Here is a 72,089-nt window from a genome sequence, read left to right on the forward strand (position 1 = left end):
TTAACTTGTATCTTCCATTTCTAATGTCAGAGCATTACAAATAAAGCTCATACAACCTTGTCCCAAATACAGAGTTAAGGTAACTAGAACCTATCAAAGATGGTTGTCCTCACTGTTGAAATAATCCCCTTAATATTTTTTGCCTATAGGATTTCTGTTTCTTCATAAAGCACCTCAGAAATGTAGTTGATGCTATGATACCCATGCAGTTAGTCTTTTTGTGCACAAGTCAACATTCTAAAGCTTTTCTTGGTCTGAATTTAAATAGCATGTCCTACATGGTGCCATTGTTTCTTGAATTTGAACATTGACCAACACTGCTACACATCCCTCCTATACTTCAGTTTTCCCCATTTGCCTACCAACTAAGTTTCTTTTAAATTAAACTGATCTACACTTCTCTCCATAGTTTTAAAATGTACATAGAAAATGATAGCATAACTTAGTGAACTGCCTGCTAGCTTAGTGGAAATTTTCTTAAATACCCAAGTCTCAGCCAGTCAGAAAATTTGAGCTTCAGCTAATGACATACTACAGACTAATCAGAAAACTTCCATAAGAGCCAAATGCCATTCTGTAACCCATCAGGATGTTTCTCTTGAACAGAACTTTCTTGTTCTGTCTATGAATACTGCCTTCTCCTTTTGCTGCTGGATGAAGTACTTTGAACCTTCTTCAGTTTAGATTGTTTCCTGATTCTCCAATTTATCTTTATATAAAACCTCTGCTAACTTGAATTTGTCTATGGATTTTATTTTAACAATCCAAAGAAGTAGGTAGGTTTCCAAGGCCTCATAGCAAGTGATTCATCTGTGATGCAAAACCACCAGTCTGGCCACAAATATTCTGCTTGTAACTGCTCAGAGATGCTTCCCCTAGCTAGGAAAATGCTGTGTCAGTGTTGATGAATAGCCGCTCCCCCTTTCACTGGCTTTCTATTTCAAGAGCTCTTCAGCCATAAATCTTCCCAGTCTCTAACCAATGTTTCATGTTCTTTACTGTCTCTACGCTATCCTCTACCTTGGGCCTGGGTTGCTGTCTTTTTTCATTCCTAGGGTTGGGCACTTTGGTTACAAAGTGTCTTGTCCTTGTTCATTGACCAGAACACAATGTCCCGTACTTCTTGTCTGGACAATTATCTTCATGTATAAAGGGTCATTTTAAGTGTCTTCCTCTCTAGAATAGCACCCTCAAGTCATTCCTGCAGCCAACTCCCATGCATGTACACTAGTATGTTATTTCCATTCACAGCTACATCATTTTTTTTGTGGTGCTCCCATCCCCTACAGCTTTTTCCCAAATTAAGTTAACGTTTTGGTCATCTAATGACTACCAAGTCTGTGTTTATTCCTTGGCAAAACTCTTCCACAATGTTCAAACTTCTTTGAAGCATAAATTCACTACTTCTGAATATCTGTTTTGAAAGACTAATTTCTTTTTTAAGTTATGTGTATGATGTGTTCCTGTATGTTGAATGTTCACATAAGAACAGGTATCAACCAAGTCCAGAAGAGGGTGTGTGATAGTCTGAAGCTGAGTTTGCAGAGTTTGAGCCACTTAATGTGGGTCATAGAATCTAAGCAGAGGCCCTCTGTGAAATCAGTTTATTCTCCTACCAGTAAGTCATCTCTCCATCTACATCAGAATATTGTTCCCGTCTTCCCATCACACTTATGTCTTCTTCAACTTTTTCTTTGATAACTACTGATTATTTTTTAAAGTCCTTCTGAATAAGTGGATATATTTTGGCATTGGGGCATTGGCTCAGTGGGTAAAGTACTTGCAATTACCCTTGAATAAGCATGAGTCCCAATACCCACAGAAAAAAGACAAATACGGATATCCATATCTATAACCCAAACCCAGAAGGTACAGCAACAACTGGACCTTGGGGACTCCCTGGCCAGACAGTCTCAATCAAAATCATAAGCTTTCAAGTTAAATGAAATAAATGAAGACGGAAAGTGTCACTGTAAGTCAGTTTCCACCCTTCACAATGGGTGCATACACTCACATTCACTCTTAAATAAACACAAAGACAACACACAACACATATGTATAGATTTTGACCACATACACATGGTTACTCAAATTAAGTTAGATACAAATATATTTGTGAAGTTGTAAATGTTATCAAGTATCCTACACTGGAGTGCTTCTCAGCATCAAGGTACGGATGAATGTTTTACTGACTGGACACAGGCAGAAAACCAAAAGTAAAAATTGTGAGATTGATAGTAATTGAGAGGAAGTGGTTCTTCCTCATATCAATTATTAAGTTTGTAGTTTCTCTGACACTAAGACCTGTCCTTCCCTCAAGAATTAGGATCTAATCATCTGGAGTAAATACATCAAGAGTGTTATAAGCCTGGGTCTCATAAAGTTTCTTCTCACAAAGGAATTGTTTTAATAAATGTCTTCAAAGCCAAGAGTGCTGATTTTATGATGTGCATCCAGACAGTTAATGAAAGGGCTGAGAAAAGAGAAAGCAGCAATAAAAGCCTGCCTTGAGATGAGTCAAATGTGAGGCAATGTGCAGCTTTGTCAGTTTGGCCAAGGAAAAGGAACCCTTACTACAAAAAGGATGTTTACAAAATCAACACAGCCATCTAAATTTGACCTCAATTAGACAAGTATCTAACAACATTTGGTTCTGTATTTCACAGGCTGTATTTAACCAATATCTGCTAAATCCATGTTTCCATTTTCTTTTCAAATCTATTGAAATAATAATAGTGAATCCCAATAGTGAATAGTGCTTTTCACTGAATAGTGAAAAGCAAACCAGGTCTTGTCTTTTTAAAGATAAAGACATCTAAACTATAAAATACTTTTAATTCTATTTCTTTTTCACATGATTCCCATGGTCTATTCTGTGACAAATAGCTATGTGCATATCTCACACTACAGAGAATATTCAGCCAGGGTGTGTGATAAACCTACTGTTGCAAGGACACTTTCCATCCCAAAAGAACTACTTGAATTCCATTCTTCCTTCTGCTATCTTAAAATATAGCAAGGAGGAACTCACATGGAGACAGCAGAGCAGTCTGAGAGACCCCTGGGATGCTTGCCAAATGAGAGAAGCTAGTAAAAGGAAAAGTAAGAAAAATAAGTATGTTCTGTCTACATCCTCTTAGCATCTATCCATCAGTCCCCATAGTCACATAATACTCATTCCATCTGGGCCAGGACTGCCAAAGCATGATCACTTTTCAAAAGGACTCCAGTAGCCATCTCTCTTTTTAACATTAAGTTAATCTACCTAAGACAACACTGTACCCATTGGGGCCAGTTTGTAGTCTGCAACATGGATGCCTATGATTGAACTTGGATTATAATAACTCAGAAAATTCTTTTAATCCATTAAAATAATAAATATGACATAGAAGGAATGTTTTCTCATTTCCATTAAAAAGAAAACCATATCTTGTCTTTTTAAAGACAAAGACATCTAAATTTCAGTGGCTTGTTTTACATTTATCTTTGTTTCATGCCTCTATTAAATCTTACTAAGGTTCAAGTTGATGTCTACAGTAAAGCCAAATAATGTAATGGCATAATATATATATATATATATATATATATATATATATATATATATATATATATATATATATATATATATTATACACACACACAAATAAACAGTGTCTCCAATTATTTTTATGAAATCATTACCACCTGAAAACATTATCCTGTGCATATATGCTGTGTAGGTGTTGAACAGTTACTGTACGAGATGTTAGGAACACATAAACTACTGTCGTGCTGCCCAAGCTAATTCCAACATGGCACTGCCTTTATCTGGGGACATAATTTTAACAAGCATACCATTCGAGGCTGAATTTTCCTTAATTACCCTTTTACTTCCTATTTCATTTTTCATTGTCCCTTTCTAATAAGTTTCCAACATTGTTCATATTGACATTTCTTCAAATGGTCACCACTATAACTCTTTTGAAAATTACCACTCCTCTATTAAGAACTGGACTATGATCCTTCCACTGAACCTTACTTAGCCTAACAGTCACTCAACCAGTAAAATATCAAAAACTCCTATGAAACTTCTGCAGTTAGTTTATACAAAGATAACTCACTTCTTTCATTCTTTTGGAGTACCTGATATTGGAACTAAACCATTATGGACGTTTCTGAAAGGCCAGTAATATGTGTTCAGGAAGGCAAGAGATAGAAGGGAAACTCATATCTTTAAGTCTAAATGAACTTCAAAAGGACTAACCAATACTAACTTCACAGCCAGGTGAGAGGACCATCTTCAAAATGGATCCTTAAGCCACAGGCTAGGATTCCACATGGAACAGAGACATAGTATCCAAAACGAGAAACAAAACCAAAAACCTCTAACCATTTTGTTAACTATTGCTCAAAGATAGAAAAAATTCAAACAGCGCTCTGGGGAGTCTGAACACATATTAATGCTTCTCTCCTCTGTGTCCACTAGAATTTTCAGTGCTTGGGTCTCAAGGCTGAGATTCTTATTCAGTTGCTGTAAATGGTTACTGGTCATTGGAACTTTTCAAGGCTTTCTTGATATGTTTTCTCTCTTTTATAAGGAGAGCTGTCATTGGGTTAGATCGGCTGGGTCTGAGACCTGCTTATTTTAACTTGGTTAAGTTAGCATGGCCGCTCTTCCTAAACAAGGTCTCGTGCTAAAGTGTTGGAGGTTAGGGCTTCAAGCAGCCTTTTTGGGAGCAGGCATAATTCACCTTGGAGCAGAGTAAATGTCTTAAACCTGTAACAACCAATAACAGAACTAGCACCATAGATCAACAACTTTATGGGAGCAAGATGTACATTAAAGAAAAGTTATTTCGGGGATGTAAGTAAAATTCTTCAATACAAATACTAATACCTTGAAAAGGAAAGTCTGTCTTTGCTGCTGCTGCTGTTGTTGTTTTTGTTGTTGTTGTTGATGTTGTCTTTGTTGTTTTCCTCTAATCTTTAATACCCTGGCATATATTTCTCAGAGGATGAATGAAAACTCCACAAAAGACTTACTGCAATCTTTACTTTTATTTCTGGATCATGAATGTTCAATACTTTTGTGGTTTTGTATTTAAGGGTTGGGTTTTTTTTTTAACCTTTTTGGCCTTGTGGCCTTTAATGTGGATTTATTGATATTAGAAAGACACCTAATCCTTTACACTGGTTTTAAAATCACAACAGAGTATGGACTAGTACCCTAATCCTGAGGACAAGGAAGGACATATAAGTAGGCCACCAGTAAACATGTTTAAGACAAGTCTAATTGGCTTAAGAATTTGTTGTTCCTGAGGAACACTTTAGTTTGGGGCAGTATGATGAACACCGGCACACTGACAAATGAACTTCCCAGTATTACTTTGTTGTATGCTAATTTTGAGAACTGGTGTCAAGCCCTATAAAGAAAATGTCAAACAGCACATAGTTCTTGACCTCTAGATATCCTACTGACAATGCAAATCTTTGTCACAAACACTGGGGACCCAAATAACTAATGTGCTCAATCTCATCTTGTGCAGGAAGAGGGAGTGGTCTGTCAGGGAACAATGAACAAGTGAAGAGAAGAGCAAGCACCTACTTCTCCATAAATTATCAAACATCGTGTTTGGAGTTATCCTAAAAGTACACACAGTGCAGTATAAACTGTGTTTGACCCATCTATTATCTGGACGCCAAATATCTCCTAATCCATTCATTTCCCTAATCAACTGCTACACATTTTTCCCAGCTTCCACCATCTGCTTTTAATTACCCAAACAATCCACAACCTAAATTGAGATGATAAATAGTTGATCATCACAAGCTTTCATTTACAGGTGCAGCCAGGACAAAGGAAATTGGCAGACTCATGCAGTTTCAAAGAGTTGAACTGATGTGAATAGAGAATATTGTCTGTTTCCTTGTTTCTTTGACATCTTGAGAGTTCATAAACAAACCCTAGTTTGAGTAAACAACTGTAAAATGGGTTTGGCTTAACAAGATTAACATATAGTGTTATTTTGGGCAGAATTTTGAAAGATAGTTTAAAAGACCAAGACTAACAGATTTCATGGAAAGAAGTAAAACTAGGGAAAAAAAATAGTGCCCCTTCCAACAACAACAAATTGCCTGGGCCTCTGAAGTTACATAGTATAAGTATTTCAGCAACCAATAAATTGTTTACCTTTATATCATATTTACATCAATCTGGGAGAAAGAAAATCAAATCCTTATTTTTCGGTTTTAGACAAGGGGAACCACAGAAAGAAATGATGTTGCTGAGTGACTAGTATGTAGTTTGTATATCACAAATTCAATCTTGCAAACAACTATGTGGAGATTGTGTCTTCAATTTTAGAGATATGAAAACCAAGCCTGGAAGGTAAAGTCAAGTTGAGAGTCAAGCTCAGGACAGTCAATGAGTGATGGGAACCATCCTTGCCCTGACTAATACGTGATGAATAGCAAAAGGTTGGTAAGAAAAATCCACTGTATTTCTTTTAATGGTAATACTAGACTGACAAGTATTGATAATACCATAAAAAGGTTTGTTTTCTGTTACTAAAAGTCTTATCAAAAATAAAGATTAAATTATTAGACACATACACAAAGATAAAAGAGACACAGATACACACTGGCTGGAATATTTAAGAAAACAATTACTTTGTTTTTAACATGTGATTTAGGGGGTGTTTTGAGGTTCCCAAAAAAAGTAAAAAAATTAAACAAATGCTTAAGGATAAATATTCTAATTTTAATGAGGGGATTTTAATAACTGTTATTATATTTTAACAACTTGTCAAAGTAGGTCCTGAGGACCAAATTCAGATTGTCATGCTTGGCACCAAACACTTTTACCTGTTGAGTCACTTTTATGTGTGGCTTCACGTGTGTGTGTGTGTGTGTGTGTGTGTGTGTGTGTGTATTTTGTGTGTAATTTCATGTTAATTTTTTCCAAATGGTTATCATACTATGTAGCCCAGGTTGTTCTAGTGTTTCACTAATAGGCAAGGTTGGTTTTGGAAATCTCTAGTGCTGAAATTACATATTTACAGCCTCATGTGTGTGTGTGTGTGTGTGTGTGTGTGTGTGTGTGTGTGTGTAATTGTGTGTACTCTATGAAACAATCATACTGGAATCATCCTTAACATTTATAACTGTTTCCTAATCTTTCCTTCCAGGAAATCAGAAATTTCGAAACATCAAATTGATACAGAATTGTCACAGCACTTCCTCTGAGTCTTCATTTTGCAGATGTCAAACAGCCTGTTAATATGATAAAGAGATAGGTTTTTTTTTATTCCTGTGGTAAAGGAGAACCTCAATATAGTACCATTCTTCATCAGTGGCCAAAGTTTGGTTGATAATTAAAATTAGGGTGTGAAACCGAATTAAATCTCCACTTTGAAGGCTTGTTTGGGTTGGTGAGTGTCATCTTCCAATCCCTTAGGATTGGCAGGCAATGTAAAGTGAGTTTATTTCAGGGAATCAATACGTATTGTTAACTGTCAACTCAATCTTTCTGTTGAAACATCATTGTGTCCTTCAGAAAGTTCTTTAATTGAACAATGAAACTGTTCACACATTTCTCCTAACATAGCTAGCAAAGAGACTTTGGAATTTTGGACGACAATCTACAATAATAAATACTTATGGCTATCTAAAATAAGTATAAAAGACAAAAGTAGGCTAATCTCACTCTTCAAAACAGTTACAGATGGCAGATGGCCAGTATATCACGTCATAAGCAATCTCTTTCTGCAAAAGCTAATGAGAGGTTGTGATGGCCAGCTTTCACTATCAACTTGACATAGCATAGAATCATCTGGGAAGAGATTCTCAATGACAGATTGACTAGATCAGGTTGCCCTGCAGACATGTTGGTAGAAGACTGTCTTGTTGAATGTGGGAAGTCCCAGTCTGAGAGTGGGTGGAGCTACTCCCTCCAGTGGAGTCCTGGCCTGTATAAAATTAGAGAAATTTAGATGACTTCTAAGTATGCAGATATTCCTTTCTCTCTGTTTATAACTGTCAGTGTGAAATGATTTGCTATTTCAAGTTCCTATTACTTCAACTTCCTTGAAATAATTGACTCTAACTAGGAGTTATGAGTTAAAACACACTCTTCCAGCTGTAAGTTGCTTTTTGGTAAAGTATTTTTTTTTATCACAATAGAAATAAATGAAGCTAAGAGACAGGCATTGAGCTTTTAGTGTGTGCTTGTCAAACAGTAAAATGAAGCAGAAATTTTACACAGTTTCTGAAAGAAAGACTCATAATGAACTGTTTTATAAGAAAAGAATAGCTGTTTTTAAGCAGAAGGAATCAGCTCCACATTTAAGTATTCATTCATCTAATTGCCTCTTCGAAGCTATCTTTTTTTGGTTGGAAGAATAAACTTCCTATCTTCTCATGTATTTGAACCCGCAGTCTCAGTGGTGCTACTGTTTGAGAGGGTGCTAGAAACTTTAGGTCACGGAGCTTGGTGGAAGGAAGTCCATCATTAGGGCAAGCTTTCAGGTTTATAGTTTCAAGTCATTTCCTGGTCCTTCTTCCTCTTTCCATGTGTGAATGGAAACGTCATCTGCCAGTTTCTTGCTTCTGCTGTTAAACAGGCTTTCCCTGTGAAGATGGCTTCTGCCTCTTTGAAACCATAAGCATATTTCATCCCAGCAACATGAAAGTAATATGCCAGTTAGGAAATGGAGACACCTCATGTTAGTAGCCTTTATGACTACTGAAGACACACTTTGGGAAAACATAAAAAGGGAATAAGTAAAATTGAGGAGGGGACGCAAGGAAAACCAAGATGGCAGATCAGAGTTGTCTAAAGGGAGATAGGGAAAGCAAGACAGAAGAGAAAAATGGAAGGCAGAAGAGAGATTTAACACATACTAAACGGCCAATAACACTGGAGTAACAAGAAGAAAGTTTAAAGAAATAATCTACCAAGACTTTTATGTAATAGCTAATAAAATCTTTTCTTCAGTCTCCTTATGACATCATTATCCCTCTGGTCTTCCTTGTAAATACTCATCTAGAGTTCTCTGCCAATGTCAAGGTTCCAGACTTTTTCTATTAGAAGTGATATGACCATCTGTGAATTGCAGAGCAGTGCTTGCTCTCTAGCATCAAGCTCCTTGAAGGCTAGAGCTCCCTTAAGATTGTATGTGGAGAAATGCTGCCAATGAAAGGCTGAGAGACCTGTCTGGGAGAGGTGGTAGACCACTAGCCCTACCATATTCAACTGCAGCTGAGGTCAACTGGCTAAAGAATAAATTTATTATGTAGAATGCACTCCTCTTAACTTTATTCTCTGGCACAACCAGAAAAAGTACAAATAAAACTAGACCAAATAAAAGAAATACCAAACCAGTTGTTCTCAGACTCACTCTACCTGCTCCTCCTGTTGCTCCACAAGTAAACTGAAACACAATCTAAAAGATAAAACAAGACTGACTCAATTAGTCAGAGACCACCACAACTTCTGACTGGGGACCTTCTCACTAGCCCATTCTCAAGTAAAGCAAATGCCTATCTGTAGCCTACCCAGTTGCAGATGTCTTCACAATACTTCCTTCATCATCCTAACAATGAAGCACTACCTACACTAGTGGGAAGAATTCTGAGTTTTTTATTGTTTAGTACCCAGTAGAGAATTCCTTTAATACTGAAATGAACTCTATTACATTTATTTCATGGCAAGTTCTTCTTTTCACTAAATTAAACACTAAGAGACAAGCTACAAGAAGAGAGTAACAAAGAGTCAAGAATCTTTGACTGCCCAACATGCTTGCTTATGGAAGCTTTTCTTTGTGGGGCGAATTAGGCAATGATGTTTAGCTGCAAGCCCATTTGATAGTGGACTTGTACAAACTAAACTTAGAAGTGAGAAGGATCACATGCAGTCTACAACTTGAGTACAGACTTGAAATTTACTAAATTTCTCAAACTTTGAGTTCATATTTCATGTGCTTTAGGATATGGGGTGGAATAATGAAAGATTGAATTCAGCATAAAATGGGCAGCCAACCAGCTGTAGTGTAACAAAGAGTTTTCTGATACAAGTTAATGAATGAAATCTCCTTGTTTAATAAAAAGTAGGTGGTACCACCTCAAGATCTCTGCCACAGGAATTATGAAAACATGGTGCATCTTAGAAGAGATTTCCCATTATTACCCTTTGTTCTCACAGGTCTTTTGTCACTCATGCTGAAAATAAAAGCATCTGAAATAACTCAATAATCTGTGAGAAATTATTGAGCAGCAGTCACAAGCTGTGTGTTTCAAAAAGAAATAGACTTAATTGATGTACTTCCTACTATATACTTTTATGGTCTGTAGAGAGCCTTATTAAGGTGCCAAGCCACCTAGCAGGAACTTGACATCAACCAATGTGAAGTTCCTCTCCCAGCCTTTGAGCGGAAACTCCTGTGTAAGCCATAATCCCCTCCACCTTGGGTGGAATGATCAGACCGAGGTGAAGCCCATTGTTCTTTTATATATATATATATATATATATATATATATATATATAATTTTCTATATTCTTTGTTTACAATCCAAAAGCTTTCCCCTTTCCCAGTTCCCCCCTCCCCATATGTCCCACAAGTCCTCTTCTCTCCATCCACTCTCCTATATTTCCCCCTCCCTTTTCTCTGTCCTGGTACTCCTCTACAATGCTGGATCAAGCCTTTCCAGGATTAGGGCCCTCTTCTTCCTTCTTCATGGGAATCATTTTATATGCTAATTGTATCTTGAGTATTCAGAGTTTCAGGGCTAATTAATATCCACTTATCAATGATTGCATTCTATGTGTATTCTTTTGTGATTGTGTTATGTCGCTTAGAGTTTCTATAAGGCAAAGGACACTGTAAAAAGGACAAAATGGCAACCAACAAATTGGGAAAAGATTTTCACCAACCCTACATCTGATAGAGGGCTAATATCCAATATATACAAAGAACTCAAGAAGTTAGACCCCAGGGAACGAAATAACCCTATTAAAAAATGGGGTACATATCTAAACAAATAATTTTCACCTGAAGAAATTTGGATGGCCTATCAGAATTACACCAGATTTCTCACCAGAGACCATGAAAGCTAGAAGATCCTGGGCAGAGCTCATGCAGACTCTAAGAGAACACAAATGCCAGCCAAGACTACTATGCCCAGTGAAACTCTCGATTACTATAGATGGAAAAACCAAGATAAACCATGACAAAACCAAATTTACGCAATATATTTCCATAAACCCTGCCCTACAAAGGATAATATGGGGAAAACAGCATTACAACGTGGGAAACTATACCCAGGAAAAAGCAGGATATTAAGTTTCTTTCATCAAACCCAAAGAAGATAACCACACACGTATAAAATTAAAATCAAAAATGATAGGAAGCAATAACCACTACTCCTTAATATCTCTTAACATCAATGGACTCAATGCCCCAATAAAAAGACATAGACTAACAGACTGGTTACATAAACAGGACCCTACATTTTGCTGCATACAGGAAACACACCTCAGTGTCAAAGACAAAAACTACCTTAGAGCAAAAGGCTGGAAGACAATTCTACAAGCAAATGGTCCCAGGAAACAAGCCGGAGTTGCCATTCTAATATCAGATAAAATTGACTTTCAACCTAATGTCATCAAAAGAGACATGGAAGGTCACTTCTTGCTGGTCAAAGGAAAAATCCAACAAGAAGAACTCTCAATCCTGAATATCTATGCCCCAAATCAAGGACACCCTCATTCATAAAAGAAACTTTACTAAAGCTCAAAGCACACATTGCACCTAACACAATAATTGTGGGTGACTTCAACACTCCACTCTCATCATTGGACCAATAAGGAAAACAGAAACTAAACAGGGAGGCAGTGAAACTAATTGAAGCTTTGGACCAATTGGAGTTAACAGTTATATATAGAACTTTTCATCCCAAAGCAAAAGAATATACCATTTTCTCAGCACCTCATGGTACCTTGTCCAAAATAGATCATATAGTTGGTCACAAGACAGACCTCAACAAATATAAGAAGATTGAAATAATCCCATGCCTCCTATCAGATCACTATAGAGTAAAAGTGGTCTTTAATAACAATAAAAACAACAGGAAGCCCACATACACATGGAAACTGAACAATACTCTACTCAATAATACCTTGGTCAAGGAAGAAATAAAGAAAGAAATCAAAGATTTCTTAGCATTTAATGAAAATGAAGGCACAACATACACAAATCTATGAGACACAATGAAAGCAGTGCTAAGAGGAAAACTCATAGCTTTGAGTGCCTCCAGAAAGAAATTCGAGAGAGCATACACCAGAAGATTAACAGAACAACTGAAAGCCCAGGAACAAAAAGAAGCTAATTCACCCAGGAGAAGAAGACAGGAAATCATCAAACTAAGGGCCGAAATCAATCAAGTAGAAACCAAGAGAACCATACAAAGAATAAACAAAACCAAAAGCTGGTTCTTTGAAAAAATCAACAAGATAGATAAACCCTTAGTCATACTAACCAAAGGGCACAGAGAAAGTATAAAAATTAACAAAATTAGAAATGAAAAAAGAGAAATTACAACAGAAACCAAGGAAATTCAAAAAATTATCAGATCCTACTACAAAAACCTGTACTCAACACAACTGGAGAATCTGGAGGAAATAGACATTTTCTTAGACAGATACCAATTACCAAAATTAAACCAGGATAAAATAGACCATCTAAACAGACCCATAACCCTTAAAGAAATAGAAGGGGTCATAGATAGGCTTCCTACCAAAAAAAGCACAGGGCCAGATGGTTTCAGTGTAGAATTCTATCAGACCTTCAAAGAAGACTTAACACCAATACTATTCAAACTTTTCCACCAAATAGAAACAGAAGGAACACTACCCAACTCCTTGTATGAAGCCACTATTACGCTGATACCAAAACCACACAAAGATCCAACTAAGAAAGAGAATTTCAGTCCAATTTCCCTCATGAATATCGATGCAAAAATACTAAATAAAATTCTTGCCCACCGTATCCAAGAACACATCAAAATGATCATCCACCATGATCAAGTAGGCTTCATCCCAGGGATGCAGGGATGGTTCAATATAAGGAAATCCATAAATGCTATCCACTACATAAACAAACTCAAAGAAAAAAAACCACATGATCATTTCATTAGATGCTGAAAAAACATTTGACAAAATTCAGCATCCTTTTATGCTAAAAGTCTTGAAAAGGACAGGAATTCAAGGCCCATATCTAAACATAGTAAAAGCAATATACAGCAAACCGGTAGCCAACATCAAACTAAATGGAGAGAAACATGAAGCAATCCCACTAAAATCAGGGACTAGACAAGGCTGCCCCCTCTCTCCATATCTTTTCAATATAGTTCTTGAATTCCTAGCTAGAGCAATTAGACAACATAAGGAGGTCAAAGGGATCCAAATTGGAAAGGAAGAAGTCAAACTATCACTATTTGCAGATGATATGATAGTATGCTTAAGTAACCTTAAAAACTCTACTAGAGAACTCCTACAGCTGATAAACGTCAGCAAAGTGGCTGGCTACAAAATCAATGCAAGCAAATCAGTAGCCTTTATATATTTAAAGGATAAGCAGACTGAGAATGAAATTAGGGAAATGACTCCCTTCACAATAGCTACAAAGAGCATAAAGTATCTTGGCGTGACTCTAACCAAACAAGTGAAAGACCTATACGACAAGAACTTCAGATCTCTGAAGAAGAAAATCAAAGAAGATCTCAGAAAATGGAAAAATCTTCCATGCTCGTGGATTGGCAGGATTAACATAGTTAAAATGGCCATCTTGCCAAAGGCAATAGACAGATTCAATGCTATCCCCATAAAAATCCCAACCCAGTTCTTCATAGAGCTAGAGAGAGCAATTCTCAATTTCATCTGGAATAACAAAAAACCCAAGATAGCTAAAACTATACTCAACAGTAAAAGAACTTCAGGGGGATTCAGTATCCCAGACTTTAAACTTTACTACAGAGCAATAGTGATAAAAACTGCATGTTATTGGTACAATGTCAGGCAATCGGATCAATGGAATAGAATTGAAGACCCAGAAATGAACCAACACACCTATGGTCACTTGATATTCAACAAAGGAGCTGAAAACATCCAATGGAAAAAAGATAGCCTTTTCAACAAATGGTGATGGTTCAATTGGAGGTCAGCATGCAGAAGAATGTGAATTGATCCATTCTTATCTCCTTGTACTAAGCTCAACTCCAAATGGATCAAGGACCTCCACATAAAACCTGACACACTGAAACTAATTGAAAAGAAACTGGGGAAGACCCTTGAGGATATAGGCACAGGGGAAAAGTTCCTGAATAGAACACCAATAGCTTATGCTCTAAGATCAAGAATTGACAAATGGGACCTCATAAAACTACAAAGTTTCTGAAAGGTAAAGGACCCTGACAAAAGGACAAAACGTCAACCAACAGATTGGGAAAGGATCTTCACCAACCCTAAATCCAAAAGAGGGCTAATATCTAATATAGACAAAGAACTCAAGAAGGTAGAACAATGAATTCATGAAATTCTTAGGCAAATGGATGGAGCTAGAGAACATCACACTAAGGGAGGTAACCCAGACTCAAAAGATGAATCATGGTATGCACTCACTAATAAGTGGATATTAACCTAGAAAACTGGAATACCCAAAATATAATCCACACATCAAATGAGGTACAAAAAGAACGGAGGAGTGGCCCCTTGTTCTGGAAAGACTCAGTGAAGCAGTATAGAACAAAATCAGAACAGGGAAGTGGGAAGGGTTGGGTGGGAAAACAGGGGGAGGGAAGGGGACTGATGGGACTTTTGGGGAGTGGGCGTCCAGAAAAGGGGAAATCATTTGAAATGTAAATAAATATATCAATAAATTAAAAAAAAAAGAAGGTAGAACGCAGAGAACCAAATAATCCCATTTAAAAAAATCAGGTACAGAGCTAAACAAAGGATTTTCACATGAAGAACTTTGGAGAGCTGAGAAACACCTTAAGAAATGTTCAACATCATTAATCATTAGGGAAATGCAAATCAAAACATCCCTGAGATTTCACCTCACACCAGTCAGAATGGCTAAGGTCAAAAACTCAGTAGACAGCAGGTGTTGGCAAGGATGTGGAGAAAGAGGAACACTCCTCCACTGCTGGTGGGATTGCAAGATGGTGCAACCACTTTGGAAATCAGTCTGGCAGTTCCTCAGAAAACTGGGCATGACACTTCCTGAGGACCCTGTTATACCACTCCTGGGCATATATCCAGAGGATTCTTCAGCGTGCAATAAGGACACATGCTCCACTATGTTCATAGCAGCCCTATTTGTAGTAGCCAGAAGCTGGAAAGAACCCAGGTGTCCTTCAACGGAGGAATGGATACAAAAACTGTGGTATATTTACACAATGGAGTACTATTCAGCCATTAGAAACAATGAATTCATGAAATTCTTAGACAAATGGATGGAGCTGAAGAACATCATACTAAGTGAGGTAACCCAGTCTCAAAAGATCAATCATGGTACGCACTCACTGATAAGTGGATATTAGCCTAGAAACTTTGAATACACAAGACATAATCCACATATTAAATGATGTCCAAAAAGAATGGAGGAGTGGCCCCTGGTTCTGGAAAAACTCAGTGCAAGAGTATAGGGGAATTCCAGAACAGGGAAGCGGGAAGAGGTGGATGGAAGAAGAGGGGGACGGAAGTCGGCTTATGGGACTTGCGGGGAGTGGGGACCCAGAAAAGGGGAAATCATTTGAAATGTAAAATAAAAATATATCAATAAAAAAAAAATTCTGATGGCCGAGAAGCACCTTAAGAAATGCTCAACATCATTAGCTATTAGGGAAATGCAAATCAAAACAACCCTGAGATTTCACCTCACACCAGTCAGAATGGCTAAGGTTAAAAACTCAGGAGAAAGTAGGTGTTGGCAAGGATGTGGAGAAAGAGGAACACTCCTTCACTGCTGGTGGGATTGTAAGATGGTTCAACCACTATGGAAATCAGTCTGGCGGTTCCTAAGAAAACTGGACATGATACTTCCGGAGGACCCTGCTATACCTCTCATGGGCATATACCCAGAGGATTCCCCAGCATGCAATAAAGGACACAGGCTCCACTATGTTCATAGCAGCCTTCTTTATAATAGCCAGAAGCTGGAAAGAACCCAGATATCCCTCAATGGAGGAATGGATACAGAAAAATGTGGTATATATACACAATGGAGTACTATTCAGCAATTAAAAACAATGAATTCATGAATTTTTTAGGCAAATGGTTGGAACTGGAAAATATCACCCTAAGCAAGCCCATTGTTCTTAAAGGACCTGCAGGTTCCTGAGAAAAACACTACCCTCCTGAGGAGCAACTGAACCAGTTCTGCTGAGAAGCTTCCAGCCTTTGGGGGAAGGGTTTTCCTCTGTCTATATATTTGGAGTTCTCCATTAAACTTTGATACCTTGAATAGCAGGTGTTATCTTGTTCTCTGTCTCTTTTTGCCGCCTTCCCCTACATCCCTAGCTTCCCGTCCAGGTAACACGTTCAGTGTAACTGCGGGCAGTTACAATGGTCTCTTTTACTTTAATTGTTGGTGTATATTTATGTAAGTATATTTACATTATATCTATTATGTTACATATTATATAATATGTTTATATATATATATATATATACACACACACACACACACACACATATATATATATATATATATATATATATGTTTCTAAATATATGTATATGACCTGATTGGTTTGTATGGTATCACTTGTGTGTATATGTTTAAGGGCTGGCCATTTGGGATTGGAGAAACAATTGCTATACTCTTCCCTAAGGAAAACTATTTCTCCTGCTCTTATCATTTGATAATTGCTAATGGTCTTATGTCAGGACTGAGGCCTCATGATCATTTCTGCATCTAAGTTCCTGATACATTGTGTCTTTGGGTATATCACCTTGAACATGTCTGATAGTGTCTACTCTGTACTTTTTGTAAAATATCTTATAATCATTTTCATGTCAACGCACACCCCTGCTACAAAAAAAAGAAAGGAAGGAAGGAAGGAAGGAAGGAAGGAAGGAAGGAAGGAAGGAAGGAAGGAAGGAAGGAAAGAGAAAGAAAGAAAAAGAAAGAAAGAAAGAAAGAAAAGAAAGAAAGAAAGAAAGAAAGAAAGAAAGAAAGAAAGAAAGAAAGAAAGAAAGAAAGAAAGAAAGAAAGAAAGAAAGAAAGAAAGAGAAAGAAAGAAAGAAAACCCAGGTCACTCTGGGGTTGGTGAGATGAGATTGGTCAGAGTAGAAGTACCTTGATCCAAGCTGGCAAGTAAGTTCCATTCCCAGAGCACACAAGGTGTAAGAAGTGAACCAACTCCTGTAAGCTGTCTTCTGACTTACACACACACTCTGACTTACACACACACACACACACACACACACACACAGACATACAGACATACACATATACAATTTTAAATAAATCTTCCTATATCTTTTCAATTATAAATTATATTCTCCCTTTCATCTTGGTTTGACAAGGCATTTTTGGAGGATTGCTTTAGTCCACCAAAGTGACAACCAGGAACAGATAATTCATGAGTGAAGATGCAAAAGTCAAATACATTTGGAGAAGGATGCTGGAAATGTATGGTTGATATTTATGGTAACAAATCACAATAAATAGACCTTCCAGAGTACAAAATCTAAACATGGGATTAGAATTTCATTCTCATTCAATACTCCAATTGTATTTTAGTCCAATTCTTATATCCAATTGTATTTTACTCCAATTCTTATATCCAAATATTTTCCAACTTCTGCTTCTCTGCACAGAGATAATAAATTACATTTGCCATTTTCTCACTATTCTACCAGCCTGAGTAGCCATGACTATGAAACACATTCCCATTTCCTAAATTTATGGTCCTGTCATACTTGGTTGAGGATAACTTGAAAATTCTTATAGTAGTCACTCTGGACTACTGTTCGTAGTAGTGAACATAACTGTTCATTTAGTGAAGAACAGTGCATTCACTTCTTCTATCCTGTATAATATTCACTAATGTACATTCTATATTTAGGACTTAATGAGGATTCATCACCCCTACCTTCTAACATTTCTTAATTTCTTTTCTTTTCTTTTTTCTTTTTTTTTTTTTTTTTTTTTTTTTTTTTTTTTGGTTTTTCAAGACAGGGCTTCTCTGTGTAGCCCTGGCTGTAGACCAGGCTGGACTTGACTTAGCAATCCACCTGCCTCTGCCTCCCAAGTGCTGGGATTAAAGCCATGTGCTACCACTGCCCAGCACCTTCTGAATTTCTATTCTGACCTCCTAAAGCATTCCCAAATTTCACATATCATATTTTATGCTGTAATGTATTTTACAGTTTATATTGTCTTTTATTTTATGCAATCTTTGGAATTTTTCTTGAAACATATTTGTCAATTTTATAAAAATGCTCATGCCCATAGCACCTTGGCAGGGGGTGGTGGTATCCAGTGAGGCCACCAGTACTCAGCTTCTGATTGTCCTTAGCTTCATTCTTTTACACGCTGATGTAATTACCTGAGCACATTCATTGAGAATATGTTGCCACTGACATTTATCAGGAATATGCTGGCCGCAGCTTAAAGTCTGCATTCTCCTAAGACCAGAAGATGAAAGTCCTTTATGCTATTGAGAGTCTTAGTAACATCTTCCTGGATTGCCCTCACTTTATATGAGTAACCAGCCCATTCTTGAAGTGTTTTCTCTGGCCACGAAGAAAAGCCAACTCTGAGTAGGTAGGCTTAAGTCCATGCTCATCCCTGGGCCAGAAGTGAGTTAGTACTAGAACTTCACAGTGGACAGACACCGGTTCTTCCAAAGTTCTGACTACCAAAAGAGAAGTGATCGAGACCTGAGAGGCAAAAACTAAAAAACTATTGGTTTTTACAGTAAATGTCACTCTAACTGAATAAAGAGTTCCATTTATGGAACTATAAAGCACATGCTTTAAATATTATTTTTCTGCTTGATCAGGAAATCTGTTCATGAAAATAGGGCTAATTTTACTCTTCTTAGTGAGTTAACATCAACTTTTGGAGTTGAATCACAGAGAGGGATTTTTGAAATCTGCATAATAAATAGGAACTTTTCCAACAGTATGCTGCAGCTTCCAAGGAAGATTCCTGACTGGACAAACTTTTATTTCAATATCCTTATTTGAATTGGATTTTAAATTTGACTGAATTACCTTTACCAGTTTTAGTCATTGCAAGTGCTTTAAAGAGAATGACTAATTCTGGATAATTCAGGCAAGAAACATCATTTTTAACTCTAACTGCAGTAGTGAAGCATTAATGAGGACTTAAATATAAACAATAATTTATCATTCATACTTCCATGAAGGATTCAATGTATAGGACAGAAAGGATGGACAGAGACTATTTATGATCAGTACAAAAGTTCCAGCTACTTCTTAACATCTATAAAATCTCTTAAACGCACTCACTCCCCTGCCCCCTGCTCTGGGAATTTCAGTACAACTTGGCTACTCAGAGAAAAATCTTTCTCTTCTAACACCTTTTTGTGATGAGAGAAAGCTGCCAAGAAAACTCCTGCCAGATGGAACCAGGTCTGAAAAATATCTCTCTCGAGTCGGGCGTTATAATTATTTTTGACAATACTTTTTGCCAGATGACTCTTTAATCTTACTGAGTTTTATAGAGGAATAAATCAGACACCTGCTGCATTATATATTATTTTTGTGGTATTATTAATCCTTCTAATTCATGCTTTAGGACATAGAGACATCTCAGCTATGGGTATAGTACATCCCTCGAATCCTTTTTATATGATTAAAACAGACATGCTCCTAGAGTAAAAGACAGTTGTTACAATTTACAATGCTATTCAGTACCAAACAGGCATGAGAACCTATGAGAACCTGAATACAATATAATAAACAGAAAAAAAAGCATGGAATCAGGAATTTAGATGCTTTTAGCAGATGCCTTGATTCTTTGCCTTGATACTTTGCAATTTGTAGGATTTCTTTCCTTTGAAAGTAGATCTACTTATATCATAGAGTTATTGTGTATCTCAAAAGGAAAACTGAATAATGTATGTGAGCTTTGTAACTACGTAGTCACCTAGGTTCTACATTGATGCCTTTCTAGAATAATATTCTAAAAAATATTTGCAATCTAATACACTATGAAAGAGTCAACATAGATTTGTGATATCTACCATACCATCTAACAAAGTACAACACAGTGATAATGATGTCTAATATTGATGAATCATATGCAAAGAACTCTGCACAATTTTCCATTCCAAACCACAGCCATCCTATGAAGTAACTGATATCACAACTATTATTTTATAATTAAAAAATTAAGGTTAATAAATATTAACAAATTTCCCCAAGTTAGAGGATGTTTTGTGCATTGTATATTCAAATACTGACTACTGTACCCAGAGATTTGGTTGCCATTGGGACTTTTATATTGTGAGTATTAAGTGTGTGTTTTCTCGGTATTTTGTAAAATATAATTATCCATCATCATCTGATTGGATAAAGATCTGAATAGCCAATATCTGGGCAGGAGAGGAAAAGTCAGGATTTCTGGGCTCATAGAGATGGGTTATGGGGGGCGGGGAACCATTGAAGTTGATACTGGGGCATGATTGAAGAAGGAGGTGCCAGAGTGAGACTAAAATGACAAGTAATGGGCCACATGATTATGAAGTAGCCCAGGCCAACATTGTCTGGTTAGAATAGCCAAATATCTACCCAGGCTCAGTGTCTGAAGCTTTTAATAAATATAAAAGTCCCCATGTCATTATTCAGAGCAAGGCCAAGCTTAGAAAAGCCCCTACTTTTAGAAGTATATGCAACTGGACAATTGGAATTGATACTCAAGTCATGCCTTTTCATACTCTGTAAGTTTCTTTGTTTCCAGGTTCTTTTGCTTAATTTCTTCATCCCTACAGTTTGATGAAATACAGTCTCTTGTAAACATAAACTTGACTCATAGAAAAGAAGATTAAGTGCTAATTTGAGTAGTGACAGTTCATTTAATAAAGCATAAACATTTGCATTTGTGAGGGGTTGTATGAAAATGGTATCCATAAGCTCATAACTAATGATTGGTCCCCAGTCTCTAGAGTGCTTAGAAAGAATTACAAAACATGACCTTGTATGAGAAATTGTGCCACTGAACATGGCTTTGTAGTTTTTTTTTTACTTTTTTTTAAATATTTTTATTTTCTATATTCTTTGTTTACATTCCAAATGATTTCCCCTTTCCTGGATCTCAACTCCCCATATGTCCCATAAACCTTCTTCTCTCCATCCCTTCTCCAATCACCTCCCTCCTTTTTCTCTTTCCTTATATTCCCTTCCCATGCTAGATCAATCTTTTCCAGGATCAGGACTCTCTCCATACTTCTTCATGGGAGTCATTTGTTATGCGATTTGTGCCTTGGGTATTCAGGGCTTCTGGGCTAATTAATATCCACTAATCAGAGATTACATTCCATGTGTATTCTTTTGTGATTGCTGAGTAGTATTCCACTGTGTAAATATACCACATTTTCTGTATCCATTCCTCCTTTGAGGGGCATCTGGGTTCTTTCCAGCTTCTGGCTATTATAAATAAGGCTTCTATGAACATAATGGAGCATGTGTCTTTATTGCATGCCGGGGAATCCTTTGGGTATATGCCCAGGAGAGGTATAGCAGGTTCCTCTGGAAGTCTCATGTCCAGTTTTCTGAGGAACCTCCAGACTGATTTCCACAGTGGTTGTACCATCTTATAGCCCCACCAGCAGTTTTAAAACCCAACCACAAAACCAACATCCCTCTCCCTCTCCCTCTCCTCCCTCTCCCTCTTCCTCTCTAGTCTCTTCCCTCTCCCTCTCCTTCTCCCTCTGCCTCTCTTCCTCTCCCTCTCCCTCTCCCTCTCCCTCTCCCTCTCCCTCTCCCTCTCCCTCTCCCTCTCCCTCTCCCTCTCCCTCTCCCTCTCCTTCTCCCTCTCCCTCTCCCTCTCTCTCCTTCTCCCCTCCCCCTTCTTTCTCTGCTTCCTGTCCACTGATCAGGGCACAAGCTTTCAGTGACTGGGCCTGTGCTGTGTCTGCCTACCTGCCACCATGGCTCTAGTGTTGCTCCTGCAATGATGACCACTGACTACCCTTCAATCTATAAGTAAACCCCCAACTAAATAATTTCTTCTATAAGATGCCTTGGTCATGGTTTCACTTCAAAGCAGTAGAACAATAAGACACCTATTTCTTATAGCATCATAGTCTAGAGTAAATGAGGCCTCTTTAACAGTTTTTAAACTTCTTCAAAGCTCTCTATAAGTCTTAAAGCTTTGTAAGGCTAATGATATTCCATACTACACATCACCACTCCCATGCTGATGGCCTTTGGTTGCCTTCATTTTGGGGCTGCTATGTTGTTATGACATCTATGTAAAAATAAGCTGTTAAAGTTCCTGCTTACAAACTTCCTGTTTTGGTATATTCCCTAAAGAGAATATGTAGTTGTGACTGAATACCTTCAGAAATAATTTAAGGAAAGAGAGGGAACTATGGCTCATATAATATAGTCCATCATTGCTTGGCCCAGTGAGCTTGGGCAGAATAGTGTGCTGGCAGGAGCATGTGGCAAAGGCTGAAGTTCAAACCTTATAGAGCAAAACACACAAAGAGAGAAAGGAGCCAGGTCTGGTGCCACCTTCAGAGCCCCTCTTGGTCACCTATGAAATCCAACCAGTGTCCACCTGCTAGAATTCCTTTAACTACGAGACCAAGTGTTCAAGTCATAGTAATCTATGGGGAGGTGTCCTAACCAAACAATGATAATGCCATTTTTAATTATTTTGAGGAACTCCCATTACATACTGCTTTTTATACCAGATGTGTCATTTCATATTCCTACCAGGAATGCAAAAGATTCTTAGATTCTCTTTATCATTAAACATTAACTTACCTACATATAAAATAATAAACATGACATATCTTTAAATTTTAAAGTAAACAACTCTTATTTTCAAATTTGAAGAGAAAATATATTTCAAAACTAAGTAAAATCAAAATAAATATAGCATGCTTTTACTGAATATAAAACAATAGACATGGGTGGAGAGGGAAGAGGGGAGCTGAGTGGGGAGGCAGGAATGAAGGGAGCAGGAGGGATCAGCTGGAGGGAGGTCTGAAGGACAGAGTATTGGGAGAAAGACTGGAATCCATGTGAAGCAGGGGACAAGCTAGAAATGTGCAACAATGGTAACTCCTCGAAATCTTTGAGCGGGACCCTAGCGAAGACTCCTATCAATGGAGGCAACCTGAAACGGCTACCTCCTATAACCAGAAATGACTTACAACAGGATACCAATCCACCCACAAAACCTTCAACCCACAATTTTTCCTGCCTTACAAGATATGTAGAGATAAAGATGGAGGAGAAATTGAGGAGATGGTCAAGCAATGTCTATGCTAGCTTGAGAACCTTGCCAGGAGAAAGAGCTTACCCTTGATACTATCAATGATATCTTGATATGCTTGAAGACAGGAGCCTAACATAAGTCTTCTGAGAGGCTTCATCCAGCAGCTGACAGAAACAGATGCAGAGACTCACAGTCAAACAGGCAGAACTTGGAGAATCCTATTAAAGAGAAGGAAGAAGGATAGAAAGAGTCAAAGAAGTCAAGGAAACCATAAGAGAATGTACAGAATCAATGAACCTGTATCCACAGGGGCATACAAAATCTAAGTGGCCAAACAGAGCATGCAAGGCCCTCTGCATAAATGTAACAGTTTTGCAGCTTGCTGTTCATATGGGACTCCTAACAGCAGGAGCAGGTAATGCATCTAACTCTGTTGCTTGCCTCTGGATTCCTTTTCCCTAACTGGGCTGCCTTTCTAGTCACAGTAGGAGAAGATGCACCGAGTCCTGCTGCAACTTGTTATGCCAAGGCAAGTTGATATCTATAGGGCAACTCCCCTTTTAAGAGAGAGAGAGGACAGGTTGATGTTGGGGAAGGGCAGATGAGATAAAGAGATAAAGATGTGATGTGATCAGGATGTAATATAAATTTAAAAGATGTTGACATTTTCATGTTAGGGAATCATGGGTGTGAAGTCTCTGTCTTTATATTTCTTGTAACATAGTGTTTGATGGTAGCACAAATCCTTGCTGTATTCTCTATTTCAGTAAGTGATTGTGCTCTTTGTAATTAATATAAACCACATCTGTCCTTTTCTTTAACTTTTACATTCATGTGACAGCAATGCCATGCTAATTCTTCTAATACATCTTTCTCAAATCATCTTTTCTACTTTGCACTGTGATAGCCTTGATGATATCCTTATCAACTCTAGTCTTCTCTGGAGCAGTCTCCTCTTCCCTTAGATATTCTAAAGTCACCATTTAAAGAAGCCAATGCAGTTATATTATTCTTTATGTACTGACTGGTTTTGCATGTCAACTTGAAACAAGCTGGAGCTATCACAAAGAAAGGGTCCTCTCTAGAGGAAATGCCTCCCTAAAATCTGGCTGTAAGGCATTTTCTCAATTAGTGATCAAGGGTGGATCAGCCCATTGTGGGTAGTGCTATCCCTGGGCTTGCAGTCCTGGGTTCTGTAAGAAAGCAAGCTGAGCAAGCCCAGGGAAGCAAGACAGTAAGCACCACCCCTCCATGGCCTCTGCATCAGGTCCTGCCTCTAAGTTCCTTCCCTGTGTGAGGTCCTGTTCTGACTTCCAATGGTGATGAACAGCAATGTGGCAGTATAAACTGAATAAACCCTTTCTTCCCAACTTGCTTCTTGGTCATGTTTGTGCAGGAATAGAAACCCTGACTAAGACACCCTTATCTACCTCTTTGTCTGATTGTCACAAACATGGGCTATGTCACATGGCGAAACATGCCAGTCAGACTAAAGCATTGATGCCTTAAGTAACTAATCATTTTGCAGATTATTCTAAACAAAATTTGTTATGTAAAAGAAAGCAAATTTTGGTAACTTTAAACAGATATCATACGTTTCAAAGCTTGGTCTCAAGTGAGAGTCTTTAGCGTATGTGGGTATGGTGGCACAACCATAGAGGGTATTTCTTTATATCTACCAAATACTAAAGAGTACTCACTTACATGGGAAAACATTACGTCCTTACCATGGCCCATGAGGTCATCTGTCAAACCAGCCTTGACCAAATAAAGACTCACTTTGCGCTACTTCCCTCTTAACCATTTATTTCTAAGAACTGCCATATTGGCTGTCTTTCAGAATGTTCTCAGCTATTCTGTCTTCTATGTACGTCACATGTTATTTCTCTTATGGAAGGAGTTTCCATTTCCTGTTCTTAAATCCAAGCTGCTGTAAATAACCAATATTTTTTCCTAGCTTTTGGCCTCTATTCAATATTGCTTCTTCTCTGAAATCACCTCTGACTTATCCTTCCTCTCTAATCCTTCAGAGTTTCATGTCAAGTCTCCCTGAAATTTTAATTATTGATTGCATTATGTTATATTGTGCTGTTAGTTTATGCAACTATGTCCCATCTAGAAGTGACAACATATCGAGTAAATATATGATTAAATTTAGTTATTAAAAACAAATGGTATAGAACTAAGTCCCAGGGCTATTGATTTTTACTTGTGTGGCTTTAAGAAAATTAAAGAACTTCTGTACCCAAAGTTCTTTGTCAAATGCAGTCAATACAAAGGCTTAGCTTGCAGGGCTGTTATCTGTGAGGTAAACATCTATGAGATAATGTATTTTATGAGAGTAAAAGACCTCCTGGAAAAGAGTGGGTTTTCACAAACACCAGCTACTTTAGTTTTACTTGTAGAATCCATATAACTGACCACTGAATAGGTGTTTGGGAAATACTCACTGAAAGAAATTTAATTTCCTTCTTGTCCTGTGTATGTTTGGGGACTTCATTTGCTTCTCTGTGGCCAAAATTGAAATATACTTTTTAAATAACTGAAAGAAATGTTACTGAATTTGAAATCCCTAACACACTGTTCATGTCCCGGGTGAATCGATTCATTAAGCACACCCCCACCCTAGTGTTAGTAGCAATTGTGTCAGATCACAAAAATTCAGTTGAAAGAAGAAGGAATTAAAATACTGATGGTTGGGAAGGGAGTTTGTTTTTCTTTTGCTATCAAGAAGTGGTCCAAGCCCCCATACAGTACTTGAAAGAGAACCTAAACTTGGAGGCCCATCTTTCAGAGTTCAGAAAACCCATTACATATTTGTTGAAAGGAAAATGTTTGTGCATTTGGACAGTATCTCCACATAGAGAGAACACTGCCAAAAGGCAGGCATAATTTCTTGAATTGAAGGGGTTTTACTCAGGGTCTTGAGATTAGTGATAGATGAGCCTGAAAAGATTGCTTTAAATAAACCAAACCTCTTGGATTAGTGTTGTTAGGCTCTGAAATCCCCTGGGAAAGGCCTGTCTCCTGTGATTTCCAGTATACTCTACTTCCAATGAGCTGGAAATACCACAAGAAAACCACTGTTCTCACGGTATTTTTGCCTTTTCCATTTCTGGTTTTAGCTAAGGAGGAAGAAAAAAATGATATGTACAAATGAAAACTGGCATGTATATATGGCATATATATATATACCAAATGTTTGATCTTTACACTAAATAGAATTCACCCACAAGTTTCAACTACATTCAAATAAAGTGAGTTTGGGCATACTTTCGTAAGTCTCAGTGAAGAAAATTTATTCTTATATATGACGCAGAGTTATAGCACATTCTCCCAAAATAGCATAACACATACATTGACTGACAATGAAGTGGCCAATCACAGTGCCGACAAATGGTTACTATCTATAAATTGTTGTTCAGGAATATTACTCAAATGGCTTCCAAAAATGTGGCATAAGTAAATAACCAGATTTAAGTAAATATTTAGTTGTTTCCTAAGGAGACATCTTTCCTATCTATAATATTGTCAGGATTTTTCATTTCATGTTTAGATGTTTCTCCAAAAGCACAGAGCAAATGCTATGGTTCTCAATGTGCCAAGCAGAGTGATAAGAACTAAGAGCTAGTGATATTGTGAAGGGGATGTTAACATATGTTAATGATTTTTAAAATTTTACAATTAAGAATATTTAGATAAGACAATCAAAGGCATGAAGGAGAGGAGAAAGAAAGGATAAAATGGAAATCCTCAAAGAATAATCTACAAATATGCTCATTGCTTTTTTTATTATTAGTGACAGAAAAAAGGGATTAAAATTGAATGAAAATTAATGTGCTTTGGGGTTTAAAATCTTGAATTTTTTATGTGTGACCAGAAATTAAATTTGCCGACAACAGGGAAAATTGTTGTCATATTCTGGGTGATGAATATACCAACTATTCTCTAACCAACTAAGCAGATCCCAGATCCAGTGCAGAAAGAAATGTTATTATGTACACATGGACATATTAGCACATCTAATGGCATTGCTTCCTTTTAAATAAATATTATGCTCAAATGCTGATGTCATCCAGTGCTTGAGCAGCTCAGAACAGAGTCAATCAGATATACTCGTGTTTGTTTATTTTTTGTTCCACCTCTTTTTGGTTCTGTGATCACAACTATTTAATGCCTCTCAGATCAGAAACCACACTGTAATCATGATAACTCAAATAATACTATCCCAAACAATTCATATTCACAATGTCTTTGTCAGAATGCATTATAATAATGAAGAAAAGATGTTTGCTTAAATTAGAAGCTGTTGTGCTAGCATACAGGATAAGGAATACAGCCAATAAACAGCATCAGTACTCATGTTCCAAAGCTAATAACAATCAGCACTGATATACTATAAACAGTGAAGAAATTAAGATCAGAGGAAATTAACAATGTGAAAATAAACTTAGTAAGACTAGATGCCAGAACATCTACGATTAAGGAACCCATTGAATATTCCATAGCTGTAATTCAAGCATAACATATAATAGTATCTAAATCTTACTATTGTCTCTGAATCCAGTGCACATTTATATCCATTTCAATTATGTACCTTGATGGGGTAATTCTTTACAATTTAGTGACCATATGAAAAAATGACTCCCATGTATGCATGTCATGAGACCCCCATTGTAGTTGCCTGTGGCTAAGGGAACAAGCTTCACCTGGAAGTAAAGCTGGGGCTGAAATAGTATGGGCTTAGGAGAGAAATAAGGAGCCAGATAAATTTTCTGATCAAGGCCCAAATTTTAATGGGTGACTAAGAACTTAAGGTTGGGGGTGAGGGTCTGCTCTGCGGGTGTTGGCTCCACTGCTCGGTGGGGAGTGAGGGTAGCCTGCCTAATTCAGGAGATTGTAGATCTGGAAGAACAATGGACTTCAACTTGGTAGAGCACTCCACCCTAGGTGGGGAAGATTGTGGCTAGCTCAGAAGGCTGGGGGGGGGGGAGGTCACGCCCCATCTCTCAGATTTCACTGATTTATGTGAGTATTATATAGAAAGGCAATATGTGAGCTCCAGCAGAAATTCCATCTGTAAATATGGAACACTATTCTCAATCTCCCAATAATCCCTACTGCTTGCTGAGTTTAGTCAACAGTGTCTTCTCTATCAAAAGACATTGTTCCATGACAAAAAATGTAGGAATTTGATTACTACCTAATATCAGTACATGAGTCACTTTCTAACAAAAAAAAAATCATGATTGTTATCTAGCTAGAGGCTTTCTGGTAACAACTATCTCTATCCCATTGCCCAACAACAACAACAACAACAACAACAACAACAAAAAAAAAGGAGTGCTGCTGTTCTGTTGTCTCCTCATTTAAGAAGTACTACAGAAATCCTGCTAGTCACCTGGAGAGAAAATTTCCCCTCAGCAAACTGTCCAGTCCAGAAATGATAAGAAATAGTATAAGTTGTCCCTGCAATGTAGGCTAGCACAACAATCTCTCTAGACATCGTCTAATTTCCTCCCCCCAGAGTATCCCACTTTATTCTATTATAAACTCTGTGCTAGCCCTCTACAATTCTAATCTGAATTATTTCCTTAGTGATCACAATGACTGGGTAACTGAGAGCAAGCCTGAGTAAGATTCCTTTCCAGACACAGTATGGAGAAAAAGTGGACTGATTGCTAAGGGTAATGCTCAGTGTCATCTCAGCCAATCAAAACAACTGAACCTTCTGTTTCTGGCACCTGCGAAGAAGAAATGAAGATGGGGAAGTCATCTTGCCTCTACCCTTGAGCTTGTTATTGGTAGCAGACATACCAAGGTGGTTGAGTCCTCAGAGGTGGTACACAACAGGAACATTCATAATAGAAGAAGGAGGGAGAAAGGTACTTACTTTGGTCTAGGAAATCTCTAATGGCCACCCAGATTAGAAAGCTGTTTAGATTGTGGCCTATGGTCTCTTTGGGCACAAGTTAGGAACCAAGTTTAGTTGGGATCATCTGGAAAATGGAAGAAAATAGGACGCTAGAGAAGATGGGTCTGTACCACAGAGAAACAGACTTATTTTATATCCCAGCTAAATTCCCAGGCTTAATTGGCTTTGGGAAGTATTCATGACATAAGCGACTCTAAATTCTCCAAATTGATGTTTTCATATAGTTAAAACAATTAGTGAGCACAGAAAATCTTCAAACAGATCGTATTTCTCTTTCTGGGGAAAACTGGAGATCTTGCTTTTGGGTCCTGGAAAAGATCTGATTTTTTTTTCTACTTCTAGTAAATCATTAATGCCTGTCTTCTAAGATGTCACTTTTGCCAGAATGTTTATAAATGAGCAATTAGAACTTGCTGAAGCATTTTAGATGATGCTTGTTTAATTGATGAATGAACTCATTCCATATATCAAGTTGTGATTTTTCTTCCACAGTGAAAACAGAATGTGACATTAGAAGACATAGTGCAGAGCTTCCGTGTTTGTCTGCATGTTACAAGGAGCTACAATTTGTACCATAGAGACAAAAATGGTGGAGAATGTAAAGCAAATAAAAGATATACTCATGGTAAAAATTTACCTGTGGAATATGTATGTAAGGAGGAGCTGAGAAGGAGAAGCAGGATAAAAAAGATGCTTTAGAAAATATAAAAAATATTTTAGAAAGGAGTTGGCATTATTCCAACCCTCAGAAGTCATTATCATCAACATGAAAATCAAAACTTTTTATTCAATAAGATTCAGAAATAACAGAAAAGGATTTATCTTCACATCTTTATCAATTGTTATGTAAGAAAATTGCCAGGACCAAAGAAAGAAAGAATTAAATTCAGGGGAAAATGGTACTTTATCTCTCCACCAATACAACATGAAATATGAGCTGTTATTATCATAGAAGATTTAGAATTTAGTTTGTACACATGCCCATGAATTAACACAACTCAGCAACGTGTGTGTGTTTTTCTCAGTTGGTCTTCAGGAGGGAAAAATATCTCATCTTGCCTGATATGTGAGTGTTTGAAAAAAAAAAAGTTATCAAATCTCAAATGATAAAGGTCATAGCATCACCTTTGGATATTTGGAGAAGACTTCAAGAACTCTCCAATCAAAACACATATTCCTTTCCTGTCTCTTATTAAAGTGCCACTTATGGCTATGACCTTGCTTATAGAATATCAGTTTTGGAATGTGATTAAGATAAAGCTGAAATAAGATGCCTTAAGCGACAAAGAGCCAGCACACAAACACCCTGTCTACAGGATGGAGCCTGTGTGCAATCTGTTGGCACTGAACAACACAACTCCTTGGAAGATTCAAACATTGAAACTGGCAGATTTCAAAGCTTTATATCTCCTAGTCTCCTTTTAAAAGGACTTGTAAGAAACTGGAATGCTGTCTTCCTGTGCAAAGAAAAATGAAAACATGTTCTCTCTTGGAAGTTCTCAATGAGTATAAAAGGAAGCGTGGGGTCTCCTGCAAAGCCCAGAGAAAGCCTTTAAAGCTGAGAAATGTTTTGTTAAGATTAGTCCCTTCCCCTCTGGCCAGAGAACCAAGGATAGACTTTTCTATCTCCACCCTGACTACTTTATTCAGGAGTACACTGACTTTAAAAAAATCACTCTGTGTCCTATGGTGTTGATTACCCTGCCCCAGGCTGAAGGAAAAGGGAAGGGGGGACACAAAACTGACTTCAGGGGAGGTGATGGGGAGGACACAGATATATAAGATGTACTGACATAGTGTTTCTACACATCCTCTGACTCACTGAGGAGATTTATTCCATGAGCAGAGGGAAATCCCTGGGCTGCACAGTTAAGGTAGAGAGAAGAGACAGACTCTACCTGGAAGGATTCCACCCAAACACACATTTCCTTACCCCAGCCCTAGATACTTCTTCCCCCAAAGGCAAGGGGAATGGATGATTCTGGGGTTTCAGAAGCAGAGCACAGACCTCCATGCGCTCATTCTTCTGGGACATGGCAGGGATGTGCTCCATGTTGCTCTCTTTATGTACTTTTTTTTAAAAAAATATTTTTATTTTCTATATTCTTTGTTTACATTTCAAATGATTTCCCCTTTCCCAGATGCCCCCTCCCCATATGTCCCATAAACCTTCTTCTCTCCATCTCTTCTCCAATCACCTCCTTCCTTTTTCTCTGTCCTTATATTCCCTTCCCATGCTAGATCAATCCTTTCCAGGATCAGGACCCTCTCCATACTTCTTCATGGGAGTCATTTGTTATGAGATTTGTGCCTTGGGTATTCAGGGCTTCTGGGCTAATTAATATCCACTTATCAGAGATTGCATTCCATGTGTATTCTTTTGTGATTGAGTTACCTCACTTAGGATGATATTTTCAGATCAAACTATTTGCCTAAAAATTTTGTGAATTCATTGTTTCTAATTGCTGAGTAGTATTCCATTGTGTAAATATACCACATTTTCTGTATCAGTTCCTCCTTTGAGGGGCATTTGGGTTCTTTCCAGCTTCTGGATATTATAAATAAGGCTGCTATGAACATAATGGAGCATGTGTCCTTATTGCATGCCGGGGTTTCCTTTGGTTATATGCCCAGGAGAGGTATAGCAGGGTGCTCCGGAAGTGTCATGTCCAGTTTTCTGAGGAACCGCCAGACTGATTTCCAAAGTGGTTGTACCATCTTACAGCCCCACCAGCAGTGGAGGAGTGTTCCTCTTTCTCCACATCCTCGCCAACACCTGCTGTCTCCTGAGTTTTTGACCTTAGCCATTCTGACTGGTGTAAGGTGAGATTTCAGGGTTGTTTTGATTTGCATTTCCCTAATGACTAATGATGTTGAGCACTTCTTAAGGTGCCTCTCAGCCATCCAAATTTCTTCAGGTGAAAATTCTTTGTTTAGATCTGTACCTTATTTTTAATAGGGTTATTTGGTTCCCTAGCGTCTAACTTCTTGAGTTCTTTGTATATATTGGAAATTAGCCCTCTATCAGATGTTAATATAGAACTAAGAAGCAGTTCTAAGATTGTATAACCTTAGCATACATAGTATAAGCTAGGAAAAAAGAGTCACCAACCCATCATCCAAATATAATTATTGTTATTCAACTTTACTTCTCTCCATGACCACAGAACCCTGTACCAGGATTTGGATGACTGAGAACGTCTTTGTCTTATGAGTTGATACTCCAACCTTTTGCCCCTGTGAAGCTGTACTCACCACAGTTTTAACTCCTGCATTTGCACTAACTAAAGTATATTTTCAAATCATTCCATTTTCTAAACCATAGGTTTAAATAAGACCACAGTATTTAGGGGGAAACCTGAGAAGTATTAATTACTTAATAGAAAAGTGATTTTCTCAGGTTTTACTCTTATTTAAATTCCTTACAAACTGTTCATGATAGTGTGATGAACATGCTAATTGATGGATTTGCGGATTACCCCCAAGAGTAAGGCCTCAGAGCATGTCTTCCAACAATGAGGAAAACATGTGGAAATATATTTCTGTGGATCACATTTTTCAGGGATAAAGCATTGATAACATAGTAGCAAAAGCACCACAACAGTGAAATGCCTACTAACAATACAGACTGACCTATGTTATAAAAGGTCATTGACCTGTATTTTGTCTTACAAATGTAATAATATCCCAATGTGTGCCCAGATGCACATATTTTCTTTCAACCAAAGGATTTTGAAATATCACAGTCTCTCTCTCTCTCTCTCTCTCTCTCTCTCTCTCTCTCTCTCTCTCTCTGTGTGTGTGTGTGTGTGTGTGTGTGAGAGAGAGAGAGAGAGAGAGAGAGAGAGAGAGAGACAATGGTATCCATGAAAGCCAGAAGAGGGTATTGGATCATATAGAACTGGAGAACTGGAGAGACGGGCACTTGTGAACAACCCAGGAATAGGAACCAAGTCCTGATCCTTTGAAAGATCAGCAAGTGCTCTGAACTAAGATGCTACCTCTCTAGCCGTCAAATTTAACTTTTCATGGACACGCTCATTAGCAACAACTAGTACACAGCACATCGAATCATCAGTTGTTACAATGGTTTTCAGCTTAAACAGGCATTTGCACATTTCCCCTCACACCAAGGAGCTCAGGCAGCTTGCCTAATAAGGAAGAGTTTTGATTTCTCTGTGAGACAATTTTATGTAATGAGGAAAGTGGAAGAGATTAGTTTGGAAATTTTTATATCCTATTTTTAAAACTTCTTCTACTTGGGACAACTGTTTATGATTATCATGACAGTTTGGGTTTAATCATTTTTTGATCCTACAAAGTAAGGTCTTTAAAGACTGCTAAATGTGTAGAGCTGTCAGGTTATTACATTATTTTCATTTGAAATACTTTTCTAATTATTTAACATATGATTCTCATATTCTTTCTGAATACCACTATTTTGACAAACAAATTAGTAACAAGTATATAAATATCCATTGCTTTTGGAATCTAATTTCCATGGTAAGCAAAGCCATAATGAGGTTGTTAGCTTAGCCTGTAAAATTCCACTTCTTTGGGATTGTAATCACATGAGTGGCAGGTGCCTCTGCAGGAGTGTGACATTTGCTGAAAAGCTAACTTTCCTGTCACCAGTAATTCACTCTTGCTTAACCTCTTGATTGAGGTGATATTTCTATGCCATTAGCAGAGAATTTACTTTCATCCTGACTGAACAAATTTGATTTGTCTTTTTAAAATGACTTTTTTTTTTGGCAGGGTCCAACACAAGTATTGGGTTATTGTAATGAAAAGGCAATGTAACCCAAGATTTTATAATTACTGAAATAAATGCCTTATTTTACTGCAAAGGCTGCCCAACTCCTCATTTCTCCTCAATGCCTTAGAAACTAAATGCCTTAGACTGAAAGCATCTCTTCTTAATACAGACCATGCTTCATGTCCTTTCTCAAACTTAAGCTACTTCAGCTTCCATTGCTTTGAGTTTTTCAAAGAATTCTGCTTTTTGCACAGCAACATTCTTCTGGACCACTTAGTGGGCCGGTGGCAATTTTTATTTGATTTAATCAATCTAACTATGTTATGCAATTATATTCTGTAAACTTCAACAAGAAAGGGGAAAACTTCACCTCTGTAAAATGCTATCATAGCAGACACCCTGTATCCTAAAGGGGGCTTTTCCTGCTCCTGTAATCTAGCGGAATCCACAAGAAGACTCCCCCTTGTCACTGAAGACCAGTGTTTCTTTGTGGACTAGTTCATTCCAATGGTAAATCTGGAACACTGGAGTGAGACTCTGACCAAAGATAAGCATCTTTGTGCTTGTTTACAGAGAACTCACACAGAGAAATTTACTTAAGGAGAAAGGGCTGGCAGTACAGCCTTTGGAAATGGCAGAAACTAATGATTTTGATGCCAGATTCTCCTGTTTACCAAAAAGAAAAGCACTCTTGTGTAAGTGTTGAGTTTAAGATTGTTAGATTGAAGTCCTAGGGCAGTGTGCAGTTCCCCATACTTGGATTGTTTGTTCCTCCTGTGAGACTTCTGCAGATGTGCCCTATAAATCTAGGTCTCTCCTACAATAAATGAGACATGAGTTGAGTTGAGTTTCATGCATAGTAACTAGAAACAAGGTCAATATCATGTTAAATAAATTCTTTGTTACTAAACAGGTTGAAAATGTACGCTGATTACCCAGTTGGTGGCTTTCTTTACTATTGACCTATATCCAGATGCTCCCTAGATAGAAAAACACAACTTCTTTCCCAACTCAATTTATCCCTGTCAATTAGGCCAAACAAAATGTCAAGGGATCCCAAGAACGAATTGTTGAGGGCAGTGTTTTTGTATCCTGACAACTGACTGAACTACTGGATCCAGAGATTTTTCAAGGAAGTGCTTTTCTTTTTATAGCATGTATCCAGTATGGCAAATACTGAGCAACAATCCAGAGTTGGCCTCATTTCTACTCCCCGTTGGTACTCTGTGGAATAGGATTACTTTATGGTAACTAGATGCTTCTTCCTGAAGTATGCCCTTGGGAAGTTAAGATTGCATGCCAAGCATTGGTGTTCAGGACAAGTAGAATTCAAGTGTCAGCTACTCCAGAGAGGCATCCTGACAAATGACTCTTGGTGTCTGAGAGTTAGCAGGAGAGGCAGTGACCTTGGCCTTCCTTGACAGAGGTGACTGCAGAGGTTTCTGGGGAGGCTCTCCTTGTTGGTTTATCCAGCAATGAAAGACATTTAAAACTGCTAAGCTTGATTAATGCTATTTGCACAGGACAATTAAGTTTATCAGGATTTGTGTTGTTCATAGCTGTGTCTTTGGTGCATCGGGTATGCCTACCACCTAGAAGGATTGGAATAAATATTGATAGAATCTCTCCCAAACCTGATTTCTCAGTAAAAGCTGTCTCTTCTTTATCTGAATAAACAACAGGACCAATCTCTTAAGGGCAGAGCATAGTTTCCACCTAATAGTTTTCATCTAATTTAATCATTTTAAATCCCTTATAAACAATTTATATTACATGATTTAGAGAACACAGGAACAATGTCTTTAAAGGAAAAGGCCAACATGTCATGTATTAAATGACATTCAGAATGATCGATGATTGATGTTCTATGGAAAAACCAACTGTATACAACTCTTTCCTGTAGTTAGAATTCATTTCCTTGTCTGAAGATAATGACAATATCTGCATTACTATCCATCCATGCATCATCAATTTTATGCAGTCAACACATATACAGACATTATTTTGTGTTAGACATCTAGAATTATTCTTGTTGTCCCCAAAATATATGGTTGATTCTAATCCATTTTTTTGAGATGTTGAAGTATTTTGTTGCTGAAAAATTATTACATAATGTTTTCTTGATTTAAGTTTAACATAGTGTAAAATAATTTATCAGTGCCTCACCACACAGTTCTCATGGAAAGTGCATCCTACTGAAATACAGGTAGATATGAATGCCTTATATCAGTATTCATAAGGTAGTCTATGCTTTTTGTTACATAATTGACAGTTTTTTTCTGATATTAATGAAATGACTAAATCATAAATGGATTTAGAAGATTACTGTCATTCTGCATACTCTGAAACTTTGGAAATTCTAGTTCATATATGTATCAAAGTGTAAGTCAAATTGCTTTGAAATGTCTGGAACAAGTGTTTATTGGTTAGGATATCTTTGCTATGTGCGTATTTCATTTAAGTTTTTTTTAGTACTCATTAGCCTTATATTTAAAGACATGAATATTTAAATGATCCTAAAACTTGAAGAATTTTAGTTGTCTTCCATGGCTGTAAAATGAGGTTTCATTCACTTTCTTTGTAGAAACGTATATCTATTGAGACAGTTTATGGGCCTAAGACAGTAAATGGAAATTTTAATTTTTTCTACAATTTATTTATTTTACCACAACTATGTTTTTTCCACTTTTTAGTTTTAATTGCATGCACTGTTTTTATTTTTAAATTTTTCTTTTTTTTCTACTTTTTTATATTTTGAATATATTTTATCAATTATTTTATACACTCCATATTTTATTCACCAACCCCATCCACCCTCCAACTGTTCCACATCCCATACCACCTCCCCCTGTCTCCACATGGATGTCCCTACCCCCAACCCCACCTGACCTTTAAACTCCCTGAGGCCTCCAGTCTCTTTTCCCTCTATCTGGCTTCACAGTTAATTCTCATTACTATCACAGAATCATATGAAATAAAGATTTTGAGTACATATGTTTGTCTCTGCATGTACATATGTATGGAAGTGATCTTGGGTATCCTAAATTGCCCCCCCCATCCCCTTTAAGCCTTGGTGGCCTGTTCCAAATTCTGTAATACTGACCAAACTAACTCTCTGCAAGTGTCTTTCTGCTATTCTTAAAAAAAAGTGCATATGTTTTTTATTAGATATTTTCTTTATTTACATTTCAAATGTTATCTGCTTTCCTCATCCCCCCTCTCCCTGCTCACCAATCTACCAACTGTCTCTTCCCTGTCCTGGCATTCCCCTACACTGGGGCATCAGGCCTTCACAGGACCAAGGGCCTCTCCTCTCACTGATGTCCAACAAGGCCATTCTCTGCTACATATGCAGCTGGAGCCATGGCTCCCTCCATGTGTACTCTGGTTGGTGGTTTGGTCCCTGAGAGCTCTGGAGGTACTGGTTGGTTTGTATTGTTGTTCCTTCTATGGGTCTGCAAACCCCTTCAGCTCCTTGGGTCCTTTCTCTAGCTTTCTGCTATTCATATGTTTCATTTTAGAAGAAAGTGCATGGTATCTTTTACCTCATAAATACTATGAATTATACATTTTAAGGTTAAATTATAAAACAATTGATGTTTTGAAGCGTGAACTCAATATTCCAGTTGGTATCCAGGGAGCAAGCTTCGCTTTCCTGTTTGCACGGGCTTGGTGTGTGTTTACACACTTTTTTATTTCTTGTCATCATGACTCATTTGTTTAAGGTGTGGCTCTGTACAACACACAGCATCAAGCTGAGTTTTATGTGATCCAGCCTAGAAGACTTTTATTTCTCTTTCTTTCCTTTTCTTTTCTTCCCTTTTCCTTTCCCGTCCTTTCTGTGCTAGGGGTTGAGCTCAGACTTCAGCTTGTTAAACATATGCTCTGCCATTGAATGACAACTCCAACTCCAGAGATCCCTTTTCTTCCATGAGTTAAAGCCTCTATTGATTGACAGGATAACATTCTTAGTTATAGCTGACAATATTTGTTCATTTACTTACATCATTTTACTAACTTTGTACTTTTCTTTTATCCACCATCAAATTCTAGCCAATTATATTATCATCAGAATTTAAAATTAAGAATATTAAATTCTTAATATTTAAATTTGAGATTTTACTGTTCTTTTAGGGTTTTGAACACCACAGTTTTCCTGTGTTCCTACAGTTTTACTGTCATATTTTCTTTGATATTTTAAAGGTCCTTAAATACTTTTCTTCAGGTTGATTTTCTGTGATGTTGAAATTTTATTATATAATTTTGAATTTTAAAACTTCATAGAGTGCTGGTTTTCACAAACTGTCTTTTTATAATCATAAAAGAAACTACTTCCAAAAGAGAAATAAAATATGTTCAGGTTTTAAATGCTTTTTGATACTTTACCAATTCATTCATTCATCTTGACATTTTTATTGCAGTTCCATAAAATGAGAACTAATTCATTCAAAGTGTTTTTTCCTAAATTTTGTTACTATAGCTTCTTGATTAATCAGCAGAGGATAGCTGCTTATTGTATTCTATTGTATTAATTCCTCATTTATCTAGTTGGAGGGAGTTGGGTTTATTTCTGATTTTATTTTATTTTACTTTTTGGATACTGGAGATTGAACCTCAGGCCTTGCACATGCTAGAATAGCTATCTACTGAGCAATATCCCTGAGCTTTGGTTTGTCCCCACAGGATATTGCTATACAGCCCAGGCTAGCCTCACATTCCTCTTACACAGTGGCTGCCATTACAAGTGTGCTACACACTTGGCTGAAATTCTTTGGCCCATTTGGAAGCAGGTTCCTTGGAAATTATATTCTCCATGAGTCCTTTGAACATCCACAGTGTCAAGGGATACCAAAGTTTGGGCAACTATGAAATCCTTTGACTGCTTTGTAGAGGTTTCCACATCTTCTCAGAACTGGTATTGCTGGGAGAAGCTAGAGGACCAGTTGATATTTCCTCCTTTAGGGATGGTTATTTTGTTATATTCATTAGTTTCTTCATCTCTGGAAGACCACATGCTTATTGGGCTAACTCAGCAAGGTCAGTCTTTGGAGTAAATATGTTGCTGTGCATACAGAAGCATCATTTATTTCAAGTGAATCAATTATATTTGTTTTGACCCATGATTTTAGTTTTTTCCATGAAGACTCCAGCATCTCCTCGTCACCTATCTCCAGCTTTGGTCTTCTGATTCTTTCTCTCTTTCCACCATCTCATATTTTATACTTTGAAGTTCTCACTTTATTCTCTGTTGTCAGGCTTGTATAGTTGACTTCACTGCCTTTTTAAAATTTTGCATTTTGAGAATTTTGTAAAATGTGTTTTTATCATGTTTTCCCCCTCACCTAACATCACTATCATTTCTCCGATGTTTTTAAATTTACCCAAAGCTTCTGGGTAAATCTCTACCATCTCCCTACCTCTTTCTTGAACCCTTGCATTTCTGCCCAATGCATTTCCTCTCCAGAAACAACTTCTATATTATTTGCTTTTAATCCACTTTTGAGAAATATCAATGATCAACAAGGGCTTTTAGTGTCATCATTCTGTCTCTGTGTCTATCTCTATCTCCCTCCCCTTGTCTGTCTTCTTCTCCCTTTCTCCACAGTTTTCTCTTCTCTCCTTTTCTCTTTTCTCTCTCTTTGTATACCATTTTAAACACTTCTCATGGAAGGAGTAAGATAGCAAAATTGCACTAATTTATTGATATACTTTTGCCAATGACAGATGGATTACTGAGGACTGTTGTTACAGTGCTCTTAAGTCATCCATGCAAAGCTCATGCCTGTAAGCTGAAAAACTACAGCTATACTAATGTAATAATCTTTTAAATATACCTTATACCTTAGATTTTCTTCTAGTATTTGTGGAAAGCCTTTTGTTTCTCTATCTGTAGCATTGTCTCAAACAGCACAGATATTTAAATAATTACCAGTAGTTTCTCTGGAGACAGGACTTTCTTCACTGAGGAAAATTTGAATTGAGTTGAGTCGAACCAAATAACCTCTAGGAACATACCTCCAGTCAAACACTGACAGGCCTTCTGAGGTGGAGTTTTGTGAGGCTCCCACTTGTGCTATCCTCTTACAGCAAGCAGCTAGGCTACTCTTCCTGTAGCTCCTGTAGGTCCCAGGTTGTTGGCTTATAAAACTATTGCTGAACTGGGGAGTTAGATATTAGAAGAGTGAAAATTAAAATTACAGAAAACTCAGGGGTCTTACTGGTATTTCAGCACTGTTCTTAAATAGGTCTCAGAGTTCTGAAAATGTCTGATTAATTTTGAAAATGAATTAAAATTCCATTAAGACCTTATGAATAGTATTGTCATGGACATTGTGAGTAACTGATTACTAGAGGCCCTTCACTGTTGGTGTTCTTGGATTTCACTATTGGCTGTATTTGCTGAGCTATGTTTCTTATTCTTGTTCCTCCTTTGGATTATTCCATAAACTAAGGACAAGTCCTAATTTCAATTTACCATGTTCAAACCAAAGGCTCTAGTTGCTTTTAGAACTTAAAATACATGAAAAAAAGAAAGTAATTTTGAAATTATATTCTAGAGCTTTCAAAACCATTCATAAGCACACATTATTTAAACCTGAAATCTAATGAGTTTGTGGAATAATTGATAATTTCCCCTACAACAGATGAAAAGAGTAAGCTCTGTAGAGATAAAAGGATTCAGGCACCCCACATAATAATCTCTTTCAAATGTACCAATGATGGCCTCATTTAATAGTTCTCCAAAACCTAAACCTTGAACATATGTACAAACTGCCACATTCTTTTGTTGTTTGGGTTTTTTCACAATAACATCTAAAACCTTCCCTCTTATATAACATACAGATACTTCAAGTAATGACCATGTCTACCGAGGAAATAGAAGCAAATCTTCTATTATGTCTAATTGTAGAAAGATTTTCCTTAGAAAATAAAAGCAGTTGTGATATGAATCAAAGACTCATGTAAGCAAGTTAGCATGTGAGACTTGATGATGCTATTTCCTGGTAGATAACGTTAGAATTTAACTGAAACTCCTGGCCCTCCAAGTGGTATCCACTGAAGGACTTGTTTGTAAAAGAAAAACAAATATATTTGGTGAGTGGGAAGTGACATATTCTATATTCAACAAAAATGAAGTCTATCGATTTGTTTTCTATCTTTTACATTCAAGCTAAAATGCCCCACCTCAATCCAACATCTTGACATTTAAGTTTGACAAATTACTTTTTTGTTCAGTTATTTAAGTCAAAGGAGTCCCACGGACATACACTTGTATGTATAAACTTTTACTTCTGTTGTTAATTAGAGAAGGGAAATATTGGAAGACAAGATATAAATGCAAAAAGATTCTGAGGAATAGTTTGTTTGCTGATTGGTTTCCAGCTGGAATAGAAAATTGTTTGCCTCCACCAATATGCACCCTTGAAAGAAAAGCATGAGCAGATCCCCTCCAGGTGAGCAAATTTGTGTCTTTGCCTCTGGTGCTAATTTACTAAAGTTATGGGAGCAGGTTGACCAGGGAACTATAGTAAATATCTTTTGGTGTCTTTCTAAAATGTTAAGATAGTCTTTTAATTTGTAGTGTTTTCATCACATCTATCCCCATCAGTCACATTAAATCAATATTAAACAAAACTAAATTGTGCACACATGTCTTTGTGCTGAAATTGTAGACTGTCCTTTTGCAGACTCTCCTATCTTGAACTTTGCCTGATTTGTCTAGATATCAGAGTAGATTAGTTTTCTGCACATACATTAAAGGACACTACTCAGGACTATACAATCCAAGATAAGTCTCTCTTTATCATAAATCTTAGAGACTTTCCAAGGACTGACTATGTGATATGACTTCTCACAAGCCCCATCTTTTTTTATTCGTGGGTTCCAAGGAATGAACTTTGATAGTGAAACTTGATGACCAGCATTTTCACCACGGGGTCCATCTCGCTGGTTCCCTGAAGCACTTTTTACAGAGAAAGCAGATATGTACCAAAGGCATCTCTGTGAAGACTGGGGTTGGTAGATGAATGTGAGTTGCACTTGAGTAGGAAGAGCACATTTCCCCTTTGGAAATTCGATCTCATTCCTTGGGTTCTTGTTTACAGAAAACTGCAGAGAAACAGTAGTCATTAATGATATCTAGTGGTTATACTGTCTGTATGATGATATAGATTTGACCAATAACCCCTGTGGAGCATTTTGTGATATTAAAATTCAAGGAACTTAAAACTATTATTACAAATATTTAGAAATATTTTACTAGTTCAAAGTATAAACAACAGGAACATGCCAAAATACCACACTAATTGAAAAATAAACACATGTCTCTAAATAAATTTTACAATATAAGCTTGCAACACCAAAAATAATGTGGCATGGTTTTTGTGTGTGTGTGTGTGTGTGTGTGTGTGTGTGTGTGTTTGTGTGGTATGTGAGAGTAATGGCATATATAAAATAAAAATCTGTATTTATGTTTACAATCCGGGTCTGGGAGTTTTACATGTCCTATTTAGTATGTTTCATACTGAAAAAGTCTCAGATGATTATTCTTTTCTTTGAGATATAGGAGTTAAGTTATATATGCTTAAGCTTTGGGGGAACTAAGGCTGACTCAGCCATGAAAGCCAGATTCTAAGTTTCCCCATACCTGCAATGAGCTAAAACCACTGTATTGGATGACAAATATCCAAAATATTTGTAATTACCCATACATTTTATAGAGCCTTCTCAGGATTCTAACTCAAAATTAGGGCCACTGCAGTTTTTCTACATTTTCAGAAAATTAGCTACATATATTTCTATTTTCCTCCAGGTTCAAAATTAACAGACAGAAAAAAACCTTTATATCCTAGCCAAGAAAAGATTTGCATCCTAACATATCTTCATTGGCTCAGAGTCAATGGAAGCTTCAATTCCTCTGAGATAACAGGTTTGCTCTAAACACACTTCTGAGATAAAGATAACTCTCTTATTTTATTTTAATTATATGAATCATTGATATAATATGTAACAATTTGATATATGTTCATGTGTGCTAATCAACCATCATCAGGTAACATTTTGAGATAATGGTATAATTGTACAGGCAAGGTACAGCATGATATTTCAATAAATATATACAAGTGTGCACATATATATGTATATATACATACATACACATATGCATAAACACATACTGATTGAATCAGATTAATGTTTCCATTGCCTTGTTATTTTGCACTTGGGGCCTTTGAGTGCTTCTTTTGTTTCTGATTATAAAATGTGTATTACATTGAACTGCAGTCACACAATTATGCTGTAGAAAGTGATATCTAGCATTTTCTATATCATCTTCTTTTTCAAGCTATTAGTGATCACTCTTCTCAGAAGATTCAAGAACCTAGTGAATCTTACAAGGCTCACAAAGTTCATTTTGTTACAAGTCTTGTCGGGGCCCTATCCCACAGTTATATAAGCACTGGAAAGAAAGGAAATTTCCATGACTCTCAAGGAAGTCGGGAAGAGGTATAGCTTTCAGGCATCGTCTCTCACTGTCTGGAATGGGCTTTTTACTGATACAGCTTCCTTGAAGTCACCCAACCTTGTGTAAGCAATTCTAATGAATTTTTTTATTTGCTAGACTATATCTTAAGAAGAGACTTCACTGATTTGCTTGAGTTGATTTTATAACCTGCCACTTTGCTGAAGTTGTTTATCAGCTGTAGGAGTTCTCTAGTGGAGTTTATTGGGTCACTTAGGTAGACTATCATGTCATCTGCAAATAATGATAGTTTGACTTCTTCCTTTCCAATTTGTATCCCTTTGACCTCCTTATGTTGTCGAATTGCCCAAGCTAGTACCTCAAGTACAATATTGAAAAGATAAGGAGAGAGGGGGCAGCCCTGTCTAGTCCCTGATTTTAGTGGGATTGCTTCAAGTTTCTCTCCATTTAGTTTGATGCTGGCTACTGGTTTGCTGTATATTGCTTTTATTATGTTTAGGTATGGGCCTTGAATTCCCGTTCTTTCCAAGACTTTAAGCATGAAAGGATGCTGAATTTTGTCAAAAGCTTTTTCAGCATCCAATGAAATGACCATGTGGTTTTTTTCTTTGAGTTTGTTTATGTAGTGGATTGCATTGATGGATTTCCGTATATTAAACCAACCCTGCATTCCCGGGATAAAGCCTACTTGATCATGGTGGATGATCGTTTTGATGTGTTCTTGGATTCGGTTGGCAAGAATTTTATTGAGTATTTTTGCATCGATGTTCATAAGGGAAATTGGTCTGAAGTTCTCTTTTTTGTTGGATCTTTGTGTGGCTTTGGTATCAGCGTAATTGTTGCAATTGGGTAGTGTTCCTTCTGTTTCTATTTTGTGGAATAGTTTGGAGAGTATTGATGTTAACTCTTCTTTGAAGGTCTGATAGAATTCTGCACTGAAACCATCTGGTCCTGTGCTTTTTTTGGTTGGAAGACTTTCTATGACTCCTTCTATTTCTTTAGGCGTTATGGGACTGTTTAGATCATCTATTTGGTCCTGATTTAATTTTGGTATTTGGTATCTGTCAAGGAAATTGTAGTGGCCTTCCTATACTCAAAGGATAAGCAGGCTGAGAAAGAAATTAGGGAAATGACCCCCTTCACAATAGCCACAAACAGTATAAAGTATCTTGGGGTGACTCTTACCAAACATGTGAAAGATCTTTACGACAAGAACTTCAAGACTCTGAAGAAGGAAATGGAAGAAGACCTCAAAAAATGGGAAAAACTCCCATGCTTATGGATCGCCAGAATCAATATAGTTAAAATGGCCATTTTGCCAAAAGCAATATACAGATTCAATGCAATACCCATCAAAATCCCAACTCAATTGTTCACAGAGATAGAAAAAGCAATTAACAAATTCATCTGGAATAACAAAAAACCCAGGATAGCTAAAACTATTCTCAGCAACAAAAGAAATTCTGGGGGAATCAGTATCCCTGACCTCAAGCAATACTACAGAGCAATAGTGTTAAAAACTGCATGGTATTGGTACAGTGACAGGCAGGCAGATCAATGGAACAGGATTGAAGATCCAGAAATGAACCCACACACCTATGGCCACTTGATCCTCGACAAAGGGGCTGAAAACATCCAATGGAAAAAAGATAGCCTTTTCAACAAATGGTGCTGGTTCAACTGGAGGTCAGCATGCAGAAGAATGTGAATTGATCCATCTTTATCGCCTTGTACTAAGCTCAAATCCAAATGGATCAAGGACCTCCACATAAAGCCAGACACTCTGAAGCTAATAGAAAAGAAACTGGGGAAGACCCTTGAGGACATTGGTACAGGGAGAAAATTTCTGAACAGAACACCAATAGCGTATGCTCTAAGATCAAGAATTGACAAATGGGACCTCATAAAATTACAAAGTTTCTGTACGGCAAAGGACACCATCAAAAGGACAAATCGGCAACCAACAAATTGGGAAAAGATCTTCACCAATCCTACATCAGATAGAGGGCTAATATCCAATATATATAAAGAACTTAAGAAGTTAGACTCCAGAAAACCAAACAACCCTATTAAAAAATGGGGTACAGAGTTAAACAGGGAATTCTCACCTGAAGAACTTCGGATGGCGGAGAAGCATCTTAAAAAATGCTCAACTTCATTAGCCATTAGGGAAATGCAAATCAAAGCAACCCTGAGATTTCACCTTACACCAGTCAGAATGGCTAAGATTAAAAATTCAGGAGACAGCAGGTGTTGGAGAGGATATGGAGAAAGAGGAACACTCCTCCACTGCTGGTGGGGTTGCAAATTGGTACATCCACTCTGGAAATCAGTCTGGCGGTTCCTCCGAAAACTGGGCACCTCACTTCCAGAAGATCCTGCTATACCACTCCTGGGCATATACCCAGAGGATTCCCCACCATGTAATAAGGATACATGCTCTACTATGTTCATAGCAGCCCTATTTATAATTGCCAGATGCTGGAAAGAACCCAGGTATCCCTCAACATAAGAGTGGATGCAAAAAATGTGGTATATCTACACAATGGAATACTATTCAGCCATTAGAAACAATGAATTCATGAAATTCTTAGGCAAATGGATGGAGCTAGAAAACATCATACTAAGTGAGGTAACCCAGACTCAAAAGGTGACTCATGGTATGCACTCACTAATAAGTGAATATTAACCTAGAAAACTGGAATACCCAAAACATAATCCACACATCAAATGAGGTACAAGAAGAAAGGAGGAGTGGCCCCTTGTTCTAGAAAGACTCAGTGAAGAAGTATAGGGCAAAACCAGAACGGGGAAGTGGGAAGGGGTGGGTGGGAGGACAGGGGGAGAAAAGGGGGCTTATGGGACTTTCGGGGAGTGGGGGGCTAGAAAAGGGGAAATCATTTGAAATGTAAATAAAAAATATATCGAATAAAACAAACAAACAAACAAACAAAACAAAACAAAACAAAAACAAACAAAAAAAAAAAAGAAGAGACTTCACACCAAAATCTGTCATGTACCCTGTAGCATTCAACTTCATAACTGCCCTTCAGACTTAAATTTGAGTTCCTTCTTCCCAGTCTGTTTTGTCATTATGTCAGCTGCCCAACCAGATATCAGGCAGCACATTTTCTTCTCCTGGTACATAAAACCAAGTCTTTCCTATGTGATGCAAAGGTTTGATTACTTCACTACAAACAAATTAGCTTTTCCTTATAAGAAACTGTCTTGCAAACTGAAAACATAATTCCTTTGCAAAGTCTATCATGATGCATGGGGTCTCGGGCTTGATATCTAGAGGACCATTCACCTAAATCCAAATCTGCCATTCTGAAAAAAGGTTATTAGCACCCTGCTGGTGGCTGTAATGGTCAAACGCTTCAGACACAGAGTATTATTTACTTGGGTTTCATACTGAAGGAAATGTAAGATTTCCCCTGTGACTCTAGCAAAGATGGATAAAGATAAAGAACATCACACACCACTCAATGTGAACTCATATGGGTTTGGCAATCCATACACTAGAAGTATTTTTACATGATTTTCCTTAAAAGAGAATTACCAGAGAAATGTATTCTTGTTTCTTAGGGAGCTGTAAGTAGTTTTGGTTCTGTTTTACATACCCCTTGAATATAGAATTACCTATCACATCAAAGCTCAATGGCACTTGGTAATTTTTAAAGTTCATCAATATATTCACTTCCAATACCCAAATCTTGCCTTATGAATCATACTGAAATCTCTAAAGTAAGATTTTTACTTACATAACATATCAGTGGTAGAATATTTTTCACTTCTTAATTACCATGTTATACATGATAATAAACACCTACGATGATTATGGCCATGAACTGATACTAAGTCACAGAAATGATCTCCATCTTCCCCTACTATGCCATGAAATTTAGAGAACTCTGGGAAGTCTGTCAGAATGTTTTGTTTTTGCTCTGGTTCCCTGTTGGATTTGCCCAGTGGAAGACCTTGCTAGAGCCAAAGCAGAACAGTTAAGGATATTTATTTTCCATGATCCTATAAACCAGGCTGCACATTAATGGAGGCTGAATTCCTATACAGAGGTACAGCTTCTGTTGCTTTTGCTCTCCCAGGTCTTGCTAGAAGACAATAATAATGACAGAAGTGGTAGTGGTACTGATGGTGGTGGTGGTGGTGGTGGAGTTGGGAGTGGTGTGAAGGAGGAGAAGGAGGATGAGGAGAATAAAGAAGAGGATGAGAAGAAGAAAGAAGGGGAGAAGGAAAAAAAGAAGAGGAAGAGGAGGAAACTATTACAACTATACATCAGGAATTTCTGGGTGATTCACTAGCTGGATAGTACCCACAATCCTGAATGTTTTCTTCTCTGTACTCCCACAAACACCACTTTTGTATGCCTTTATTTTCTGCTGAGGCAGCAACTGGTATACTGTCCTCAAAAATGTATCTCATAAAAAGCCAAACAGATGTAAATGGTATTTCATGTTCAATGACACAATTAGGTACACGAAAGAGTTAATGAACCTCTAAGTCAATAGTGTGTGCTTGTGTGTGCATGTATTATTATGTGTGCAATTGTGAATGTTGAAGTGCACTTTTGTTTGTAAGTGCTTCTGCAGATGTTTTCAGGTACAAGGGAAGACCTGACAACAGCTTTGGGTACCATTTGTTGGTCTCTGTTTACCGTTTTAATGTATATTTTTGAGAAAGTCTTTCTCACTAGTCTGGAGCTCACCAAGTAGTCTAACATGACTGGTCAGAGAGCCTCACGAGATCTACCTGTCTCTGCCTCCCCAGCTTTGAGACTATAAGAATGCTAAGCTTAACTAGCTGAGTCAGAGTGTTTGCAGGGCAAGCATTTTATTGACTGAGACATCTTGCCAGCCCATTAGTAAGTGATTCTAGTTGGGTACCCAAAGGCCATTTTCATTTTATCCTGTAATTGTGGAATTCTAAATCTTTTGGATTAGTTCTATAATTTGTAGGTTGTATGATTGGTATGTCTTACTCATGAGATTGTTTTATAGGTTCTTTCTTTGTAGATATGACCAAGAAAGACACAGCTACCAGGTGATGGTGGCTGATGTAATTCTCTTATATAATATAGGCTAAGAAAAATGGGATATAGAGGAGGAAATAAAAGAGGACAGATAAAGCTACATCTTAAAGCATCTTCTCCACTGTATCAGAAGATTTTAGGTTCATTCTGCCATACAAGGCCTGTATTGACTTTGTTGCTTTTAGCTGCACACTGCACATTACCTGGTATTCATGGCTTGCGAAATAGGGTTACTTATGCCATGTGCATAAGTTTACAGCCACTCAGAAACTCCCTGATGGGATCTGTTCATAATCATCTATGTTTGTTTTCACTTTGAACCTCTCAGCTTTGTGTTACTAAAGCAATCTGGAATTTATAGTATAGAAATAATATCCATTAGATAAGAATATAGCTCACTAGCTCTCTTCTCTCTCTCTTGTTTTATTTACTTTTATTATAGAGATAGGTCTTTCTCAAAATATTCCATTAGAAATATTCACAAATTTCATTGAAAGAACTAAGTACATTCCCTTGTGAGTCAGCATTGCAGCATCAAGAAACACCAACTCTGAAGAGAGGTTTTATTTTGATTCACAATTTCACAAACTTCAGCCTGAGATTGGTTGGCTTCATTGTTGAGAACATTGTGGTGGTGGGAATCATGTAATAAAGGAGGCTGATCACCTAAGAAGCAATGAGAGCACTCATGCCATCTCCTAGAATCCACTCTCTTATAGCTCGTTCACTATAAACTCCTCAGAAATTTAATCCAGTGGCAGGATTTGTAATCTCTTGATCCAATCACCTTTCAATAGCATGATCAGCTAGAGACCAAGCTGTTAATACATGACCCTGGGGAATATTCCTGATTCGAGGGATAAGCACCTCCCAGTCTAGTATTTTGTAAATAAGTAGAAAAGAATGTTCATATTTCTTTAGACTCTTCTTACTGTTCTGCTTACCTTCCCTAACTTGAACTGAGGTCAGGATAAACTGTAATAAGTAGTATATTTCCCAACTCCCTTGGTAATAAATTGTGACCCAGTTACTGTTTAGGTTCTAGCCAATGGGTTCTACAAATCAAGTCTAATGGTATATTCTGGATCCTGTATTTTACATCTAGTGGGAAGCTTCTGTATCTATCTTCTATATCCCTTCTCCTTGCTTGCTATTTTGAAAGCAAACTAGACAGCTATATCTTGAGCTAATATTAATTGCCAAATGATGACTTTAAGAATGAGAACTTTTAAATATAGCTATGCGGCAGGAAAAGCTTGAATTCTTGAGAATTCCATAAACAAAGATTTGTGATGCCACAAACTCTCAACTTTTGCATATGATCAGTAAAAAAAAATTGTTCCATTGCATTTATTATTATTATTTTGACTCTGTTATTTGCAGACACATATAACAAAAGTAACTTAAATAGCTTATGATTTATTTTCCTTGTCAAGGATTGCTTCCCTTAAGCTTACTGCTGAATGATAATGCTTCACAAAAAAAAAAAAAAAAAAAAAAAAAAAAAAAAAAAAGGATTGCCTCATCAAGAAAGTACAGATGACCTGTAGAGGATGTTACCAATGGTGTTTGAAACAGGCAATCAGCAAGTACACTGTAAGGAAGATTGAGTGTTTTAGTGCTCTATAGGCAGGTCAAATGACAAATACACAAACAATCAATCCAAAGCTTTCACTGAGCATTTACTACATGCCAACACAGGTCTTTTACTGTATGTTGCAGTTGGATTACCTTTAAAACTAAAATAATTTTCTCACAAGTAATAGTCAGCACTTCTGAGAATTGTATCAGATCATAAGTAGAAGCAGAGACTCCCAACAGAATGAGCACTGCCTCCCTGGAGTTCACAGTGCTAGAGTTGGTAAGATCATATGCCTGCCATAGAATAGAGACCCTGAAGTGATATCTAAAGAAATCACAGTGTTCCCAGAGCTATGAATGGGACAGTAATGCATGGGATGAGATTCAAATATTGCGAGGACAGAGGAGAATTGCAGTTGGTTCAAATTGAAGAAACCCCATGAAGAAGTGGCAGTTGACTTTCTCTGTGACTTAAGTGAGCCCCTCTCTTGTCTTCATTGTTTTTTTCTGTTCCTTTTGTTCCATTTCTCTCATCATTTCTAGCAATTTTTCAATTTCACAATTTTAAGTGTGAACATTTGCATATTGGTAACAATCTTGTTTTATGTTAAAACCTTCTGCAATGAACTATAACTTCTTATGTCCCCCATTGCATACCAGAATTTTGATGAAAGTGTTTGTACCTAATATTTTAATTAATAATTCTAATCAAATGCAAGATAATCAATTGTCACTGCTTATGTTTACTATAAATATTAGTTGGATAGAATATAAATCAAATTCCTATCCCACAAAAATCTGAAGGTTGATTCTGCATCACTAAAATATCAAAACTACGTTCCTTCCCACATACTGTTTTATTATTCTTAAGATATTGTCCTTTCTTCTTTTTCTAGTAGACAATCTGCAGCTCACCCACTATATCTGCATTCCAGACAGCAAGATGGCAAGATTTGAAAACCCAAAGAGAAAATGGTTCACATCTCTCCTTTTAAAGGTAGCATATGACACTTCTAATTATATTCAACACTTGATCATGTGAATACCTCTTTATACAATAAAAGCCCCCCAAAAAAGGCAAAGCATTTTCCACTAAGTATTGTGAACTATACTGATAAGAAAGGAAGAAAGAAAGAAAGAAAGGAAGAAAGAAAGAAAGAAAGAAAGAAAGAAAGAAAGAAAGAAAGAAAGGAAGGAAGGAAGGAAGGAAGGAAGGAAGGAAGGAAGAAGAGAAAAGAAAAGAAAAGAAAAGAGAAGAAAAGAAAAGAAAAGCCTACCCCTACTACTATTTCCTTCCAATTTCATATGTTCTTTTTTTAAAACCCAAGGATTCTACTTATGGTTGCCACTGAGTCGTTCATGTAGGGCTATGTACTGGAGCATGATTAACCTATCAAAAAGAGTGTCCCTGAAGAGAACCGATTCTCCCTTCAACAGCAGCCATCAGCTGCCAGTAACTCCTTAGTTAGGAGCAAGCATCTTGGATTTTTCTCTGCTCCATTCTGGAATCTTATCTCTATTGGTGCAGCATACATTTTATGCAAGCTGTCATGATTACTGTTAATTTACCTATGCAATTGCCCTGTTACATTCAGAAAACACTGCTTCACTCTGTATATCCACAGCCTTTGGCTCTTAAGGATCTGCTCCCCTTCTCCAATGATCCCTGAACCTTTGAAGGACATAGTATCACATAAACACCCATTTTAGAGTTTAGTACTATGAAATCTTTTATTATTCACTTATTGGTCTGTTGTGAATCTCTGTATTCACTGCCATCTGCTGCAAAAAAAATTTTTCTTAATTAATTCCTATAGATGCAAAACAAAAATTTGTGGTGGCTGGCCCCTGAAAACAGAAGTGGTTTATATCAAAGCCTGAAATCTAAATCACTTTCATCCTGTTCCAAATTCAGCACTAACTTTACTACGCCACCACTTCCACCACTTGAAAGAGGAAGTGGTTTGGTTTTTACTTTGTATTTTCCCCTCAGATCTGACATATGTCCAAAATTATACATGTTAACAAGGTTTTCTAGTAATCATTATTCTGATCTTTGATTGGCTTCCTTTATCTTTGAATCATAAAATTAAATATCAATTTCCAAATAAAACCTATATATCCACCATTTTGGACATCTTGTAAAAATGAATGCAGATGTATATTTTATTTATACTCAATGCTTAGTTCTTATACCTGGGGTGCTGTTAAAAAATAGATAACTGTCTGGAGGTATCCACCATACATGATTTCTGCATTCTATACTAGGGGCAAGAACATCTGGCACCACAATTTCCCCTGATTCTCATTTACCTCTATCCCACATTCTCACTTCTGATGAACTTCGGGGAAAAAAAATCATTTCATTACTATGCTGGCCTTCAGAGAGTCTCATAATTTAGATGTGTTGTAGTGTCTAAATCCTCATAATAAATGCTAGTCCCAGTGTTCAAATGTATCAAGACCAGGTCCCCCAAATACCTTAAGAGTAATCTGAAGATGATTTCTATTCTTTCAGTACTCTTTATCCTGCAGTCTCATCTCTCTATTGTACTGGATCCATAGTATTTTCCACCACTCCTAGGGTATCTAGGCCTGACCTCTACATAATGGATTCAGATATGTTGCCAGTATCAATATGCTCTGCTGCAGTTCCTGACGTCTGAAACAAACTCCTGGATACTCCATCAATCTTCCCATCTCATAACCAAAGAACGATTTCCTGCCAAATGTCTGCAATTTCTTTCTGAAATGTTACTTATCTAGCTCTCAGAAACCAATGATGTGCAATGCAAAATTTCTATTGTTCAGGATTTTAATTTGTCAACTAACAAGTACTCACATCTGAACACAAGCATTTCTCAGTGAACTAAAGGAATTGTTTGGGGAGAGAAAGGTCAAATGTCACCCTTCTTAAATGACTCCTGTTAACATAGCAGTGTAAGCTGATACCTTCATATCAATGCCATTATTACTGAGGGAGGAATAAATATATCACAAAGTTTGGCATTAGTCATACTTGAGATGGAATAGAGGATAGAAATAGAGTCAGAAAAGAATTGTAATATACAAGAAGTGTTCTGCTGAAAATATAAAATGCTATACTACAGACAGAGTGGTTTATGAACAGCAGCAGCTAAGAGAATGTTTCCCCCACAGACATACATTAGTGGGCTAATGACAGCACATTTGACAGCTAAAACCTTATAAATGATATCATCCACTTGCCGCCCTAAAAAGAAAACAGTTTCAGAGCCATAGATCGGACAAAGACATCCACTTAGCAGGAGGAAAACTAAGTGATATGGTCATTTATTATTTTTTTATTAAACCTATTGATGCAAAATTTATTTTCCTTTGACAGGGTCACTGAAAATATTTCAACGGAAAATGATTGGAAAGTGGCTGTAAGCTCCTTTCTCTCAGCACTTTATCTAAGGCACCCCCTTTCAGCTATGGGAAAATATCAGGACAGGGTTTGAAGGACTTTTAAAGGATAGATCCCTCAAAAAATTGGCTCTCAGAGCCAAATATATCATTGAGGTGACCTAGAAACTAGCTGTACTCTCAACTTTTGTAAGGGTTTGTTGGAGTCTCATATTTTTCTCATTACATCTAATGATTGCACTTTCCTCTTTATCTCATGCAGCTCTTTAAATTATTGGGTTTCTATACTATATGCAAAGATAGATTCATTTATGTCCTTTTTGTGTTGTTCTAGCAGCATCATGATCAGTGATTTTAAATCCAAATCTTGTTTCTCTGGTGTGTTGGCATAACCAGGACTTGCTGATGTTGGAGAGTTTGGTTCAGATGCTGCCATATAGCCTAGATTTCTGTTAGTAGCGTTCCTGCATTTGCCCTTTGCCATCTTGTTCTCTGGAGTTAGTTGGTCTTGTCCCTGGCTGGTGTTTGGGCCTCCTGAGGGGCTCTGGGGCTATTACTGCAACACTATATGACTGGGTTACCCCTGTAGCTGATTGCTGATGTGCTGTCTTCCTCTTGGGTGCCCTTGCAGCGCTAGTGTGCTTTGCCCCAGATTGTGTCTGTGAACCAGATGGAGCCCGTTTGCACCTTCAGGGAGTGCTGATGGTGTATGCTGCAGGGACCTTTTCTGCCTGCTGATCACTCTGCTGGGCAGCCGATCTCCCAACCGGGTTGATGCACACAAGGATAGCCTGGCTGCTCAGGTCCTGGGTCCAGGTAAAAGCCTGGGAGGCCAAGGTCCCAGCAAAGTTCCCCTCGGGCTATGACTGTTAATTGGTCTGTTAAGTGGTCTGTCAGGTGGCCAGGATGGCGGGCGTGCGTGCTTGCACTCCCTGAACGTGCCGGGAGAGTCTGCTGGGCTAACAACCTCCTGGGCGGGTTGACACACAGATGGCCCACCAAGCCGCCCAGTTCTTGGGGTCAGTCCAGGGCCTGTTGGGGCCTAGACCCCGCTTTGTTAGCCTCAGGCTATGCCTGTTAAGGCTTTGCCTGCTAGAGCTCTCTAGCGTCCTATAGGCAAAATGGCGGCACACGCGCCAGCACGGACAAAAAAAAAACCTCCTGGCTGGGTTGGCACCCCGATCGCCCCCCAAACAGCCCAGGGCCTGGGTGCAGGCCAACGCCCATCGTGCTTAGACCCCTGCGATGTTGGCCTCGGGTTATGTTTGTGTACCTCAGTCTGTCCGATCTCTCTGGAGTCCGAAACCAAGATGGAGGCGAGTCTCTCGTGACTGGCAGGAAGCAGAGTTCTGATGTGGCTTCTGTGCGGTGAAAGGCGCCGTAAATCCACAGGTGCTTGCAGCCCGGCTGACCAGCGAAGGTCAGTGGTCGTGGGCACCGGGCCTAACTGGACCCTGTGTCGCAAAGATATTTGATCACAGTTTCATTCCAAATATTTAATGCTTTATGATTTCCTTAACTTGCCTGTCAAGTGGCTTACCTAAAATACATTATATCTTGCAAATCTATGTTCAAAATGAATCAACTCAAAATAAAAATGTTTGCTAAAATAATATCCCTAGTCATTCTCTTCTTTTGCATTTGGAAATGGGCAGTAATGTATTCCAACACGATGTAGCTAGGATGATCTTGAACTTCTTATTTACCACCTCTGTTGTCTGAATGCTAGAATTAAATGTGTGTAGTCCCACACCCAGTATACATAGTCTGGGGTTGGATGCAGGGCTGTGTGTACACTAGGCAAGCACTGTACCAATCAAGCAAAATCCCCAGACTTTATCTTCCCATTTAAATTATGCAGAATACATAAGAAGCTATATTTTCAACACTATGTTCACAATTAATTGTATCTCATCTACAGTTTGACTTTACTATTTTACGGGGAAGATCTTAAACATATCCTCATTTTTGTGACACAAAAGACAAATGTTTAATGGAAAGTCATTGCCAGTGGTTTGCTTTATGTCAAGATGTAATCCATACTACTGAAGAAAATACACTAGAGTACTCTTATGCAACTTATAAAACAGTTTTAAACAGTCTTTGGTGCTAAACATCAAACATTTTTGATGTCTTCTGGCCAGTGCCTTCTATCCAAGCAGGTCACTAGCTTGTCTGCTCCTCTGAAGCCACCACAGTCTAAAGGCCTCCCAGGAGATCAGCTGAATGCAGAGCAACTGGTAAGGGACCTTCCCTAAAAGCCACAGCCTCTGGGAATCCCAAGAATCCCAGTGGATGTGGGACCCATGACCCACAAACCTCACACCCCTCAAATTCCAGTCCCCTTCTGCCTAGGCAGATAAACATCTTATCTGCATCTCTGAAGACATCATGGTCTGAAGGCATCCCATGAGGTCCTTTGCATGCAGGGCAGCAGACCCTGAAGTCTGAAGGCCTCCTAGGAGCACACCTACACCCAGTACAGTAGCTTGACTCCTCCTCTGAAGACTCAAGAGTCTAAAGGTCTCCAAGATGAGCTACTGCAGCCAGGGTAACAGATCATCAGCTTGTCTGTCCTTCTGAAGACCCCACAGTCTGAAGGCCTCCAAGAAGAGCCAATGGAGCCAGGTAAACAGGTCACCAGTATATATGCCCCTCTGAAGATCCCACAGTCCGAAGGCTTCACAGGCCTACAGCCAGGACCACAGGCCTACAAGGAGACTAGCAATAACGAAGGGACACAAGAGGCAGGCAACAGACAGAGACACCCAGACCAGTTTATACCAGTGATAACCAGATGACAATAGGCAATTTCAAGACTGTAAGAAACAGAAGCCTGATACTTTGGCATCATCAGAATTGAGTTATCTCACCACAGCAAGTCCTGGATATATTAACACATATGAAAATCAGGACACTGACCTAAAATCCTATTTCATGAAGATAATAGAGTCCTTTAAGGAAGATATAAATAACTCATTGAAAGTTATACAAAGAAACACAAGTAAACAAGTAGAAGCCCTGTAAGAGGAAATTAAATCCCTTAAAGAAATACAGAAAAACACAATCAAACAAGTGAAGAAATGGAACAAAGCATCCCAAGACCTAAAAGTGGACATAGGAACAATAATGAAAACACAAGTGAAGGCAAACATTAAAATAGAAAACCTAGGAAAGAGGTTAGGAATTACAGATGTAAGCATCACCAACAGTATACAAGAAATAGAAGAGAGGATCTCAGAAATAGAATATACCTTAGAAGATATTGACACAACTGTCAAAGAAAATTCAATGCATAAAAATCTCCTAACCCTAAACATTCAAAAACCCAGGACACAATGAAAAGAGCAAATCTAAGAATAACAGGAATAGAGGAGAGTAAAGATTGCCAGTTCAAAGGACCCAAAAACATCTTCAACAAAATCATAGAAGAAAATTTCTACAACCTAAAGAAAGAGATGGCTATAAATGTGCAAGAAGACTATAGAACACCAAATAGATTGGACGAGAAAAGAAAATCCTTTCATCACATAATAATCAAAACACTAAATGCACATAAGAAAAAAGAATATTAAAAGCTACAAGGGAAAAACACCAAGTAACATATAAAGTCAGAGCTATCAGAATTACACCAGACTTCTGAACAGAGACACAAAAACCCAGAACCTGGAGAGAGGTTATGCAGATCCTAAGAAAACACAAATGCCAGCCCAAGCTACTATACCCAGCAAAACTCTCAATCAAAATAGATGGAGAAAATCAAAATACTGGAGGACAAAACCAATCCAGCCCTACAGAAGAATCTAGAAGGAAAACTCTAACTCAAGAAGAGTACCTACACCAAAGAAAAAACAAGATATTAATCATCTCACAACAAAACCAAAAGGAGAGAATCACATGCACATAATGCCACCTACAACAACATAACAAGAACTAACAATCATCTTTCTTAACTATCTCTCAATACCAACAGACTCAATTTCCCTATTTAAAAAAAAACATAAGCCAACAGTCTGGATACTCAAACAGGATCCAGCATTATTATTTTGCTTATAACAAACATACCTCAATAACAAAGACAGATACTACCTAAGAGTAAAAGAAAAAAGTCTTCCAAACAAATGGTCCCAAGAAACAAGCTGGAGTTGCCATCCAAAAATAGACTTTTAACAAAAAGTTATCGAGTACGACAAGGAAGGACACTTCATATTCATCAAGGGAAATATCCATCAAGAAAAACTTTCAATTTTGAACATTGAGGCCCCAAATGCAAGGGCATCCATACTCATAAAAGAAACTTTACTAAAGCTGAAAACACATATACTACAACACTAATAGTAGAAGACTTCAACACCACACTCTTACTAGTTGACAGATCATTGAACCATAAACTAAACAGAGAAAAAGTGAATAGTAGAGGTTATGAACCAAATGTATTTAACAGATGTCTATAGGACATTTCACCCTAAAACAAAAGAATATATCTTCTTCTCAGCACCTCACAGTACCTTCTCCAAAACTGACCATATAATTGGTCACAAAAGAAGCCTCAACTGATACAAGAAGCTTGAAATAGTTCCATGCATCCTATCAGATCATCCCAGACAGTTGCTGGTCTTCAATAACAACAAAAACAACAGAAAACCCACATACCCATAAAAACTGAACAACTCTTTACTCAATGATAACTTGATCAGGGAAGAAATAAAGAAATCAAATATTTCATGGAATCCAATGTAAATGAGGACACAGAATACCCAAATTTATGGGACACAATGAAAGCCGTGCTAAGAGAAAAATTCATAACAATACTCTGGTAAGGAAATTGGAGTGATCCTATACTAACAAGTTAACAGCATACCTGAGAGTTCTAGAAAAAAAAAGAAGCAAACACAACCAAGGGAAATAAATGGAAGGAAATAATCAAACTCAAGGCTGAAATCAATCAAATAGAAACAAAGAGAACTATACAAAAGAAATCAACAAAGTCAAAATCTGTGTTTTTTGTTTTGTTTTGTTTTGTTTTGTTTGGCTTTTGTTTAGGAGAAAATCAACATGATAGATAAATCCTTAGCCAAACTAACTACAGGGCCCAGAGATAATATCCAAATCAACAAACTCAGAATTGAAAAGGTAAGCATAACAGCAGAAACTGAAGAAATTAAAAAAAAAAACATCAGATCCTACTACAGAAGCTTATAGTAAACAAAATTGGAAAATCTAGATGAAATGTATGATTTTCTAGATAGATATCATATACTAAAGTTAAATCAAGAGTAGGTAAACAGGCCCATATTCCCTAAGGAAATAAATGTCATTAAAAACCTGCCCCTACCCCCCAAAAAACCCAGGTCCAGATTGCTTTAGTAGGGAATTCTACCAGAATTCTACCAGACCTTAAAAGAAGAGTTAATGCCAATATTCCTCAAACTATTCCATAAAATAGAAATGGAAAGAACACTACCTAATTTATTCTATGAAGTCATAATTACTCTGATAACTAAATCAGACAAGAATCCAACAAAGAAGAATACTTCAGACCAACTTTACTATGAATAGTGATGCAAAAATACTCAATAAAATTATTACAAACCGAATCCAAGAACACATCAAAACTATCATTCACCACCATCAAGTAGGCTTCATCCCAGGGATGCAAGGTTGTTTCAATATATGAAAATCCATTAATGTAATCCACTATATAAATAAATTCAAAAAATCACCTGATGATCTCATTAGATGCTAAAAAGCATTTGACAAAATACAATACCCCTTCATGTTAAAAGTATTGGAGAGATCAGGAATTCGAGGTCCATCTTGAAACATAATAAAAGCAAAATACAGTAAATTAAGAGCCAATATCAAATTAAATGGAGAGATACTTGAAGCAATCCATTGAAATAGGAACAAGATATTCATGCCCACTCAATCCACACTATTCAGTATAATACTTGACATTCTAGCTACAGCATGAAGACAACAAAAGAAGATTAAGGGGATACAAATTGGCAAAGAAGAAATAAAGGCAACACTATTTGCAGATGATATAATAGTATACATAAGTCACCCCATTAATTCTACCAGAGAACTTCTACAGCTCATAAACTACTTCAACAAAGTGACTGCATATAAAATTAATTCAAATAAATCAGTAGCCTTCCTTTATACAGATGATAAGTGGGCTAGGAAAAAAACAACACCCTTCACAATAGTCACAATCAATATAAAATATCTTGAGGTAACTCTCAAACAAGTAAAAGATCTATATGAAAAGCACTTCAAGTTTCCCAAGAAAGAAACCAAAGAAGTCCTCAGAAAATGGAGAGATCTCCCATGATCATGGACTTGTAGAATTAACATAGTAAAAAATAGCCATCTTATGAGAAGCAATCCGCATCAAAATCCCAACACAATTCTTCAAATAAAACTCAGATTCATCTGGACAAACAAAAACCCAGAATAGTGAAAACAATTCTTAACAACAAAAGAACTTATGGTGGAATTACCATCCCCAACCTCAAACTATACCACAAAGCAATAGTGATCAAAACTGCATTGTATTGGTACAGAGACAGACAGCTTGATCAATGGAATAGAACTGAAGACACAGAAATAAAAGCACCCACTTACAGACACTTGATCTTTGACAAAGAAGCTAAAAACATACAATGGAAAAAATAAAGAATCTTCAAAGATGCTGGTCTAACTGGCAATCTGTACATAGAAAAATGAAAACAGATACATATTTCTCCCCATGGACAAAGCTCAAGTACAAGTGGATCAAGGATCTCGACATAAAACCAGATATACTGAATCTAATAGAAGAGAAAAAGGGAAAAAGCCTCAAAGTCATTGGCAGCAGGGGCTCAGGGAGGGGGGAATTTCCTAAACAGAACTCCAATGGTTCAAGGTTAAAAAAAAAAAAAAGAATTGATAATGGAGACCTCATAAAACTGGAAAGCTTCTGTAAGGCAAAGAGCATAGTCAATAAAACAAATTGGCAACCTACAAGTTGGTAAAATACTTTACTAACCCCAAATCTGAGAGAGGACTAATACCTCAATAAGCTAATCACCAAAAGAACAAACAACCCAGTCCAAAAATGGGGTATAGAACTAAACAGAGAATTCACAACAGAAAAATCTAGAATGGCTGAGAATCACTTAAAGAAATGTTTGAAGTCCTTACTGATGATGGAAATGCAAATCAAAACAATCCTGAGATTCCACTTTACATCAATCATCATGGCTAAGATCATAAGCTCAAGTGACAGCACATGTTGGTGAGGATGTGGAGAAAGAGAAACAATCCTCCATGGCTGATGGGATTGCAAACTGGTACAACCACTCTGGAAATCAATCTAGAGGTTCCTCAGAAAATTGGAAATAGATCTGCCTAAAGACCCAGCTATACAACTCTTGAGCATATACCCAAAAGATGCCTCACCATCCCTCAGGGGCACATGTACCACTACATTCATAGCATCCTTGTTTGTGATAGCCAGAAGCTGGAAACAATCCAGATGTCCCACAATGGAAGAATGGATATAGAAATTATGGTTCATTTACACGATGGAATACTACTCAGCTACTAAGTACAAGGACATCATGAGTTTTGTAGGCAAATGGATGGAACTAGAAAATATCATCCTAAATGAGGTAAGCATGCATGGTATATACTCACTAATAAGTGTATATTAGCCAAAAAAAAATACAGATTACCCAGGATACAACTCAAGAAGGTTAACAAGCTGAAGGACCCAAGTGAGAAAGCCTCAGTTCCACTTGCAAGGGAGGAATAAAGCAATCACAGGTGTTGGGGGGGGTGGGCGAATGAGGGAGGGATTTAGGTGGGAGAGGGGACGGGGAGTGGAAGAGGGAAACATGATCAGGTATTGTGGAGAGGAAACAGGACTGAAACCCTGAGGGCCAAGAGAAAGAATGGAAACAGGCAACATAAGGATGTAGGAGGTTGGGGTGATGCTCTAGAATGTACCAGAGATCTGGGAGGTAAGAAACTCTCAGGACCCAAAGGACCTTGGATGGAGTGCTCTACAGTGGGGAGGGGGTACTTACAGAGTCCACCTCCAGTGGAGGGTCAGGACATCAAATGGAGGGATAGGGTTGCCGTCCCACAGCCAAAAGCTCTGACCCAGAATTGTTCCTGTAAAAGGAACTGCAGGGACAAAAATGGAGAGCAGCCTGAAAGAAAGGAAGTCCAATGACAGGCCCAAATTGGGATCCAGCTCAAGGGGAGACCCCAGGGCCTGACATTGTTCCTGCTGCTCTGTTGTGGTTGCAGACAAGAGCCTAGCATGGCTGTCCTCTGAGAGGGCCAACAAGCAGCTGAAAGAGTTAGATGCAGATACTAGCACCCAACCAATGAACAGAAGCCTGGGACCCCTGCGGTTGAATTGGGTAAAATCTAGAAGAAGCTAAGGAGGAGGTGGCCCCATGGGAAGACCATCAGTCTCAGCTGACCTGGACCCCCGAGATCTCTCAGACACTGAACCACCCACCAGGCAGCATATACCAGCTGATATGATGCCTCTGACATCTATATAGCCTAGGGCTGCCTGGTATGCCCTCAGTAAGAGAAAATTCACCTAGCCCTCTAGAGACTTGAGGCTCAGGGAGTACGGAGGTGGCATGAGGATGGATGTGCGGACATCTTGGAGATGGGGGGAGGAAGTATAGGATGGGGAGTAATTGAGGGGATGGACCGGGAGGGGGATGAAGCCTGAACAGTTTAAAAGGATTAAAGAATAACAAAATTTTTTTAATTAACTATTTTATTCTTAACTGGAAGATACCTAGAAAGACTTAATTTTTATCAGCAGATCCAATTGATTAGCTATTTTAAAGGAATAAATTATCACTTCTTCCATTAAAAAACATTTTTTGTTACTCAAAATAAGATTTTGAGTTAATGAGACTAATTTGGATCAATGATGTATAAGAAGAAGCCACTCCCCAGCTGAGTACTTACATCTTAGTTAGAAAGATGGCCCAACAACCAACAAATTGGGAAAAGATCTTCACCAACCCTACATCATATAGAGGGCTAATATCTAATATATACAAAGAACTCAAGAAGTTAGACCCCAGAAAACTAAATAACCCTATTAAAAAATGGGTACAGAGCTAAACAAAGAATTTTCACCTGAAGAACTTTGGATGGCTGAGAAGCATCTTAAAAAATGCTCAACTTCATTAGTCATTAGGGAAATGCAAATCAAAACAACATTGAGATTTCACCATACACCAGTCAGAATGGCTAAGATTAAAAACTCAGGAGACAGCAGATGTTGGCGAGGATGTGGAGAAAGAGGAACACTCCTCCACTGCTGGTGGGGTTGCAAATTGGTACATCCACTCTGGAAATCAGTCTGGCGGTTCCTCAGAAAACTGGGCACCTCACTTCCGGAGGACCCTGCTATACCACTCCTGGGCATATACCCAGAGGATTCCCTAGCATGTAATAAGGATACATGCTCCACTATGTTCATAGCAGCCCTATTTATAATAGCCAGAAGCTGGAAGAACCCAGGTATCCCTCAACGGAAGAATGGATGCAAAAAATGTGGTATATATACACAATGGAGTACTATTCAGTCATTAGAAACAATGAATTCATGAAATTCTTAGACAAATGGATGGAGCTGGAGAACATCATACTAAGTGAGGTAATCCAGTCTCAAAAGATCAATCGTGGGATGCACTCACTGATAAGTGGATATTAGCCTAAAAAATTGGAATACCCGAAATATAATCCACACATCAAATGATGTACAAGAAGAATGGAGGAGTGGTCCCTCATTCTGGAAAGACTCAGTGTAGCAGTATAGGGCAAAACCAGAACAGGGAAGTGGGAAGGGGTGGATGGGAGAAAAGGGGGAGGGAAGAGGGTTTATAGGACTTTCGGGGAGTGGGGGGGGCAGAGAAGGGGAAATCATTTGAAATGTAAATAAAAAATATATCGAATTTAAAAAAAGGAAAAAAAAAAAGAAAGAAAGATGGCTCAAGCTCTTTTCCTTGACAAAATGCATTATAAAGTGAAAGGCAGGCAGCCCCTCTGTTAATCAGATTTCTAAACATCTGGTATGTGTTCAGCATCTCCTGACTCAAGATGGACATACAATATAATAATACCCAGGATAATTGGGACAGCACAAAACGGGTGTATAATGTTTGAACAAAAAGACACAAGTAAATTTCAGTGGACATGGAAGTGGGTATATTCTTGGGAAAAGTAGAGAGAGGAGAGTAAATTTAATCAAAAGATATATGAAATTCTCAAAAAAAATAATTTTAAAAGATGCAAATAAGAACATAACAATCTTATTCAAACTAGGAAGTTAGAACAATTACACACAGGCGCACGCACATACACACACACACACACACACACACACACACATATGAGAGAGAGAAAGCAATAACAGGATCTTTCACGGTTAAAATAGAATGTTTAAGATATTGGTTGGTTTGTTTGTTCGTTTGTTTGTTTTTGCTGTTCTTTTGTTTTAACCTCTGATGTTTGTGCCTCTGCATATTTGCTTAATCATGACACACTTTTTATATGACCCAATTTAAGAACAGGAAAGATAAAAAACATAGAGAGAGATATCAAAAGACAATGGAGACAGATGCTCAGGAACACATATTAGCCAAGCAAGATAAGACAGAAAAGGGGATATGAAAAATGCTATTCTTTTAGTTCCCATTCTATCTAGTGTTTTTAATTATGAATGAGGATCTGGATGTAAAAAAAATAAAATTGTACAACAAATGTAGAAGGAATCCAAACAATTCCTCCATAGTCATGAATTGCTCTCTTAATTACATTAACATTTTGATGTTTCTTGTTGGTTGTTCCCATCTATATTCAGTGTATACATGCATAGGCAGATTTAATAATGTGTTTTACAAATTAAACTGTTAATTAATTGTATTAACCAAAAGAAAACGCACTTAGGTGACCTACCAAGCTAAAAAAATTGGAGCTGTACTTCAGCATACATATAAAGTAAATAGTACTAACAAGCACAATTATATTAAACTTTAAACTCATGCATCTCAAATCACTGTGAAAAAATGGAAAAATACACCTGTATCACCTAAAATTGAAATATGTTCTCAAAGAGCATAACTAATGCAGCAAGACATAATGAATGTCTTTTGCTTTGAAACTCTTTGAGGTCTTTTTATTTTGCTATGGTTGGAATACATTTTCAATGAATGCACATGGCCATGTTTCAAAATAAAATCTCTAAAAGAAAATTCACATGGCATAATTGAGAAGAAAAACATGGGATCGTATATATTTTCAGGATATATATGTATACATATTTATGGATATACATATTTATATATATTCATATTATATTTATACATATTTATGGATATATATATAAATATTTTCATATATATACACACATACACACATGAAAATATTTTAGGAGTTCAAAGAAAGAAAATACCCTGAAAGAACAATATTTATAGAAAAGAACTGGGCTTTGTCTTGAGTGCATAACATAGGAAGACTCCATTATCTCTGATGGAATCATTTGTGAATCAATGCTGAAATACACTGAAATGGCATACCCATAAGAATCAAGAACACAGGCAGAACAGGTACAAAGGGCTTAAGTTAGCAGTGGTAATAGCCCAGAAGGAAAGAAGTCATAGTCAATATCATAAGTTCTCCATAGACTGGCAAGCCTAGATTGTTTCAAGCTGGTATTTAGACACAGGACATGTGCACTTTTGGATGGGTCATATTATCACAAGGCATGTTTGGGATTAGAGTGATATTGAGATATGTGTTTCCTTTTGAAACACAGGAGCAGTATGCGAATGTCGATAGTTGGTCAAGTGATACACAAGCTTCCATGCTGTGAGTTGCAAGAGATTGTTTCTTAGAATAGGGCCTGATTTCTAACAAAGACCTTGGATACTAAACAAGACATAAGAAAGAAGCCAGACAATATGGATAGTGCCATTGTCCTTCAGAAATTTGTTTTGGTTATTCTCCAGAAAGAAAAAAATAACCTTTACCACCTCCTTATAAGTGTCCCATCATTAGGCATCCTGTCAACCGCCCATCCCCCAAAAGAACAAAATAGAATTTTGCCAGAGTTCAGTTTGAATGATCAAGGAGTATATTAGACTTATTGCAAAGTATGTGAGGGCTTGCCTACAGGAGCAGCATAGGTAACCCCAAAGCAGTTGCACTAGAAAGTCTAGCCTGGTATGAATAATAGCTTTGCCATAGCTTCATAAATTCCCATCAGTTAATGTTTCTCCAGTCTGTATACTATATCCTAGTACCTCCAGGGACTCCTGCTTAGGCCATGTACAATTGGAATAGAGTTGCATATAAAAGGTTGGTGGGAGGCACTGCATTCTCAGGAGTGAATCCAAAGACCTTTTCCCAAACTACCACTCAGAGGGCACTTCAGTGTTATACCCCAATGGTCTCTAAAAAGCAATCACAGCTGATGTGATGAAGCTGTTAGATGTTGTTTAAAGAACTATATTCAATAAAAACTTGAAATAAAGAATAAAGGCACCCGGTCAGGCTCTGCAGAGCAGAGGACCAGCCCTGAGGCCTCTGGCAGGAGCCTTCAGGCCTCCACTTCGGAATCAGGAGTAGCCTGGGCCAGAGCACCCAGGAAGTGCAAGAGGCCAGCGGTACACCCAGAGGCCTGCTGGGAGCAAGCAGCTTGCTCTGGTGAGTCAGGCCCTGCAGAGCAGAGGATCCAGCCCTGAGGCCTCTGGCAGGAGCCTTCAGGCCTCCACTTCGGGACCCAGAACAGCCTGGGCCACTGCACCCAGCCTCCAGGCAGTGCAGGAGGTCAGCTGTGCACCCAGAGACCAGCTGCGAAGAGGAAGCTTGAACTGGTGAGTCCAGCATTGACAACAAGGCCAACTAACACCAGTGAGAACTAGATGGCAAAAGGCAAACGTAGGAACGTTACTAACAGAAATCAAGGCAATATGGCAGCATCTGAACCCAATTCTCCATTAGCAGCATGTCCTGGATACAGCAACACTCCAGAAAAACAATATATGGATTTAAAATTACTGGTCATGATGCTGTTATAGGATCACATGAAGGAGATAAATAAATCTCTTAAAGAAATTCAGGAGAAAAATGGATCAAAAATTAGAAGCCCTTAAAAGGGAAACACAAAAATCATTGAAAGAAATTCAGGAGAATTCAGAAGCCAATAAGAAGGAAACACAAAAATCACTTAAAGAAATAAAGGAGAACTTTGGTCAACAGGCTGAGGTCATAAAAGAGGAAACACAAATATCTCTTAAAGAATTACAGGAAAACACAAGCAAGTGAAGGAGCTAAGCAAAACCATCCAGGATCTAATATCAGAAGTAGAAACAACTAAGAAATCTCAAAGGGAGACAACTTTGGAGATAGAAAACCTTGGGAAGAAATCAGGGGACATAGATGCAAATACCAACAACAGAATACAAGAGATAGAAGAATCTCAGATGCTGAAGATACCATAGAAACCATGGACTCAACAGTTAAAGAAAATACAAAATGCAAAGCTTGTAACCCAAAATATCCAGGATATCCAGGACACAATGAGAAGACCAAACCTAAGAATTATGGGCATAGAAGAGAGTGAAGATTTACAAATTAAAGGGCCAGAAAATATCTTCAATAAAATTATGGAAGAAAACTTCCCTAACCTAAAGAGAGAAATGCCCATGAATATACAAGAAGCCTACAGAATTCCAAACAGAATGGACCAGAACAGAAATTCCTCCTGTCATATCATAATCAAAACCCCAAATGTACTAAAGAAAGAAAGACTATTAAAGGCAGTAAGAGAAAAAGGCCAAGTAACATATGAAAGAAGACCTATCAGAATCACACCAGACTTCTCACCAGAGACCATGAAAGCTAGAAGATCCTGGGCAGATCTCATGCAGACTCTAAGAGAACATAAATTCCAGCCAAAACTACTATACCCAGCAAAACTCTCAATCACCATAGATGGAGAAACCAAAATATTCCATGACAAAACCAAGTTCACCCAAAATCTTACCACAAACCCAGCCCTACAAAGGATAATAGGAGGACAACACCAATACAAGGAGGGAAACTTCACCCTGGAAAATGCAAGATAGTAACCTTCTTTCATCAAACCCAAAAGAAGATAACCAATCAAATATAAAAGATAACATCAAAAATGACAGGAAGTAATAATCACTGTTCCTTAATATCTCTTAACATCAATGGACTCAATTCCCCAATAAAAAGACATGCACTAACGGACTGGATACTTACACAGGATCCTACATTTTGCTGCATACAGGAAACACACCTCAGTGTCAAAGACAAACACTACCTTAGAGTAAAAGGCTGGAAGACAATTTTACAAGCAAATGGTCTCAGAAAACAAGCCGGAGTAGCCATTCTAATATCAGATAAAATTGACTTTCAACCTAAAGTCATCAAAAGATACACTGAGGGACACTTCTTGCTGGTCAAAGGAAAAACACGCCAAGAAGAACTCTCAATCCTGAACATCTATGCTCCAAATGCAAAGGCACCCTCATTCATAAAAGTAACTTTACTAAAGCTCAAAGCACACATTGCACCTAACACAATAATTGTGGGTGACTTCAACACTGCACTTTCCTCAATGGACCAATCAGGAAAACAGAAACTAAACAGGGACACAGTGAAACTAATTGAAGCTTTGGACCAATTAGAGTTAACAGATGTATATAGAACATTTCACCCTAAAGCAAAAGAATATACCTTTTTCTCAGGTACCTCATGGTACCTTCTCCAAAATCGAGCATACAATTGGTCACAAGAGAGAACTCAACAAATATAAGAAGATTGAAATAATCCCATGCCTCCTATCAGATCACTATGGAGTAAAAGTGTTATTCAATAGCAACAAAAACAACAGAAAGCCCACATACACATGGAAACTGAACAATACTCTTCTCAATGATACCTTGGTCAAGGAAGAAATAAAGAAAGAAATCAGAGACTTTTTAGAACTTAATGAAAATGGAGACACAACATACCCAAATCTATGGGACACAATGAACGCAGTGCTAAGAGGAAAACTCAAAGCCCTGAGTGCCTCCAAAAAGAAAAGGGAGAGAGTATATACTAGCAGCTTAATGACATACTCAAAATCTCTGGAGCAAAAAGAAGCAAATTCACCCAGGAGGAGTAGAAGGCAGGAAATTATCAAACTCAGGGCTGAAATCAATCAAGTAGAAACTAAGAGAACCATACAAATAATCAACGAATCCAGAAGCTGGTTCTTTGAGAAAATCAACAAGATAGATAAACCCTTAGCCAGACTAACCAAAGGGCACAGAGACAGTATCCAAATTAACAAAATTAGAAATGAAAAGGGAGATATAACAACAGAAACTGAGGAAATTCAAAAAATCATCAGGTCTTACTACCAAAGCCTATACTCAACACAACTGGAGAATCTGGAGGAAATGGACAATTTCCTAGGCAGATACCAAACACCAAAATTAAATCAGGATCAAACAGATCATCTAAACAGGCCCATAACCCCCAAAGAAATAAAAGGGGTCATAGAAAGTCTCCCAGCCAAAAAAAAGCATGGGACCAGATGGCTTCAGTGCAGAATTCTATCAGACCTTCAAAGAAGACCTAACACCAATACTCTTCAAACTGTTTCACAAAATAGAAACAGAAGGAACATTACCTCACTCATTCTACGAAGCATACCAAAACCACACAAAGATCCAACAAAGAAAGAGAAGTTCAGGCCAATTTCCCTTATGAATATCGATGCAAAAATACTCAATAAAATTCTTGCCAACCGAATCCAAGAACACATCAAAAGGGTCATCCACCACGGTCAAGTGGGCTTCATCCCAGGGATGGTTCAATATAAGGAAATCCATCAATGTAATCCACTACATAAACAAACTCAAAGAAAAAAAAACATATGATCATTTCAAAATTCAGCATCCTTTCATGCTAAAAGTCTTGGAAAGAACAGGAATTCAAGGCCCATACCTAAACATCGTTAAAGCAATATACAGCAAACCGGTAGCCAATATTAAACTAAATGGAGAGAAACTTGAAGCAATCCCACTAAAATCAGTGACTAGACAAGGCTGTCCTCTCTCTCCATATCTTTTCAATATAGTACTTGAAGTTCTAGCTAGAGCAATTAGACAACATAAGGAGGTCAAAGGAATACAAACTGGAAAGGAAGAAGTCAAATTATCACTATTTGCAGATGACATGATAGTATACTTAAGTGACCCAAAACCTCTACGAGAGAACTCCTACAGCTGATAAACAACTCCAGCAAAGTGGCAGGTTATAAAATCAACTCAAGCAAATCAGTAGCCTTCCTATACTCAAAGGATAAGCAGGATGATAAAGAAGTTAGGGAAATGACACCCTTCACAATAGCCACAAACAATATGAAGTATCGTTGTATGACTCTAACCAAACAAGTGAAAGATCTATAAGACAAGAACTTCAGGTCACTGAAGAAGGAAATTGAAGAAAACCTCAGAAAGTGGAAAAATCTTCCATGCTCGTGTATTGGCAGGATTGATATAGTTAAAATGGCCATCTTGCCAAAAGCAATATACAGAATCAATGCAATCCCCATCAAAATCCCAACTCAGTTCCTCACAGAGTTAGAAAAAGCAATTCTATAATTTATCTGGAATAACAAAAAAACCCAAGATAGCTAAAACTATTCTCCACAGTAAAAGAACTTCTGGGGGAATTAGTATCCCAGACCTCAAGCAAGACTACAGAGCAATAGTGTTAAAAACTGCATGGTATTGGCACAGGGACAGGCAAGTGTACCAATAGAATAGAATTGAAGACCCAGAAATGAATCCACACACCTATGGTCACTTGATCTTTGACAAAGTGGAAATGCAAACTTGTACAGCCACTATGAAAATTAATGTGGATCCTAAGAATATTGTGAATACCTTAAGATCCAGCAATACCACTCTTGGGAATATACCCAAATGATGCTCTACCCTATCACAAGTACACTTGTAGCTTTATTCATAATAGTCAGAAACGGGAATCAAACTAGATCATCCCCCAACAGAAATGTAAATAAACATGTGGTACATTTATCCAATGAATTATTACTCATTAATAATTAAAAATTATTAAAATAATTGTTGTTAAAAAATTCACATTGAGAAATTTGCACACAAATGGGCAGAACTAGAATCAATCATCTTTAGTGAGAAAATCCAGACCAGAAAAACAAATACAGTATGTATTTACTTATTACTGAATATTACCCATTATATAAATGATGACCCAGCTACAGTCAGTAGACCCAAAGTAGTTAAGTGAAAAGGAGGTGTCTAGAAAGGACACATGGATCTCCCTAGGAAAGGGAAATAAAACAGATTTTGTGGGTTGACTGAGCGCAGTTGGAAATGAAAGCTGGAAAAATCAGGTTGGGAGATGGGATAGAGGGAAAAGGCTGGAATTGGGGGATGTGGCATTTGGAGAGTGGTGATAAAACTTAATGTAGTGGAAACTTGCTGGAATCTGTAAAAGGGCTCCCAATAAGCATTCCTAGTAAAGGAGAAGAAATTCTCAACTGGCCATCTCCTGTAGCCTAGAAAGTCTTTAAAAGGTGGGACCAGGTGGCATTCAACTGAGTTGTTTAAGTTGGTCCCATGGGAATTCCAAAGCAATCCAGACAAATGTTAAGACAAAGGTTTTGGTCCCGAATATTGACAATAGGGATCCCCGTTGCCAAGGACAACATCCAGAGAACTCATTGGACACGAAGATGTCAAGCTGGTGCATACATGGAACCTTCCTCCCTAGTCTTTGCCAGTGGGAAGATACTTTGCAGGTTATGAAAACAGAAAGGTGGAAACCAACCGAGTCACAAAAGCTTTTAAATTTGTTTTTTGCTTTCAATACACCAGGGCCACTGTTTCCCCTTCATTTACTCCTCCCAGGCTGACATTGCCTTACCTCTCCTCCAGATCCACTCCTCCTATGTTTTCCTTAAGAAGAGAGAAGAGCTCCCAGGGATATTCGCCAAACATGGCATAAGTTATGTTAAGACTAGACACAAACACTCATATACTCATATGACTTACAATCTGCTCTAGCACAGAACTTGTAAGTGTAAGAAACCAATGTTTAATCTGGCTTAAGATCCACTCTACAAGTAGGAACCTACATCAGCATTGCTTGGATGAACAAGAAATAAAGAGTAGATAGACCAAAACCCTGAGGCAAAAAATAAATAAATAAATAAATCAAAGGCCAGTGAAGCAAACAAAATCCCTACTGGTCTCAAAACAAAAAGGAAAATTAATGACATGATTTCCAATCTTATGCTGCTATCCTCACAGACAAGTGTCTTATAGAGTAATCATCAG

Source organism: Apodemus sylvaticus, chromosome 17 (genome assembly GCF_947179515.1).
Source record: "Apodemus sylvaticus chromosome 17, mApoSyl1.1, whole genome shotgun sequence".
NCBI classification, from domain to species: domain Eukaryota; kingdom Metazoa; phylum Chordata; class Mammalia; order Rodentia; family Muridae; genus Apodemus; species Apodemus sylvaticus.